The sequence below is a fragment of the Eschscholzia californica genome, unplaced genomic scaffold (assembly GCF_041429995.1).
Source record: "Eschscholzia californica isolate CP2 unplaced genomic scaffold, dmEscCali1.0.p SCAF_3, whole genome shotgun sequence".
Classification (NCBI taxonomy): Eukaryota; Viridiplantae; Streptophyta; class Magnoliopsida; order Ranunculales; family Papaveraceae; genus Eschscholzia; species Eschscholzia californica.
The window spans coordinates 41,458,794-41,530,882 of NW_028238420.1; the positions used below are offsets into that span (position 1 = coordinate 41,458,794).

Below are 72,089 nucleotides of genomic sequence, written 5' to 3' on the forward strand. Positions count from 1 at the left end.
TGCCCTAAGGGCACGGGCATATGCTTTTATCACAGGAGGCTCAAATGAAAATGTACTAACTAAAACCTCCATTCAATTCTTTTCCCAGATTGCGTAGAGCAGGACATTAACATGTGCTTTTATGACATCGTCGAAGGTTAAAATGAAAAACAATGTACCAACTAAAACCATCATTTAACTTCTTTTCTTATTGCATAGTGTCTCTTACGTTTAAATCATATAAATAAGAACTATTAATTTGAACCATTAGGTAGGTTAGACACTGTATATCATATGGTAATACAACTCCTCCATAACGTAGTCGGCGTGATAGTCCATTAGAAATTGAAGATAGTTAATTTTGAGTCATCTCTCAATCTCTTTCTCATTAAGGGTCTGTTTGATACGTGTAAAAATAGGTTGAGAAAATCAATTTTCGTACCGTTTGGTTGGTCAAGTTGAGTAAGAAAATAACATTCCCATTGTAAAATAAAGTGGGAAAATGTCTGACTTTCTTTTCCCACAAAATACATGTGAAAACTGTTTTCACACACCAAGGACACGCTCTCTCTCTCTTCCGTCTTTCTCTACCATCTCTCTTCCCGTCTTTCCCTTACAACTGCTTTCACAATTTCAAAGGTTATTCAAGGTTAGTGATGAATTGATGAGAAGAAATACCTACTTTAAGAGAAGATGAAGTCTAGAATCAGGTTCTTGATGATGGGTTTAATGGGTTTCAACTGAGTAATTTTCAGTGGTGGAAGAATTATAAGAAGAAGGAAAGTAACGAATCTGTGATTGATTAAGAAGACGATGGGTTAAGAAGAAGATGGGTCAAGAAGAAGATGGGTTAACGAATTTTTGATTGATCAAGAAGAAGATGGGTTAACGATGTGTGGAACGGATGACATATTTACTTCAAGAACAAAAAAAATTAGGTCCAAGCAGTCATACACAATGTCTAGAAGTAAAAACTCACCACTTTATCTAACATTCAGGAAGCATATCTCAATGTTATACAAGAAGCTTTCAATAGTTATACAAAAAGCTTTCTAACAATTAGATGTATGTTGGTAAACAACCATCAAACCGTAATCATCTTCTTGGTGTTGTTAATGGAGTTATTCACAATTGATGTATTTGTGTTGAAGAGAAGAAGAAACATGGGAACCCGTATACTAAACCTAAATCGAATTGAAATTGCAGTTAAACAGTATAGACAGGCTTATAAGCTTAATTCCTTTCACAAAAATCACAACTGAATGTTCACTTCTTCTCCCACAGATATGACCAACACTGAATTAATCATACCAGAAGTCCCTATTTCCTCTCGACTAAAAATACCAGTTTGTCATAACCATGGAAAAAATGAATATTGTATCTAAGACCTCTGTCACTCTTGATCAAAATTAACACATTTCTGCGTCATTTTGACTTGACACACATTTTACTCGATTTGTTAAATTTATAAACCTTACCTGATAGTACTCTGGTTGTAACTATGGCTCCATTGTTGTGCTCTTTCTTCTTCTCCATGCTTGCAGTCTGAAAAAACAGAAGTCAAACTCTTAACATTTTATAATTCATTTCTAAAAATTGGGAAAATAAGAAAATGATGTTCTTTCTTCTACTCTATGAATTGGGAAATTAGGGAAATGATGGGATGAATTTTGATAAAACTATACTCTTTCTTCTTCTCCATGAAAATCAGAAACAAACTCTGATCAATTTATAATTCATTTCCACGAATTTGAAAATTGTGAGAATGGTGGGATGAATTTGGATGCGTTTTATTTCTAGCAATCGATTCACGAGGCGTTTGCTTGAAAGGAAGGAAGAAAGGAAGTGAGAAATTAATGAAATGTGGTTACAGATTCCATCATTATTTCGGATTATAAATTAATTTGTAGAAACTTATTCATCATAAATGTGGAGAATTGATTGGTAGGAATGGATGTTAATGAGCAGTGTGAGTGTAAGAGAGAGGAGGGAAAGATGGAAAGAGAGATGTAAGAGAAGTGAGAAAAAATGTAAATCTTGACCGTTAGATTTGACGGTTGATATTAATATAAATTATATCATTCAGGAATGATCCGACGGTTGATTTGAAAGTTGATATTAATACTAATTATAACGTTTATTATAACGAAAATGATCCAACGATTGATATTAGTGATGATATGGAACGGACGACTGGATTTATCTCTAATGTTTGTCCTAGTCATCACTCTTCAACCTGTTTTATTATATAGATTTTATAACCAATTTCTTCATCAGTTTCATAATCAATTTCTGCCGTTGGAACGTCTCAAGAGTCTGTAACGCGGGAAGGAGAAATAAAGCGTGAATGAAGATAACAGACCACATCAAGGGGTTTACTCACTTTCTTCTTTGAGTGGGTCAATGAATCAGGGTGGCTAATAGATCAAAAGGTGAGTATATCACCAAAATTCTAACGAACGATCGAATTTGTCTTCTTCTGACTTGTCCCAGTCAGCAAACAACTTTGCGTTTTATATAATAGATTTGAAGTTGTGTAATTCTTTTTTTTTTCTTCAAAATTCTAAATCAAGTTAATCAAACAATGTAACTCAAAACACAATAAATTATCCATATGTTTTCAATATGATCATTCAAATAAAGTTAAATAAGAATATGTTAATCGGAAGGAATTTCGTCTAAGATTTTCGTTTTATAAATATTGGTGAGTTATTGTGTAGGGCCAATGTTTTTCTTCTATTAATCTAGTTTAGAACGCATTCAATACAGTAAAATCAAACATGATGAACAAATAGATATTGTTTGATTAATTTATGACATGTTGGTTTTTTATAATGAGAAAGTGCCCCGAGAACAAATAGATATTGTTTGATTAATTTATGACATGTTGGTTTTTTCATTCACTTCTTGGAGTTGGGTTTTAGCTTTAGTAATTTTGTTAAATATATCACTATTATCTTATCCCCCACTTGTATTGAACTAGGTATGACCCGTGCCTCTGGCACAGAGGATTTCATCGGATACATTATGAGTATTAATGAATACACGTCCATACAATTTTTTTCTATGCTTTCCACACAAAATAAATAGTAAAATCTTCATCATTCCATAACTTGTATGCTGATCGAAGGACTGAAAATCAATTTTATAGTTCCCTATCTAAATATCAAACATGTCAGTGGGCCTACGCGATCCGAATTCACGTGTTTGATGTGGATATGTTATAAGAACCATACAACCAAAAAGAATTATACAAATTGGGACTGCAAGGGTCTATAGTCGGGTGGGGGAGGGGGGTGTTCGGGTGTAAGTAGAAACATGGATATAATTTAAATTCACAAAAAAAAAAATTTAAGTTACATGTTGATAAAAGGAAAAAAAAGTACTAATTTGGTTTGAAGGATTTATAGTCGGGGGTGTATGTATTCTGGTGTGAGTAGAAAAATGTCATATACTTTTAACTCGCAACCAATAATTATATTAGATACACCGACAGATCCTTTCAACAAAAAAAAAGATACACTGACAGATGAAACAGTCTTAACATAGAGTTAGTTCACAACTTCACATTCCCATGTTCATAGAGGTAACCTATTTAGTACAATCTTCAACAAAAAACACCTATTAAGTACAACTACAAAAGCAATGAAAAGTTAACTTATAATATTGTGCAGAGAGCGATGAAGGTCAACCACGTTAGGAGAAAATATCCAGTGTAGAGAGTAGTTGCTCGGTTAGATGGTGCTTCCTACTGCCTACCCATGTACTGATGTACCACATTACTGCACTTCCACAATTTATAAAGATATATCTCTCAAATAACCGTAGCAATAAAACCATACATTAAAGAGAATAAGATTTCCATAGAATATTTACCTAGATGAAATTATTCTCCATACTCGACTGCTCTTTTCGGTCGGATCCTGCTAAAGAAACTCAACAATCATTGAATCTCTTTTACCAACTTTTTCTCTTTCATCAATTTCGCCACCTTCATAATGATTCAATGATCAGATTTAATAGGTACATGGTATCAACGTGAGAAACTCTAATTCTGTATGCATAGATTCAGTAAATTGGTAACACTAAAAGGCCATTTTAAGTTGGGTAAAATCTATTTATTTTGAACTGAATAATGAATTCTTCCATCAAATTATAAACATAAAAGCTTACCATGAAGTCTTCAATTTACCACCTTTTGTAAACCCAAAACAGACCCTCGTCAAAAACAATAAAGAACCCAAAAGGAGGTACAATATGTCAATTATTCGATGGCATGAGGTCATTTCTCCGTTCATGGTCCATACGAGTTCCGAATTGAATATTCTCTCAAAGATACCTAAAAGATAGAAAGTATTTTACCTCTGCACGCATAAAAGGGCATCCCTCTATCGAAGGTTTGGACGGTTGACTTCAACGGACTCTCAATGCGGACAAAAAATTGAATTGGTGTCAAACCAGATGCTCATACAATATCTAAAATGATAAATGAGTAGCCTGATAATACCTTGACCACCAAAACCTAAAAGGGATTCTATCATAGTCAATCTTAACCTACAAAACCTTAGTTTAATGAATTAATACTTCAAGTATATCATATGTACAATAAGAACCAATACAAAAACAACCACAAAGTTACACTACTAAAGTAATAACATATTCGATTATGACCCAAGAGTTATGGGTCTCTAATTCTTAGGTCATAACCTAAGATTTATGGGTTTTTGAATTCTTGGAAGTTAATATCTTTTCTAGAAAGACATTTTTTAGATGCGAATGACATATGACCATTGAAAGCATTTAGACTTTCTTGATTCAGGTAAGTAGTTTCAGAATCAAACTTTTGCAACCCTACAATAAATAAACCAATTGAATAGAAACTCATAAATTAATGCTTTAAGGGTTTTAATATCATACACAGGTAGGGGTGGGAAAAAGATCCGGAAGACCGCTATCCGACCCGTTCGACCGAGATAAAAAGTGTCCATGGACACCCGATGGTCATAACGGTCAGTGTCCGACCGGCCCGAAAGAATTGGCGGACGGTCACGGTCAAAATTCTATGTCGAAGGACCGACCGCTGACCGACCGGTACGAGTGACCGAATAGGTTGACCGACTAAACTGTCCTCATTTTTAGAAGTTGACCGTTGAATTTTATAGACATATGAATATATGATGATCGTTGGCTATAGTCATATAGTCCTCTGGAAGACCAAACATTGGTGCATGGCTTAATTATATCTTGTCAAATGATGATCCACTGTGTCTTTTCTTTTTTATATTTACTTTTGATTTCTTGGCTAAACATCTTCATTTGTAAGTAATTTTGTTTGTGGTAATAAAAATAAAGTTCTTAATTAAGTAAATTTATTGGAAAGTCCGGACCGAGACCGTCCGGTGTCCGACTGGACCGGTAAAATAAACGGTCTTGGACGGTCAATGGACAAAGAATTCTTGAGAGTGACCGTCCGAGTCCGCCCGAGTAAATAGGTGGTCACCAACAGTTTATGTCCGAGTCGACCGGTTCGATGAAGTTAGAATCCGATACCGACCGGTCCGGACCGATTCCCACCCCTAGACCCTGACAACATATCAGAATCCCAAGGTAAATTAGATTAGACATTAAAAAGACACAAATTCATCTCAATTGAATTTGACAACAAATAAGAATCACAAGGTAAATCAGATCAGACAGGAATAAAAAAGATAAATGAAGAATATTTACCTTAGAAACAACAAAATCGGTTCCACTAAGCACATCCCCTTGTGTTTTTCTCTTGTGCTGAGTGCCGAGGATTAAAAAGACACAAATTCATCTCAATTGAATTTGACAACAAATAAGAATCACAAGGTAAATCAGATCAAACAGGAATAAAAAAGATAAATGAAGAATATTTACCTTAGAAACAACATAATCGGTTCCACTAAGCTTATCCCCTTGTGTTTTTCTCTTGTGTTGAGTGCCAAGGATTCAACCAAATCCCTCGTACATCCTCCTTAAGGGAGAAACCTTCCTGATTTTTTTCTACTAAAAAGTATCTTTTTCACTTTTCATTTCAAGGGCTCGCATTGATCAAGCCACAAGTTTCTTCTCCAGATGTAATGACGAAAGATCATAATATAGTAATATCAATCAATTATAAACCCTAAAATTCACAGAAAAAAAGAAGAAAAGAGAAAACTTACATGATTGATTGAAGTCAAGTAGGATCCAAGGGCTATGATCGTGGGTATCATATGTTAGATAAGTCTGAACGACCCAGATTTAAAAAAAGGACCTAAGTGGTTGTCCAAGTCAGCATCCAACTCACCATCAAGGAGCATTTAGTTTGTCCCAGTCAGCACAACCCCATTTTGTTTTGTTATATAGATATAGATATAGATGTTTTCTCTAAATACTTTTCTTTTCTTTTTTTTGTTGAAAGTCTAAATACTTTTCTTAACATTTTTTCTCTTAGGAACAAATAAGTTGATAATTATTGTCATTGTTATACTTGTTATTGTATCACTAATTGTTTTGTTTATTATACTGGTATAGCCTTTAAATTAAATAGCGGAGTAACACTATTTGATAACAATGTATTTTAGATTTAATTTTTCTACTTCAGGTCAAAATTTTAGCATTTTTTAATTATACTAGGTATAACCCGTGCCTCCGGCACAGGGGCTTCCGTTAAGCATTGCATATGTTGTAAAGTTGTTGATCAACTGTTATCAAATTGGATGACCTTTTTTCTGCCAAGATAGACCTTTTATTATCACAATTATTTCATCTTCACTTAACATAAACAAATCAAAACAAATGTTTGTGAATGTAAATCTCCAAAAGCAAACTATAGAAAAAGCACACATTAAAATTCAATGAAAACTTATAATTGGTTTCGACCGTTATACAAAAGTCACTACCAGACCGACACTTTTTCATCGAACTTCTTTGAATTTCTTTCTTGAACTTTTTTTGACAGTGACACTCATCTTCAAATTTTCGATAGACAACATAATGACTTTTGTTGTCTAAAACAAATAAAAAAGATTAGCGTGTTACATGTAGGGAATCATATGGGAAATACAAATGAAAATGAATCTACAAAAATATCTCAGTAGAATCGTGTATGTCTTCTCCAATTTCAGTGGCAACAACAATGACAACAATGAATCTCCGAAAGTTCTCTCAATTATTTTAAGCTAGCACTACAAAATAAATATTTAGAATCAATAACCATACCAATTATCCACAACTAAATACCAAGATCTGGAACCTATATATACAAAAAGCCAAAAATCTAAAATTCAAAATAGGAGAGTGTGAGAATAACTAATACAAAATTAAAAGAACATGAAACATTTTTTTTACGACAAAGATTTACGACAATTAATAAAAAATTAAAAGAATATGTAACATTTTTTTTGTATAATAGAGATTTATGGCAATTAATACAAAATTATATGAATACAATATTTTTTAGAGAGTTAAAAGAACAGGAAGTTTTTTTGTATAATATAGATTTAAGATAATTAATACACAATGTTTTATATAATAGTACTATTACCTATTAGGAGAAAAATTATATAACCATTAACCACTAAACAAATATAAAATCTTGACTATCAAATATATAGAGGACCATTATACAAATGTGAAATTATGCAACACATCAGAAGGTTAGAGAGTCAAACACTTGACATAACCAAATCAAAACGAACGTTTAAGAATGTAAATCTCTAAAAACAAACTATAGAAAAAAAAATACATTAAAATTTATTAAAAACTTATAATTGGTTTCTACCGTTATACAATCTTCAAAAAAATTCATAACAAAGTCACTACCAGGCCGACACTTTTCCATCGACCTTCTTTGAATTTCTTTCTTCAACCTTCTCGATAGACATATATGATACGACTTCACTGTTGTTTATTTGATCTCCTGTTGTCTAAAACAAATAAAAAAGATTAACGTGTTACCTATATGGAATCATATAGAAAATAAAAATGAAAATGAAAATGAAAATGAATCTACAAAAATTCTCTTAGTAGACTCAGGCATGTCTTCTAATTTCGGAGGCAACAACATTGACAACAATGAATCCACAAAAATTCTCTCTATTATTTCAAGCTAGTACTGCAAAATAAATATTTACAATCTATATCCATTACAGTTATCCATGACCAATTACCAAGACCAAAATCTATAATACAAAAAAAAAGATCCAGAACCTATACACAAAAAAATCAAAAATCAAAAATTTAAAATACGAGAGTATGAAAAATAACTAATCAACAAATCTTATTTATAACCAAAAGAACATGAAACAAAATTAAAAGAATATGTAACATTTTTATGTATAATGGAGATTTATGACAATTAATACAAAACTAAATGAATACAATTCTTTTTTGGAGAGTTAAAAGAATAGGAAACGTTTTTTTTTGTATAATCAATACACAATTAATCAATATTATCTAAACTTTTAATTTGGAGATTTAAGGCTAGAATTCAAAGATTGAGAATTGAGTGGTAAAGATTTATCATGTACATTATTACCTTGCTATATAGATTTTATGAGGGTCAACAAATTTTGTATTTTTAAGGTAGGTAATAGATCTAACAATCAAGATTTAAGATCAAACAGAACCAACGACCAGATTTATCTCTGAATAAGATATAATAAATAGTTTATTACTAAAACCTATTATAACCCATTAAATAGCCAATTTTATTAGCAATAAATTAGAGTTATGCACGTACTATTTGTTTTGTAAATCTTAAATAAATAGAGGGTCAAGATTTATCATAGGATAACAGACGGCTAGATTTATCTTTTGTTTGTCTTTGGTTTGTCTTTAAGTTTGTCCCAGTCAGAACTCAACATTCTATTTTATATAATAGATTTTAGTAGTCGAAAAAAGCTTTTGGAGTGATCCTGGTATGCTAAAAAAAACAAACAAAAAAAGAAAATCTAAAGAAAGTTCCTTTAATAAAAACTCAACGGAAAATTAATTTTCTATTGGTGCGTATAGGGCCCCATTTTCACTTTCGCCTTAGGCCTCTCGTAGACTTGGGTCAGCCATGTCTTGAAGCATACAAACGATTTCTTCATTTCTAACTCAACTTGATTGTATCTTCTCTTCTTCACCATTCAAAATCTATCTAAACCCACCTCAAATCACTTTTGGTCTCTTCAAATCCAAAAGTACACACAAGCAAGAAAGTTATCTTTAACTTCTTCTCTCTCTCGTCTCGAAAAGGTCTGATTCGTCCAGACGAAACCAGGTCTCTGGAGAGAGACGAGATAGAGAAAAGAGAAGGAAGAAGGATATTTCTTTTGGTTAAGATTGCGGTCGAAAATTGTCATCGACCAAGGAAAATAGAGCTTCGAACTATACTTGGTCAACTTTTTAACCAAGTGTTCAGAACAAAACACATTGCCTTTAACAAAAAAAAAACACATTGCCTTTAAAAAAAGGTCGTTGATTAGGAGAAATAAGAATATTATCCCGGGTGAAATATTTTAAAGGGAAGATGTGAAATTTAGAAGATTTTTCAGAAAAAAAATTTTTTAAGGGGAAATAAAATATTTCTTCTTATTCTTCAACTCCGGCCACCACCTCCAGCCGCCACCACCAATACCATTTTTGTCCTATTTTTTCTTCTTACTCTATCTCTCACAGTCCCTCTCTCTCTCACGATATTTCTCACTAACAGGCCCCCTCTCTCTCACGACATCTCTCCCTCTCTATGAAGAAATTCGAGGTGTTTTGAAGATCTTTTTGGAGAATAGCATTCGTGATGTTGACACTTACGTTGAACATGCTCGCCATATGATTGTAACAACCATGAATGTCATGTAAGCCCTAAAATTTTAAGGAAGAACTCTTTACGGTTTCGATGGTTAATTTTTATTTATTCATGCGCGTCAAGATCATGTATATATCTAAGGTTAAGTTGAATCGTCTTTAATGAATTTTAGGATTTTGTTAGAAACTTCACTCAGATCTAAATTCTTTTAGAAGTATGTGTGATTTTTGTTGATGAAGTCTTGAATGTTTAAATTAAGTGCAAAGGAAGTTTTATTCCATTTATTTTAGGATTTTTGAGTTTAAGGTCCAAAAATAGGGGGTAATGAGTCATATATCCACTCCTAAATCTATATAACAAAACAGGGTTTCTTAGTGATGACTGGGACAAAATAAATGCTCCCTTTCCCTGACTAGGAATGCACATGTGGTCCACTTTTTTTTTGATGAGATCACAAGCCGTTCAAAAAAACTGAATCGCTAACAAATCAGACGGACCTGGACTACTTATCCAATTGAACCCTTGGGTACCCCTCTCTCTATCTATTCACTGAAAACTGGCGCATTCAATCGATTCGTTCTCCTCATCTTCCCTAAATCCTTTTTCTAATCTCAAGGTTGAGATGAACATAACTTACCACCTTCAGTTACAATCCTCCTCGATCTTCTTCTTCAACTGCTTTCTCCATTTTCTCCTTATATTTCTTCACTTTCTCTGTCTGGAGGAAGTGATGATTACTTTGGGGGAAACAAATTGAGTGATAAACAGAATACCAGTCGATTATTTGTTGTTTCAAAGATGGATTAGGTGATTCCATTACTATTCAAGGTGCTATTGACTTGATTCTTGATTATAATACTCAAATGATGAAAATTTGTGCTACTCAAGGTGATTCCCGATTCAATTACTTCTGGGGATTTACAGGTCTGTAATTCTAACAAAAAAAATCTATAGTGGTTTTCAATTTGTATTCATTCATTCTTTGAGTGTGTTTTTTGTTGAATATGCAGAGAAAGGGTAGTTGTTCCAAGAACAAAACTCTATATTTCGTTTATAGCAAATCAAAATTACGAAACTGTTATAAATTGGAATAGTATAGCTTCTGATAAAAATTCCGGGGGACATGAAACTGGAACTTTTAATACAGTTACCGTTGATTATTTCAAACAACCAGGTCTATATTCATAATTAGAATTGAAAAATCTAAACTTCAATCAATTTTGGACATGATTTTGTTGCAGAATACAATAATTGCAGAACCAGGAGAATCCAGAATGCAAGCAGTGGCACTTAAGAACAGGAAATGAATCGATGTTCTTTCAAATGCGGAGTTTAGGTTCAGAAGATACTATTTTTTGAATTGTTCATTGTGATTGATTTTTTTTGGCAATCTTTGTGCTTCTTGTTATTAGATAATGATCCGAGTACTTATAGTGTGTGATTCATGTTATGTTTTTTCACTCAATAACCTGTACTAGTATAAGCTTAATTTTTTAGGAAATGATAAAGTTACAAAAGATTTTGACAAAAAAAGGTTCCCAGCTGATGTGGCGGGTGTGGTTTCAAACTTTGACCAAATCTAGGCCGTTGAGAGATGAAAATCACAACCGCCACATCAGCTGGGAACTTTTTTTTTGTCAAAATCTTTTGTGATTCCAGCATCTCTTTAATTTTTTTCTCTTTCTTCAATTTTAGAGCATTAGGTGTTTGGTACAGATAGCATTTGCTCCCTGCCTGCAGGTAGTATTTTTTCTTTACTTTTTCATTTGAGTTTGAGTCTATGGTGCATGGACAAAAAATTCTACAAGATATGCACAGAACATATTCGAATAGGAATACAATGTTAATTTTTAAGTTCATCTACGTTGGGCTTTTTTTATGCTAGCTATGAGTTTAGTTATGTTGAACTGGCAAAACCAATTGTCATTAGTTTGAAAGCGGGTTAGTTGCTCCCTTGGTAAAGAAGTCGCATCAGGTTGCCCTCCCAACCTCTTGCACAATGCGCGATAATACTTATTTGAATGTATAATCCACTTATGTTGTATTGGTAGAGGTTGCCTGCTCCGAAGTATTCCTAAAAAGATAGCTTATTCATAAGGTTCAATCTAAGATGTACTATGATTTTTATAGTTATGGTATTAATATGGTATCATTGGTGCTTCATTGATGCTAAAATTGCTTTATTAGATGTCGATACTCGTAACAATTACTCAAATATTTGTCAAATACTCGCATATACTTCATTTGAGATATTGACATTACTTGTATACTTTTAATATGAGATCTTTGTGACGTAATATGTGTCTAACATGTTCAAATCATCTTAACAACCCGTATGCTACTAAGTTGGCTGTAGAACATATTCATGTTATCTCCACAAGCCATATGATACTAAATTGGCTATAGATGAACAATGTTGGTTTTACCCATGATATTTTGATGAACAAGGGCAATTGTATGTAGTTGACATACTAAAAGAACTCTTTAAGTGTAAAGGATTATGTACTTTTCTAATGGTATTTGTTTTTTGAATTTACTTTGTTCAAAAGCCAGCCGCGAGCTGACTCTATATTGTAACTGAGCTCCTAATTTGACCTTTGAGCTTACTGAACGACCCAGAGACATCTCTGTTGTTCTAGGGATGGTTCATGTAGATGTGCCAGAAAATCTTACGTGGTCGACTAGATCGGCGACTGATACTCAGGGGTTGGGCTAGCTTTCGGAATCAGATGCAACAACTTCATTTTCTTCAAGTATGACCATAATCTTTGAGTTGCAATAAGCTTAACATATTCTTTAGTGTATGTATTTTATCCAACAATTTTCATTACAATTTTTATTTGCTTTTTATTCCTTCCCCCTTCTACTAATAGCATGTACTTGTTAGTTTAAATTTATTTTAATAGGGGTTACTTCTATGAAGTTACAGTTTTTCTCATTTGCAGAGGCTTAGCATGAGTATGCAAAAGAATTGGTTTGACATTTTCGGTTAATTTCTATGAACTTTGAGAACATATGCAAGGTTAAAAGAATTTATTAAAAAGCAGTTATGTAACTTTTGTATTGTTGTTCATGTGGTGCTTGTAGTTCCCTTGCTGAATGATCTCGCATTTACCGGTCTATACTCCAGCTTTCAAGCTATTTATCAATAGTTTAGTCTTAGGCAAGAGGCTGTTTTCCAACACTTCTAGCACCCACTTTCGCTAACATCATGACAACTTCACGTTCTTCATGCAACACTTCGGGAGTAATCCAGCAGTAACGAGAAAGGATCTTTGACCACTAAAATTGAGCAACTACTTTAAGATGTGTTGGTACAAGTGAACAACGTTGTTATTTGTTTAGTGCTAATCCCATTTTGAAGCGCGCACTTCATCAGTTGGGAGCTCCAAGTAATCAGGTAAGATAAATGTTGCCATATTTTATATTGTTCCTTAGTAACTTAGACTCTTCATTTTTCTCATTTTCCACATGTTTCTGATTCATCCTAAGAAACTTTTTTGCTCAAACTGAACAACCATTGTAGCCGGGTCCAAGGCAAGTCCTATGGAGTTTGAGGAATTTGTTGTTAAATTTATATTTTGTAAACATTTGTCTTTGCTTCTTCGTTATATTATTAAGGAGTTTTAATTGAATTTTTTGTAAAGCTATTCAAGTTGTCTTTTTTTCTTTACATAATGTAATAATAGTTTCATTCACATGTGGTTTAAAAATGAACAAATGCAACATAGGAATACTGCAGGATGCACTAGACTTACACACTTAAACTAAATAATGCATCAAATAAGTTCAGTCGTGCCGGAGGCACGGGTTATACCTAGTCAATAAATAAAGTAAAACCAAAATAAACCGAAAATGTAAAATAAGTCCAAAAATTAACTATTTGGTGGGCCCCATGCATCAATCCTTTAATTATCTCTCATTTTTGTCCTTTCATAAAATATTTTTTAACCATTGATAAACCAAAGAGGTTTATACTGGTTAAGTTAATAACTTTTTCCATAAATTTTATGAAAAAATATTTATGTTGGATATTTAATACCAATCTTTATTTCCATAAATATTTAACCAAATCAGTGGATATTTAACAAAAACGAGTTGCGCTCTAAAAAAACGAGTTTCTATCTACAAATTCGTTTGTGAGGTATGCCCAACTTAAATTGATCGTTAGAATCTATAAATCTCAATTACAACTTATATAAGATTAACAATAATAAAGAACTATCCAAACAACATAAAATGATGTAAAACATTACTCAAAAACCCATGCGAAAAATAAGTTGATTGAATGATGATCATTTTATAAAGGGTAAAGTTTAGTACCAAAACCCAAAGGCCAATGGGAAATATGACTTCAAACACTCCTAACAACAATACATTAGTAATATTAGTCAGCTAATATTTTATATTTTACACAGGTCAGGTTTATTATTTTATAAAATATAATTTTTGGTTTAACTTAACGTTTTGTTTTTATTTAGGTTCATTACTTGGTTCAATAATTTTAAGTTAAATTTTTCGAGAAAGTTGTTAGCTTTTATTTTGTGTACTATATATATAACATTATATATTAAATACATATTATATATGAGAAAATTGGTTGTTTAGGCTAAACAAAGTTGGTACATGCCCAAAAGCCACTAGAATACCAGCATGGCCATTTAGGCCAAAATAATATGGGTTAGTGGCACCTTAAGCCAAAATAATATGTCTTAATGATGAAGAAATGATTTTATTTGGCTTAACATGGTTTCTTTAGTTAGATTAAGATTTGGTTTTTGTTTTCTTGTATGATATTCGATTTGCGATAAAAGCCGAATAGATTAAATTTGATTTACATGGTTTCTTTAGTTTGATTTGGTTGTAAATCTGTGCTAGTTAGACTAAGTTATAGATCTCTTTTTATTTTAACTCTCCAAATCAAAGCTGACCTAAACGAAAACTTCATTTTTTGTGTCTGATATTTGCAGTTTTCGCTTGATTTTTAAGATTAATTTATCAATTTTTGGTTAATTTTTTTACTTTTTTTTTGTATTTTAAACAAATTAAGTACTGTTTGTTTAGACAAGCTATTGTTTTTTTTTGGTACAAACTAATATTTCTTGGGACAAAACAATTGTGATAAGTTGCCAACAACCCTTGGTTGGAGTGGTATAAGGTATAGTCTTCCACCTTAGAGGTCAAGGGTTCGAGACACCCTAAACAATTAATTAATTTTTTATAATTTCTATAAATTGGATTATTGATAAAAGCTAGTCTTTTTAGTACAAAATAGTGCTTAATCGTAAAAAATGTGTTTTTTGATGGAACAAAATGGTGTTACATTGATACAATCTGTTATTGTATTTGTGTTTGTACCTTTTCTCACGAAATCCCCGGAATTCCTCCAAGCTTTTAGTCAGGCATACACCCATTAATCGTTCCAAAATACTTCTCAACAGATTTATAAAAAATGGCAAAAAACGTCTATTTGATTACTACCATAAGAGCAGGCCTTGATCTAGATACACAGACACACACGTATATATGTATATGAGTTTTCTTAAGGACAAAATTGTTTAAAATGTTTATTGGAATGCAAACCGTCTTATTTGGATGGATCGCTATATTTTCCAGTACTTTCTGCCCACCCGATTACCATCACAAAATCCCAAAATTAATTATATGACAGTCGTGAGCATCATTGTCGTAACAGTAAAAAATACTAATATTATTTTGTCAAAAGATTTTGAAATAAGTAATTATCAGTTTTATAACATCTATTTCTTTTTATAAAATGAAATCGATAATTGCAGCAGAAAAAATACTATCATGACATCGAGAAGTTGATGTGGACATAGGAAAATACTAATATTTTCTAATGACACTACCAATTCTACTGTGGACTAAAGTAAATATTAATTTTATGTGATGCGGGAAACGAAAAGGATAAGAGTAATACCAGCTGAGACCGAGACCGTAGAGGCGATGAGAAGAAGGGCAAACATAACCCAAACTTGTACGAACTTGGCCATTTGTTTGTACCTTATAAAAGTGGGTAACTGGTTAGTGTATTTATAGGAGAGGTAAGTACCTAGGTATACAACTTCTTACTAGAATCATGCAACTCCCAACTTCAACGCCTAAACATGGAAGATTGATGAATACACAAGATTTACAAGATTATGATGAAAATAATGTAGAAATCTTCAAGATTCACCCGTAGATTTGCTAGTGTGTGTGTATATATATATATACATTATGTATGTAATAAAATAGAAGGGAAAACGATGACTGGGACAAACGTCCTTTTTTTTAGAAAAAGATATTGTCTAGAAGCCCTTCTCAAAATTTAAAATATAGTCATTTGTAGAAATAAAGTTACCTATTCAAAAAACAATAACCGTTTCCTTCTTAGAAATGAAATACTAATTTAAGAAAAAAAAGAAACAAAATAAATTTCAAGAGTTAAAAAAAGAAATTAAAAATTCTCCCTCTCAATAAAATAATAAGTAATTTAAGACAAAAGAAACAAAAAAATAATAACTATTAGAAATCTTATCTCTCTCAATAAATTTCGTAACATTTGATTGATACTGGGGCACGGGATATACCCTAGTCTATATAACAAAACAAAACTTATTTTTCTGACTGGGACAAAATAAATGCTGCTGACTAGACAACTATATAGGTATAGATGCTGACTCAACAACCACTTAGATATATGACAAGGACAATTCTCATCGTTTTATATGATTCACGTTCGTTGTTTCCCCAACATAACTGTTTTCATTTATTCTCAAAACCCTTAACCTCCTACTTTCTGTTCAATACCTCTCATACTACTAAGCTTCATCCCCGTTTACCCCTTTCATTTACCCTCATAACGTCCTCTATTTTACCCTCATTTAAAACACCATTTATTCTATCGTATGTCATTGGCTTCTCTCTTTACAACGTTCTCTTGATATTCTCGATTTTCAGAAAAGAAACTGAAATAATGATGAAGAAATAGTGAATTTGACACCGTTAGGACTTAGGATGCTGACACAGTTTATCAGACCATGCTACTTTTTTGGTCTCTTTTTTTTTTCTCTCTCTCTCCCTCTCTTATAATTAGGGTTGGGATTTACAAGGGGTTTTGCTGAATCACAACATGAAGAATTAACATTCCTAGAGATAAGTATTCTTATGTTAGAGAAAGTCTATCAATGTTTTAATTGGTTTCTCCAATTAGCCAGGTTTTTTACCCTCTCTCCTCAATCGTATTTTTTCCTCATTTACTCTTCTTCCGTATTCTTACCATAATAAATTTTGGTTGACTCAAAATTTTTTTTTTATGTTATTAATGTTTCTTATGTTCATCTATTTCTTCTAATGCTTTCCAATGTGTTTCTTATGCTATATCTTTACTCAATTCTATACCATGATCTATTTGAGAGACTTCAACAATTAATTTAGGTATTGCTTACCTTTCCATCTTTTAATATGTATGAATCTGATATGTTTATGAAAATCTTAGTTTTTTGGGAGTTGGTTTTCTTTAACCTAAGAAATAAAAAATGTCAAAGAAACTGGCAAATGTTCTAAGAGTAATGAAATTGAACAACTCTATTACCAAAGTGCCATTGACATCTCTGTACAACCATGACTACATTTGAATTTATGAGCTAAAAGACCTAAAAATAGAAAATTTCTGGATTCCCTGTATTTTAGATATAACGATGTTTTAGGCTCGAAAGAAACTGAAGCATTATATTTAGAAGGACTAATTATTAATTCTTATGAGCGCGACTCAACATAATGTTGACTGTTAGCGGTTTGTACAACTCTAGCCTTACTACAGATAACCATCTCAACACTTGATTATCTCGCTCTTAACTTTGCATCTGACTACATCTTGCGGCGTAAATAAAGGTTGAGAAAATCAACGCCGAACGCTAGAGGTGTGAAGAAGTCTCACTGTTATCGTCATGCACGATCACTCTCCTGTATGAACAATTTAACCTTTTTCGAAACAGCTATTTACATAGTCATATAGACGCCCCATTTGTCTGTTGTATTTTTTGTTCAACCAGTGAAATGAGGGAATACTAGAATAGAATTATGGATTTCTCTCCACAGAGCTGAGGTACTAAACTTTGATCATCGGAACGCCCTTTCAGCATTAAGTCTGTGAAATTGCTGAAGATTTCAAGGTAAACTCAATGTTGAACTTACCCCTCTATTTCTGTCAGTTTCTCCATATAAGTTACAGTTTTCGATTACCATGATTACGTAAGTGTGAATTATTGATTTTCATGTTTCTGTACTGTTACTTCATGAAGCAAGTATACCATCATGATCTTAAGTTGGAAAACACACTGTTGGATGGAAAACTCAACTCCACTGTTGAAGATATGCGACTTTAGGTACTCGAACGTACGCATTGCCCTTTCGATAATTGTACTGATGGTGTATTAGGTTCACCAGCAACTTTAGTGTCACATAATTTTTATGTAAGCAAGACTGATTATATCAGCTCTGTCTTTATGAAAATATTTGTGCACCACATGACATGGAAGATGCTTAATATGATGTTTCTCTATGTAAGTTGATTAGGGGAAATAAGAATATTATCCCGGGTGAAATATTTTAAAGGGAAGATGTGAAATTTAGAAAGTTTTTTGGAAAAATAAATTTTAAGGGGAAATAAAATATTTCTTCTTATTCTTCAACTCCGGCCACCACCTCCAGCCGCCACCACCAATACCATTTTTGTCCTATTTTTTCTTCTTACTCTATCTCTCACAGTCCTCTCTCTCTCTCTCTCTCACACACGATATCTCTCACTAACATGCCCCCTCTCTCTCACGACATCTCTCCCACTCTATGAAGAAATTCGAGGTGTTTTGAAGATCTTTTTGGAGAATAGCATTCGTGATGTTGTCACTTACACTGAACATGCTCGCCATATGATTGTAACAACCATGAATGTCGTGTAAGCCCTAAAATGTTAAGGAAGAACTCTTTACGGTGTCGATGGTTAATTTTTATTTATTCTAGCGCGTCAAGATCATGTATATATCTAAGGTTAAGTTGAATCGTCTTTAATGAATTTTAGGATTTTGTTAGAAACTTCACTCAGATCTAAATTCTTTTAGAAGTATGTGTGATTTTTGTTGATGAAGTCTTGAATGTTGAAATTAAGTGCAAAGGAAGTTTTATTCCATTAATTTTAGGATTTTTGAGTTTAAGGTCCAAAAATAGGGGGGTAATGAGTCATATATCCACTCCTAAATCAATAAATAAAGTAAAACCAAAATAAACCGAAAATGTAAAATAAATCCAAAAATTAACTATTTGGTGGGCCCCATGCATCAATCCTTTAATTATCTCTCATTTTTGTCCTTTCATAAAATATTTTTTAACCATTGATAAACCAAAGGTTTATACTGGTTGAGTTAATAACTCTTTCCATAAATTTTATAAAAAAATATTTATGTTGGATATTTAATACCAATCTTTATTTCCATAAATATTTAACCAAATCAGTGGATATTTAACAAAAACGAGTTGCCCTCTAAAAAAACGAGTTTCTATCTACAAATTCGTTTGTGAGGTATGCCCAACTTAAATTGATCGTTAGAATCTATAAATCTCAATTACAACTTATATAAGATTAACAATAATAAAGAACTATCCAAACAACATAAAATGATGTAAAACATTACTCAAAACCCCATGCGAAAAATAAGTTGATTGAATGATGATCATTTTATAAAGGGTAAAGTTTAGTACCAAAACCCAAAGGCCAATGGGAAATATGACTTCAAACACTCCTAATAACAATACATTAGTAATATTAGTCAGCTAATATTTAATATTTTGCACTGGTCAGGTTTATTATTTTATAAAATATAATTTTTGGTTTAACTTAACGTTTTGTTTTTATTTAGGTTCATTACTTGGTTCAATAATTTTTAGTTAAATCTTTCGAGAAACTTGTTAGCTTTTATTTTGTGTACTATATATATAACATTATATATTAAATACATATTATATATGAGAAAATTGGTTGTTTAGGCTAAACAAAGTTGGTACATGCCCAAAAGCCACTAGAATACCAGCATGGCCATTTAGGCCAAAATAATATGGGTTAGTGGCACCTTAAGCCAAAATAATATGTCTTAATAATGAAGAAATGATTTTATTTGGCTTAACATGGTTTCTTTACTTAGATTAAGATTTGGTTTTTGTTTTCTTGTATGATATTCGATTTGAGATAAAAGCCGAATAGATTAAATTTGATTTACATGGTTTCTTTAGTTTGATTTGGTTGTAAATCTGTGCTAGTTAGACTAAGTTATAGATCTCTTTTTATTTCAACTCTCCAAATCAAAGCTGACCTAAACGAAAACTTCATTTTTTGTGTCTGATATTTGCAGTTTTCGCTTGATTTTTAAGATTAATTTATCAATTTTTGGTTAATTTTTTTTCTTTTTTTTTGTGTTTTAAACAAAGTACTGTTTGTTTAGACAAGCTATTGTTTTTTTTGGTACAAACTAATATTTCTTGGGACAAAACAATTGTGATAAGTTGCCAACAACCCTTGGTGGGAGTGGTATAAGGTATAGTCTTCCACCTTAGAGGTCAAAGGTTCGAGGCACCCTAAACAATTATTATTTTTTTTATAATTTCGATAAATTGGATTATTGGTAAAAGCTAGTCTTTTTAGTACAAAATAGTGCTTAATCGTAAAAAATATGTTTTTTGATGGAACAAAATGGTGTTACATTGATACAATCTGTTATTGTATTTGTGTTTGTACCTTTTCTCACGAAATCCCCGGAATTCCTCCAAGCTTTTAGTCAGGCATAGACCCATTAATCGTTCCAAAATACTTCTCAACAGATTTACAAAAAATGGCAAAAAAACGTCTATTTGATTACTACCATAAGAGCAGGCCTTGATCCAGATACACAGACACACACGTATATATGTATATGAGTTTTCTTAAGGACAAATTTGTTTAAAATGTTTATTTGATACATATTGATGATTGAATACGATATTTATTTATTTCAGTTAATCCATATATCAACGGTAAACTAAAAGATAAATATGGAATTAGAGCTTAAACTGTCTTCTTCTCACAAGCACAACAATCTCCAGGGACGTAGCAATATCCCCCTTCTTTGTACCCTTTGTCGAGGCATAATTTATTGCAAGATGGAACGCATATAGGAATGCAAACCGTCCCATTTGGATGGATCGCCATATTTTCCAGTACTTTCTGCCCACCAGATTACCATCACAAAATCCCAAAATTAATTATATGACAGTCGTGAGCATCATTGTCGTAACAGTAAAAAATACTAATATTATTTTGTCAAAAGATTTTGAAAAAAGTAATTATCAGTTTTATAACATCTATTTCTTTTTATAAAATGAAATCGATAATTACAGCAGAAAAATACTATCATGACATCGAGAAGTTGATGTGGACATAGGAAAATACTAATATTTTCTACTGACACTACCAATTCTACTGTGGACTAAAGTAAATAATAATTTTATGTGATGCGAGAAACGAAAAGGATAAGAGTTATACCAGCTGAGGCCGAGACCGTAGAGGCGATGAGAAGAAGGGCAAACATAACCCAAACTTGTACGAACTTGGCCATTTGTTTGTACCTTATAAAAGTGGGTAACTGGTTAGTGTATTTATAGGAGAGATAAGTACCTAGGTATACAACTTCTTACTAGAATCATGCAACTCCCAACTTCAACGACTAAACATGGAAGATTGATGAATACACAATATTTACAAGATTATGATGAAAATAATGTAGAAATCTTCAAGATTCAACCGTAGATTTGCTAGTGTGTGTGTATATATATATACATTATGTATGTAATAAAATAGAAGGGAAAACGATGACTGGGACAAACATCCTTTTTTTTAGAAAAAGATATTGTGTAGAAGCCCTTCTCAAAATTTAAAATATAGTCCTTTGTAGAAATAAAGTTACCTATTCAAAAAACAATAATCGTTTCCTTCTTAGAAATGAAATACTAATTTAAGAAAAAAAGAAACAAAATAAATTTCAAGAGTTAAAAAAAGAAGTTAAAAACTCTCCCTCTCAATAAAATAATAAGTAATTTAAGAGAAAAGAAACAAAAAAATAATAACTAATAGAAATCTTGTCTCTCTCAATAAATTTCGTAACATTTGATTGATACTAGGGCACGGGATATACCCTAGTCTATATAACAAAAAAAAACTTATTTTGCTGACTGGGACAAAATAAATGCTGCTGACTAGACAACCATATAGGTATAGATGCTGACTCAACAACCACTTAGATATATGACAAGGACAATTCTCATCGTTTTATCTGATTCACGTTCGTTGTTTCCCCATCATAACTGTTTTCATTTATTCTCAAAACCCTTAACCTCCTACTTTCTGTTCAATACCTCTCATACTACCAAGCTTCATCCCCGTTTACCCCTTTCATTTACCCTCATAACGTCCTCTATTTTACCCTCATTTAAAACACCATTTATTCTATCGTATGTCATTGGCTTCTCTCTTTACAACGTTCTCTTGATATTCTCGATTTTCAGAAAAGAAACTGAAATAATGATGAAGAAATAGTGAATTTGACACCGTTAGGACTTAGGATGCTGACACAGTTTATCAGACCATGCTACTTTTTGGGTCACTTTTTTTTCTCTCTCTCTCCCTCTCTTATAATTAAGGTTGGGATTTACAAGGGGTTTTGCTGAATCACAACATGAAGAATTAACATTCCTAGAGATAAGTATTCTTATGTTGGAGAAGGCCTATCAATGTTTTAATTGGTTTCTCCAATTAACCAGGTTTTTTACCCTCTCTCCTCAATCGTATTTTTTCCTCATTTACTCTTCTTTCGTATTCTTACCATAATAAATTTTGGTTGACTCAAAATTTTTTTTTATGTTATTTATGTTTCTTATGTTCATCTATTTCTTCTAATGCTTTCCAATGTGTTTCTTATGCTATATCTTTACTCAATTCTATACCATGATCTATTTGAGAGACTCCAACAATTAATTTAGGTATTGCTTACCTTTCCATCTTAAAATATGTATGAATTTGATATGTTTATGAAAATCTTAGTTTTTTGGGAGTTGGTTTTTTTAACCTAAGAAATAAAAAATGTCAAAGAAACTGGCAAATGTTCTAAGAGTAATGAAATTGAACAACTCTATTACCAAAGTGCCATTGACATCTCTGTACAACCATGACTACATTTGAATTTGGTCACCAATATATGGACAATTAGTTATCTTAGATGGACAACAAAATTGGGTGCAAATAAATTTAGTTCCAATGACCAAATCCAAGGACCTAAAGCTAAAAACCTATTGTTTCTTTCTGGTTTCTTCATTCGTTCCGTTCCATCTTCTCCGGTGAAAATCCACTCTCACCGGCAACCATCACTTACTCGGGCAAACACTATTTTATTTCTGATAACTTGTTCTGCATTCGTATTCTTCGATCTTTGTTGCCCCTCTCTTAATCTTCATCACCAGGAACACAGTATTTCCTCTTTCTCCTTCCATTTTGTTATTTTTCTTCGAAGTGAAATTATGGCTTTTTTTCGCAACAAGCCCGACAAGACGAGGGGTTCCATTCAATAAGAAAGGATGGTGATTTTCAGTCATAAAAATATAGTTTTATAGAACCATTTCAAATTATTTTTTCACTATTGTTCAATCCAATCAATTCATTTCTATGTTTTAGAGAGAGAAAGTGAAAGGTACTGATCTTTTTGTTTTGAGTTTTGTTGGTCGAATCATAAGGTTTCTTGGCAAAAAGGGGATGAATTTGTCTGGAAAAGTTTTTCCTTTTAAAAATTGGTTGTGGATCCATTTGATTTTAGAATACCCTACTGTATAATCACTTGGTAAAAGAGAATTTTAGAGTTTTCTTTCCTAGTTCAGAAAAAAAATGTTGATAATGTTGATTTTTTTATGGTTCCATTGTTGGATTGAATGCGATGCCTCTAAAGCTCTTGTTTGATAAGAAGGATTTAAAATTTAGTTCTTGAATTTGAATCACTAAAGAACTAAAGAAGAAGATATTTAATTGAAGAATCTGATCCTCTAGATCATTAGGTGATATTAGAAATCTAAGTTTGGGATTCATTTACCTAACTCCATTGCTAAAGCAACTTGTCGTCAAATGTAACGCCCCAAATCTAGATTTCCACGTCGGCCGCCATGAAAACCTAAACTCAAAGCATTTCTCCGCAGAACAGTAAACATAGTCGATATATCCATCAAAAGAGACAAATAATATCAAATGTGAAGCTCATAAGAATCAATAAATCATCTAAAAGAAATCCATTAAACTGTCTTAACTCAAATAATGGTTCTGAATCATCGACACGTAGGTCGGACAATAACGAATGAAACAAATAACTATCTAGAAAGTGAAACTCCAAATAACTACCTAATCTCGAAAGCGAAAACTAAGAAAGAAGCTCTGAGCTGACGAACTGGGATCAAGCTGGTGGCGCTCCCCGATCTCTATCACCTGAAAAATAGTAGGCTGGGTCAGAACCCAGCTAGTAGATTTCTAATATAATAAGGCTGGGTCAGAACCCAGCTAGTAGATTTCTAATTACCTAAGGTCTAAATAGACCAATTCAACACAAAACCAAGTATCGAACAACAGAACAATAATAACAGTCCATTATGTTACACCTTTCGTGCTAACACAATTGAAGTCAACCTGTTACACGGTTGAAGAGATTCATACAATACAACTTCCCTTTTGGAGGGGCATAACCAATTTTGAGGTCCACGAGATGGCGTCACTTACCATTCATGTTTGCATCGTCTTAAACCTCTCAATAGACAAAGGATACCACCCAAAAAGGGGATCCGTGCAACACGAGCACAGTGCAACACGAGCACTTCACATATGAGCAGGAGGCGAGCCAACCTCTAGTTGGTAATTACTTCTCAAACTAGAAGTATGTGGTCCACAAGAATGATCTTGTGTTTGCATCGACTTAGACCTCTTCATCAACTATGGATACCTACCCAAAAAGGGGATCCGTGCAACACGAGCACATATGAGCAGGAAGCGAGCCAACCACCGATTACTTATGGATTACAATCGTCAATCCATATTTGAACTCAAACCCCTGGTCCACTGGGTTGTCCAATATCACATTGACAAACCCGTGTTTGCAATCGATCCACATGTCGAGCCAACCAGTCTTAGTTCATTCCATTAACGGAACTCAAGATCATGGTCCACCAAGTTATCTAATATCACATAAATAACTAGTGTTTGCAATCGACTCACATGTCGAGCCAACCAGTCTTGGTTCCGACTAGCCTATGCTTTCTAGGTTAACAACCTAAAGCAATATATCACACACAACTATTGGTAGCACTCATGCTCCAATGCCACACAAATAATCTCATACAATCAATTATCAATAACAATAACATAAACACGAATAATTCTTAATATCTAGGCTGCTGTCCGGGTGTATATATACACCATATTTATATAACCTAAATAACCTAGGTTGCTGTCCGGGTATATGTATACTCCATTAATATAACTATAATGATCTAGGGTTACTATGTTGTTGTTGTAATTAGTTCCTAATCATAATATATATCTATGGTATCATTAATTAGTTCTAAGTTGATGATAACCTAGCAAACAACAATGGTTCAAAGCTATTATAGTACTACTATCCAAAACTAGGTTAAAAATTAAAGAGGGCTATATAAACCCTAGGGAAGAAGAAACCTACTTGATTTTTGTAGCACCAAGAAGAAGAAACCAAATCCTTTAGTAACCCTTTGAAGCTCCCTCACTTTCCCACACTTCTTCTCTCTAGAAATCACTTTCTCTCTCTAGGTTGTATTACTTCTTTCAATTCCCAGCTATTGAGAAGAAAAGAAATAAAAAAAAGGGGAAAGAAATTAAAGGGTCGGGAAGGGTTAAGGGCTTTCAAGCTTTATAGGGGTGTTGCTATTGGCACCCTCGTTTTTGCTAATAGCACCCCTATAAAGTGAGGGTGTTACATCAAACTAACCTCCATTGGTGGTGGTCGCCGGTGAAAATAGTTGTCACCAGTAAAGATGGAATGGAGACCATTACGAGGAGAAAAAGGAAACAGGGTATTTGGGTTTAGGTCCTTCACTTTGGATGTCTTGAACTTAATTTGTGTACACCTAATTTCATTTGTCCCCCTAAAAAAATCGTTTGTCCATATATTGGTGGCCTTGAATTTATGAGCTAAAAGACCTAAAAATAGAAAATTTCTGGATTCCCTGTATTTTAGATAGAACGATGTTTTAGGCTCGAAAGAAACTGAAGCATTATATTTAGAAGGACTAATTATTAATTCTTATGAGCGCGACTCAACATAATGTTGACTGTTAGCGGTTTGTACAACTCTAACCTTACTACAGATAACCATCTCAACACTTGATTATCTCGCTCTTAACTTTGCATCTGACTACATCTTGCGGCGTAAATGAAGGTTGAGGAAACCAACGCCAAACGCTAGAGGTGTGAAGAAGTCTCACTGTTATCGTCATGCACGATCACTCTCCTGTATGAACAATTTAACCTTTTCGAAACAGCTATTTACATAGTCATATAGACGCCCCATTTGTCTGTTGTATTTTTTGTTCAACCAGTGAAATGAGGGAATACTAGAAAAGAATTATGGATTTCTCTCCACAGAGCTGAGGTACTAAACTTTGATCATCGGAACGCCCTTTCAGCATTCAGTCTGTGAAATTGCTGAAGATTTCAAGGTAAACTCAATGTTGAACTTACCCCTCTATTTCTGTCAGTTTCTCCATATAAGTTACAGTTTTCGATTACCATGATTACGTAAGTGTGAATTATTGATTTTCATGTTTCTGTACTGTTACTTCATGAAGCAAGTATACCATCATGATCTTAAGTTGGAAAACACACTGTTGGATGGAAAACTCAACTCCACTGTTGAAGATATGCGACTTTAGGTACTCGAACGTACGCATTGCCCTTTCGATAATTGTACTGATGGTGTATTAGGTTCACCAGCAACTTTAGTGTCACATAATTTTTATGTAAGCAAGACTGATTATATCAGCTCTGTCTTTATGAAAATATTTGTGCACCACATGACATGGAAGATGCTTAATATGATGTTTCTCTATGTAAGTTGACTAGGTATAGCCCGTGCCTCCGGCACGGTGAAAATCGCACTTGAATAAAATTATGGACAAACATAATAAAAAAAAATGATACATAAATTATTTCATATTATTAGTTATCATCCACAACGAACTTCTCGTTGAATATTTCTTCTTCAGACTACAGTAAATAACTAATTGCTAAATTCCTTCAAAACCCAAGTCAACGTATCAATCAACCAATAAAAAGCCATATTAACATCAGACGACGAACCCAAATACTAACCCGTTCAAAATCAACCACTTCGTTATTGAATCTTCATGATAAGAATTCATACGAAACTACCACTTGACAAAATTAAAGCAAAAAACTAAAAGAGTAGAAGGCCCATTACTTTAACCACTAAACAATTAACACATTCAAGAGGAAGTACTTAGAGATGGACATACCAATTAGCAATGACGAATAAAAGATTTGATTAAGACGTTTTTGGTGTATTTCTTTACCTCAATTTTTTCCCCCAACAATAATAATGATTTGAAACTGCCATCTACGCCAGCCCCATCCGCAGGTGCCAAATCAACTTGTAACTATTGCAAGAATTATAACCTAGCCTGAAATCGGGATGGCGTAGTTCATGACACGATGATAATGACCTGTAATACAATAGGTAGTATTATTACCACAGTAGGCTGCACTTTATGCATCTAAAATTGCAGTAATTAGTACCAACAACGTACCTGAAATGTTCTTCAATGTGATTTAACAAATCCCACAACTCATTCCAGTAAAATTAGGAATTATTGACATTATAAGTGTTATATGTTGTTTGATGTCGAGTAATATACATTAGCGAATGAACCAAGTGAAGGTCTCACATTTAGCAAGGAGACAAAAGAAGATGCAACAAAGAGACATGGTTATGGTTAACAAAATCCGTAGAGTATAAAAAATACCTTTATCTTACTCTATATTCGTAAGATGACTTTTCAACATACAGATTAATTCTAATCAATCTAACAAACCTGCAGGTAAAATGCGTTGCTAAAATCTCCTAAAGCTAGATTTGTTAGGAGAAATACATCATTACCCAAACAAATGAATGAGTTCTCACCTGGCTAACACTCTAGAGTTCAAACTTCGAAACCAAATTCAAAAAATGCATAAAGAAATCTCTTGTGTCTTTCGTCCAACAAATTATGTGCAAGAATTACAAAAGCAAACAAAAGACTGGAATGGGATGAAAAGAGAACCAAGCGGTATCGGAAAGAGGGGATGTTACATGTACAATAATAAGAGTTTCACATCATTACATTTAGGGGGGGGTAGTGGTTGGGGACATTGGGGGACATTTTCATGTCCCCCAATGTCCGTGTTATTGGTTGGGGACATTTGAAATGTCCCCAAATGTCTGTGTTATTGGTTGGGGACATTTCAAATGTCTCCAAATGTCCGTGTTATTGGTTGGAGACATTTCAAATGTCTCCAAATGTCTGTGTTATTCGTTCGGGACACGAAATTAGGGACATTTCAAGACAAATTGTTTTTGGGGACATTTGGAGACATTTTAGTGTAAATTTGGAGAGCTTTTGGAGAGAAAATGTCTCTCAAAATATGGAAGACACTTGGGGACATTTGAGTAAGGAAGATAATAAAAATAATTATTACCAAATCATATTATAATAATATTATCTTATTATTATATTACTACATTATTGTATTATTATTATTATTATTATTATTATTATTATTATTATATTATTATTATTATATATTTGAGTAAGGAAGGTAATAAAAATAATTATTATTATCAAATCATATTATTATAATATTATCTTATTAATATATTAATATATTATTGTATTATTATTACATTATATTATATTATATTACATTATATTATATTATATTATATTATTATATTATATTATATTATTATTATATTAATATTTAACAATATTAAATAATAAATATTTACCAATTGTCCATCAATGTCTACAGATATCTACAGATGTCTACGAAAGTCGAAAAATATATATTTGGAAATATTAATTAATTTTTTTTTATTTCATTATTGTATTATTATTATTATTATTATTATTATTATTATTACTATTACTATTATTATTCTTATTATATTATTATTATTATTATTATTATATTATTATTATTATTATTATATATTTGAGTAAGGAAGGTAATAAAAAATTATTATTATCAAATCATATTATTATAATATTATCTTATTATTATATTATATTATATTATATTATATTATATTATATTATATTATATTATATTATATTATATTATATTATATTATATTATATTATATTATTATATTATTATTATATTATTATTATATTATTATTATATTATTATATAAATTTTTAACTATATTAAATAATAAATATTTACCAATTGTCCATCAATGTCCACAGATATCTACAAATGTCTACAAAAGTCGAAAAATATATATTTGGAAATATTAATTAATTTTTTTTATTTCATATGGTAAGACGGTAATAATATTAAAAATAATAAATATCAACTAAATATCTATCAATGTCCACAGATATTCACGGATGTCTACGAAAGTCGAAAAATATATTTTCAAAGTAGTAGGGCAAATTTATTTCGTATGATTAGACAATAATGATTACATTAAAATAATAAATGTCTACCAACCGCCATCAATGTCCTCAGATATCCACAGATGTCCACAAAAGTCGAAAAATATATTATTGAAACATGAGTACAAATATATTATTTCATATGGTTTGACAATAATGATAATATTAAAATAATAAATGTCTATCAATTATCCTTCAATAATAATAATAATAATAATAATAATAATAATAATAATAATAATAATAATAATAATAATAATATCCACTACACATTTTGTCCATGGATTCAATATGTTGAAATGTCCCCAGGACATTTTGTCCATGAACCAAATGTCTTCAAATGTCTCTGAGACATTTTGTCTATGAATCAAATGTCCTGAAATGTCCATAAAGACATTTTGTCTACGGACAAATGTCCCGAAATGTCTTGAAATGTCTCTGGAACATTTTGTCTTTGAGTGTCCTCCAATGTCCTGAACCACTACCCCCCTTATATTATGTAGTGGTAAAACAGAATGAAGGAATAGAATTTTTGATGAAGGAATGGATAGACATAAATAAGGAAGCCCTAGTTAATAATAAGACCATAAAAATCAAGATCACATAATGAGAAACGAATAAAAGCCTTATCCTTAGGTATTTCGAAAACTGAACCAATAGAAAATTTTAAAAGGAGATGTGGCTGTTTTTGGTGTTGAATTGTCAGATATTGGAGTCGTAAAACCTCGTTTTAGTTAATTATATTCAAATAAGAAGATCAAAGACCACAAATGAGAAATTATTTGAAAGCCCAAAGATACACTTGAACCTTTCGATTTAGATAGGAAACCTTCGCATCCTGGTGATGTTCCATCGAAATTAGCTTCTGCAGAACCAATATAAACTACGGGCTAGAAGTTTTATTAACAAAAGAAAACCAATTAGAGAATGGTTAAGAATATAATTGAAAGAGAAATAGAGAAGGAAAGAAATGGAATACCTCAATACTTCATTGGTCAATAAGAAGTTTTTGTAACTCCCCATTTCTAGTGGCAGTGACGATGACATTCTCTAATACTCATCTGAAATTTCTTCACCAATTTCGTACTCAAAATTCTAAAAACTGACACCCATTACTCATAATTGAAAAGAACAATTGTTCGATCTCAAAACTTAAGAGCAATTATTTGGGTTTCCACCTCTCCCACCATGTTGAACCCCTAGATTTTTCATGAATTAGATAACGAAACAAGTAAAAGACAAGAAGGAAATGTTGAATACAAAAGGTCGAAATAAAAACTCAAAGATTAAATGAACGTTGAAAAGAGTATCAAACTAACCAATTTCTCCTTATCGTAGTACTCGGCTTTGAATGAGCTATACGCAATGTCTCTCCATCACAAGAGGTTTTCAAGAATTTCGAAAACCCTTGATTGACTTGCTACCAATACCAAAGTTGTTGATAATTCTTCAGTTGCGTTCTCAAACTTAGTCAAGGCTTTCAACTTTACCACCTGATTTCGCATAGAAAACCTTAAAGTCGTATATAACAAAACATTCAAACTAACAAACTTATTCTCATTTTCTTTTTGTTCTAAATCACACCCAATACCTAAAAATAGGTTATGAATCACTACCATACTGATTAGTCATTCAAATGACACTGACATGCAAATAATGATACCTTTCTGATGTACAAAATTCCTTCTAGAAGCACTGCAACAACAAAATTTTGTAAAAGTCAGAAACCCCTAAGTACAAAAATGATTAATCAGAAAAGAACAAAAATCAATACTTACATCAACTTTAGAAAGCTTTCCTTTATCAAAAACTTTGAACAGGCGACCCTGCAGAAGTTTCAAACAAAACGAACTTCTTTAAATTTCAGAAGACCTAAGATGAAATAAAAATGCAAAATTTATCAATAAACCGAAGAGCTAGCAACAATTTGTTAGAATTTAGAACTTGAAAATGATTGTGATCAATATTTACAGAACCCAAATAATATATTTCATGGTAATAACAACCTCATATTATAGTTTTTTCAAAATGGAATCTTCAATTAAATTCTTTCCGGAAGAACGACAAAGAAAATTGTACAATAAGAGATCCAAATAGGGTGACTCGTTTTTTCAAAGACCTCAGCGTAAATGACAACACCAACAAGAAGATCTAACAACCTGAAAGATTTCATGGGCCCATAATTCATAATGGGATGGAATTCTTAGTATCATCTTAGACTCGAGAAAAAAGGAGAGATATAACAGTATTGACTAAGGAAAAAAAACAAATGACTACCTTGGCAAAAGAATAAAATGATGGAGAGAACACAATATTCTGTTTCTGTTTTTTAAAATTTATCTCTAGTGAATGCTATGTTTTGTAAATATATATGTAGCAATGCTTTATAATTAGTGCTTGAAGACCATCGGTAAACTCTGAAATTGGAATCGATGAAAATTTGATTTACATGTGAGATAAACATATATTCTGTAAATTTTAAGAATGCAACCAGAATTTGATCATTAGCCAACGAATAAACAAAACAAAAGATCTCTATAACCAAAAATAAAAATCAATGTTATTTACTTTGATCTCAAGGTACCCTTAAATTATGAAGAGGATTAGGAACTGTATTGGTTCCCCTAATATCGTCTTCAAGGACGCTTTAATCATCTTGAGTAATACTACTACAATTATTTCTCTTTCCTTCAAAACACCTTCTTCTTTCCCATGCTCTAGTTGAGGCATTTTATCAAACATCTTGAAACCAATTTCAGATTTACAAGTTGTAAGAACATCTAATGAAGTTCTGATTCTCATAGGATGGGTAAATAGTAATAAGCTTTGGTGCAGGAAGCAAAATGGAAAGGTTACATAAGTTTATAAGCCTGAAAGAATTCTTCAACTCTTAAATGACATACCGTATCCAGAGTGCCTTCCTTTCCTCTTGGCCTCCTTCATCCGGCGAGCACGATCCCTAGAGTGGATCTTGGTGTGTTTTCCGATGATGAAACCATCTTTCACAAGCTTTCTTATATTTTGCCCTGTACTCCACAATTAACAAGATAAACTAATTAGTATGTAAAAGTACTCGAATATGAAATCAGATGTTCATTAATCCATTATTTTCATAATGATTTGGCCAATTGGTTCATTACTAAGAAAATTAAAACCCCAAAAGAAATATTTAACTTTTGAAAAATCATCATCTTGACCTATAACCTTGATTTTGAAGTTAATCAATAATCAACCTCACTTTCACCTAGTTAACTGGTTTCTTATTTCATTTTACAACCCTAAAAATATAAGATTTTAGCTACTTCCTGTAACTTTAGACCTACCCAACTACCTTTAACTCATAAAGACTGTTCATTTGGATCTCTCTATTAAAGAAATAAAGTAATTCATCCTGAAGATTTCGATATAAGGATGAGAAGAGAAAAATAGATAAGAAGAGTAAATGGAAGACATAATGAAGAAGCAGTAGGTTCTTTGAGGAACACCATCGGACAGGGAGATGAGGGGTTTTGGCATTCGTTTCAGCTCATATGTAGAAGGCGCGACAGTTGGTGGGGCGTTGAATGACATCAACGATTAGGATCCACCTTAGATTAGAGGGTAGCATCATCCCCATTTACTTCATCCTAGTCACATGTCCATATGGCTGTCCAAATAAGCCCAATGGTGCATTTATTTTGTCCTAATCATCAAAAACCTGTTCTGTTTTGTTATATAGATTAGGGGAAATAAGAATATTATCCCGGGTGAAATATTTTAAAGGGAAGATGTGAAATTTAGAAGGTTTTTCGGAAAAATAAATTTTAAGGGGAAAAAAAATATTTCTTCTTATTCTTCAACTCCGGCCACCACCTCCAGCCGCCACCACAAATACCATTTTTGTCCTATTTTTTCTTCTTACTCTATCTCTCACCGTCCCTCTCTCTCTCTCACACGATATCTCTCACTAACAAGCCCCCTCTCTCGCGACATCTCTCCCACTCTATGAAGAAATTCGAGGTGTCTTGAAGATCTTTTTGGAGAATAGCATTCGTGATGTTGTCACTTACACTGAACATGCTCGCCATATGATTGTAACAACCATGAATGTCGTGTAAGCCCTAAAATGTTAAGGAAGAACTCTTTACGGTGTCGATGGTTAATTTTTATTTATTCTAGCGCGTCAAGATCATGTATATATCTAAGGTTAAGTTGAATCTTCTTTAATGAATTTTAGGATTTTGTTAGAAACTTCACTCAGATCTAAATTCTTTTAGAAGTATGTGTGATTTTTGTTGATGAAGTCTTGAATGTTGAAATTAAGTGCAAAGGAAGTTTTATTCCATTAATTTTAGGATTTTTGAGTTTAAGGTCCAAAAATAGGGGGGTAATGAGTCATATATCCACTCCTAAATCAATAAATAAAGTAAAACCAAAATAAACCGAAAATGTAAAATAAGTCCAAAAATTAACTATTTGGTGGGCCCCATGCATCAATCCTTTAATTATCTCTCATTTTTGTCCTTTCATAAAATATTTTTTAACCATTGATAAACCAAAGGTTTATACTGGTTAAGTTAATAACTCTTTCCATAAATTTTATGAAAAAATATTTATGTTGGATATTTAATACCAATCTTTATTTCCATAAATATTTAACCAAATCAGTGGATATTTAACAAAAACGAGTTGCCCTCTAAAAAAACGAGTTTCTATCTACAAATTCGTTTGTAAGGTATGCCCAACTTAAATTGATCGTTAGAATCTATAAATCTCAATTACAACTTATATAAGATTAACAGTAATAAAGAACTATCCAAACAACATAAAATGATGTAAAACATTACTCAAAAACCCATGCGAAAAATAAGTTGATTGAATGATGATCATTTTATAAAGGGTAAAGTTTAGTACCAAAACCCAAAGGCCAATGGGAAATATGACTTCAAACACTCCTAACAACAATACATTAGTAATATTAGTCAGCTAATATTTTATATTTTACACTGGTCAGGTTTATTATCTTATAAAATATAATTTTTGGTTTAACTTAACGTTTTGTTTTTATTTAGGTTCATTACTTGGTTCAATAATTTTTAGTTAAATTTTTCGAGAAACTTGTTAGCTTTTATTTTGTGTACTATATATATAAGATTATATATTAAATACATATTATATATGAGAAAATTGGTTGTTTAGGCTAAACAAAATTGGTACATGCCCAAAAGCCACTAGAATACCAGCATGGCCATTTAGGCCAAAATAATATGGGTTAGTGGCACCTTAAGCCAAAATAATATGTCTTAATAATGAAGAAATGATTTTATTTGGCTTAACATGGTTTCTTTACTTAGATTAAGATTTGGTTTTTGTTTTCTTGTATGATATTCGATTTGAGATAAAAGCCGAATAGATTAAATTTGATTTACATGGTTTCTTTAGTTTGATTTGGTTGTAAATCTGTGCTAGTTAGACTAAGTTATAGATCTCTTTTTATTTCAACTCTCCAAATCAAAGCTAACCTAAACGAAAACTTCATTTTTTGTGTCTGATATTTGCAGTTTTCGCTTGATTTTTAAGATTAATTATCAATTTTTGGTTAATTTTTTTTCTTTTTTTTTGTATTTTAAACAAAGTACTGTTTGTTTAGACAAGCTATTGTTTTTTTGGTACAAACTAATATTTCTTGGGACAAAACAATTGTGATAAGTTGCCAACAACCCTTGGTTGGAGTGGTATAAGGTATAGTCTTCCACCTTAGAGGTCAAGGGTTCGAGGTACCCTAAACAATTAATTAATTTTTTATAATTTCGATAAATTGGATTATTGGTAAAAGCTAGTCTTTTTAGTACCACATAGTGCTTAATCGTAAAAAATGTGTTTTTTGATGGAACAAAATGGTGTTACATTGATACAATCTGTTATTGTATTTGTGTTTGTACCTTTTCTCACGAAATCCCCGGAATTCCTCCAAGCTTTTAGTCAGGCATAGACCCATTAATCGTTCCAAAATACTTCTCAACAGATTTACAAAAAATGGCAAAAAAACGTCTATTTGATTACTACCATAAGAGCAGGCCTTGATCCAGATACACAGACACACACGTATATATGTATATGTGTTTTCTTAAGGACAAATTTGTTTAAAATGTTTATTTGATACATATTGATGATTGAATACGATATTTATTTATTTCAGTTAATCCATATATCAACGGTAAACTAAAAGATAAATATGGAATTAGAGCTTAAACTGTCTTCTTCTCACAAGCACAACAATCTTCAGGGACAAAGCAATATCCCCCTTCTTTGTACCCTTTGTCGAGGCATAATTTATTGCAAGATGGAACGCATATAGGAATGCAAACCGTCCCATTTGGAAAGATCGCCATATTTTCCAGTACTTTCTGCCCACCTGATTACCATCACAAAATCCCAAAATTAATTATATGACAGTCGTGAGCATCATTGTCGTAACAGTAAAAAATACTAATATTATTTTGTCAAAATATTTTGAAAAAAGTAATTATCAGTTTTATAACATCTATTTCTTTTTATAAAATGAAATCGATAATTACAGCAGAAAAATACTATCATGACATCGAGAAGTTGATGTGGACATAGGAAAATACTAATATTTTCTACTGACACTACCAATTCTACTGTGGACTAAAGTAAATAATAATTTTATGTGATGCGAGAAACGAAAAGGATAAGAGTTATACCAGCTGAGGCCGAGACCGTAGAGGCGATGAGAAGAAGGGCAAACATAACCCAAACTTGTACGAACTTGGCTATTTGTTTGTACCTTATAAAAGTGGGTAACTGGTTAGTGTATTTATAGGAGAGATAAGTACCTAGGTATACAACTTCTTACTAGAATCATGCAACTCCCAACTTCAACGGCTAAACATGGAAGATTGATGAATACACAAGATTTACAAGATTATGATGAAAATAATGTAGAAATCTTCAAGATTCACCCTTAGATTTGCTAGTGTGTGTGTATATATATATATACATTATGTATGTAATAAAATAGAAGGGAAAACGATGACTGGGACAAACATCCTTTTTTTTAGAAAAATGTATTGTCTAGAAGCCCTTCTCAAAATTTAAAATATAGTCATTTGTAGAAATAAAGTTACCTATTCAAAAAACAATAATCGTTTCCTTCTTAGAAATCAAATACTAATTTAAGAAAAAAAGAAACAAAATAAATTTCAAGAGTTAAAAAAAGAAGTTAAAAACTCTCCCTCTCAATAAAATAATAAGTAATTTAAGAGAAAAGAAACAAAAAAATAATAACTAATAGAAATCTTGTCTCTCTCAATAAATTTCGTAACATTTGATTGATACTAGGGCACGGGATATACCCTAGTCTATATAACAAAAAAAAACTTATTTTGCTGACTGGGACAAAATAAATGCTGCTGACTAGACAACCATATAGGTATAGGTGCTGACTCAACAACCACTTAGATATATGACAAGGACAATTCTCATCGTTTTATCTGATTCACGTTCGTTGTTTCCCCATCATAACTGTTTTCATTTATTCTCAAAACCCTTAACCTCCTACTTTCTGTTCAATACCTCTCATACTACCAAGCTTCATCCCCGTTTACCCCTTTCATTTACCCTCATAACGTCCTCTATTTTACCCTCATTTAAAACACCATTTATTCTATCGTATGTCACTGGCTTCTCTCTTTACAACGTTCTCTTGATATTCTCGATTTTCAGAAAAGAAACTGAAATAATGATGAAGAAATAGTGAATTTGACACCGTTAGGACTTAGGATGCTGACACAGTTTATCAGACCATGCTACTTTTTGGGTCACTTTTTTTTTTCTCTCTCTCTCCCTCTCTTATAATTAGGGTTGGGATTTACAAGGGGTTTTGCTGAATCACAACATGAAGAATTAACATTCCTAGAGATAAGTATTCTTATGTTGGAGAAGGCCTATCAATGTTTTAATTGGTTTCTCCAATTAGCCAGGTTTTTTACCCTCTCTCCTCAATCGTATTTTTTCCTCATTTACTCTTCTTTCGTATTCTTACCATAATAAATTTTGGTTGACTCAAATTTTTTTTTTATGTTATTTACTAGGTATAGCCCGTGCCCTAAGGGCACGGGAAAATGCTTTTATAACATCATAGGAGGCTCAAGTGAAGATGTACTAACTAAAGACATTCACATCATAGAAAGTTAAAATGAAAAACAACATACCAACTGAAACCATCATTTAACTTCTTTTGTGATTTCATAACCCGTCTCTTATTTAATGAACTATTAATTTAAATTAGGTAGGTTAGACACCGTATAATATAAGCAATACGATTCCTCCGTAACGTAGTCGGGGTGATAGTCCATTAAAAATTGAAGATAGTTAATTTTAGTTCATCTCTCAATACAAAATTCGTAAACCTATTGGACAAGATAAAATAGAACTGTATAAATGGTTGAATCCATTCATTATTTAAAGGAAATCTAACACCCGAGGTAAAGTCATCAGCATCTGAAGGTCAACAATTCAACAACAACGACATCATAATTTATCTATGTAATAGACACAAACCCTCCAAGTACTGCAAATCCATTCATAGAAAAATCATGCACACTTAGAAAAAGAAGAAAAGTAACAATGCACTAAAAAACCAACTCATTGAGTTTACTTACATATCTTGCTCACGTTCTTTTATTAGTGGAGTCTTTGCAACACAAGTAAATGCATCATCAACATTTAAATCTTCTTTTTCGGATGTTTCGAAATAGGTTATGTTCCCCCTGTTTGCACACTAATCCTTTGCTTTCTTCTCAGAGACCTGCAGGAAGATGGGTAGTTAGAAACTTGGTGATGTATAAGATGAAACAAAAGCAAATACAAATATTCTATTTATTTATTTTCTATATATTATGCTGCCATTCCTTACCACTCTTGATGTTTCCATCGTCTATATCAACCTTATTTCTGAGCAAGACAATTGGGGAAGTTTTGGGGTCCACTGGACTTGCCTGAAATACAAAACCGATGCAAACAAAATTAAGAAATAAGAACACAAACATGTAAAATGATTCAATAATGATAGGTCAACATAGTTTTTGGTGACACAAAAAGACATAGAACCTCATTGTGTAGATTTAACTGTGCATCCACAAAAAAATGAGGATGAACGATTAGAAGATATTGTGTCAAGTAGTGTCTCAGAAAAATGTGTGTCGACTTAGGATCGCCCAGAAGGTTTTACATAGTTCAAGTAACAGGTAGATGATTTTAAGGTCAAATAGCTAGAAAAAGAAGTAACCAATTACCACTTTGGGAGATGGGAACATCAGGATAGCTCAAGATGAGGCGATATGAATTGCGTTAATTTAGGCATAAAGGATAGTGTCAACTTGATACTTGAAGAAGTCACAGACACAAAGGCATACACATGCTATTTCAGACCTTTGAACATATTCAGTACAAAGAATTTTGGAATTCGAATATGTGAAATGAATCCAATGAAATTTTGTCGTGGGTACTGGCTATATAGTGGAACTCACTACGAGAGCCCTACTCGGACAGGTTGGGAGTAGGTAGAGTTACTTGAGAGTACTCGGCCTTGAACGTACATACAGTTTTAAGTTTATGTCTAGAAAAAAAAAGTGCTACGAAATTGTATAAAAAATTATTTCTCGGTCTCAACTCTATAAGATAAACTTGTATGCAAAATAGAAATCATAAAGCTAAACGATAATTTCAATGATAAATGCTTTTTATTTTACTGAATTACTCGGACATGGAAGTCCTCACCCTACTACAGTGAAGTACTTGAACTACACCAAGTATGGGGAAAATCTCTACTCGCATAGGCTCTACCATGATAGCGAGTAGGTCCATGTTGCTCGGGAATACTTGGCAAGGCATTTTACGAACACCTAAGGTAGAAGAGTTAGCCAACAAAAGGAATGATCGTTAACAATTAACCATTACATAGATTAACTAAATCAACCTAAAACAAGCTTTCAATGAATCCATTATCGTCACTATAAGAACCTGTTATAGATATATTAAAGCATAGATCTACCTGTCTGAGAAACTCCTCACGCCAATTGTCGAGACTATCAAACGATTTGAATACATTTACATCATAGACTAAAACGCAGCAATCTGCCTCTCTATAAAATGCAACACCTAGGCTTTGAAATCTTTCTTGCCTAGATGTCTCCCAAATCTAGCAGTCCAAACATGATCTCATCCATCAACAACAATCTTAAATAATCATAACAATGAAACGAAAAAAAAATATTACTCTTAAATCGAATAAAACTCAGAAACCCACTTGTAATCTTATAATCCTATCATCAATCTGTAAGTACTTCGCAATGAAATCAGCACCAATAGTAGCTTTATATTGCTGACTAAATTTCTAACGAACATATCTAGAATTACAGTTAAAAACCCAAATTGCTGAATCTAATTTCAGTAAAAACCCTAATATAAACCAATGGTTTCATTTCATACACCAATCTCAAGTATCACAAGTCTCAACAAAAAATTTAAAGTTATAAAATAAAAATTAGCAATGCTATATATAAACTTGAGCTTGATATTATGAAACAGACCTGTAGAACGGACGATTGACGGATGCGGATGAGGCACAAGATGATTCCGCTGACAAAGACATAACAAACCAATAGAACATATTAGGAATGGAAACTTGAACTTCATATTATGAAACATGATATGAAATTGAAACTGTGACATGAAATTGACAAAGAGAAAGACATATCCTACCTGACAATTAACCCCCAAACATTGAAGTTGTTTCAAGGTGGACAATCTTTTTTTTTCTGAACAATCTTTATAGAAAGGCAGGCCAAAAAATTTTCGTTAAGACTATCTTACCTTGAGAAGTTAATACATTTTACATTTATTCTTAAATATAATGTAAAATGAACAAATTTGAAACTTACTATATAGAATCTATTCAAACAAACATATTAGACTCAATTGAAGCCAAGTTAGAATTAAACAAGCTAACATTACCTGCAGTATTTGGCCAAAACTTGTATTATGAATGCATTTGAAAAAGAAAAATTGTTAATTGCAAGAAAGATAGAGTAACTTTCATAGAACTTGGTATTGACCAAGCTCTGCCCAAAAACGTATTAATCCCTTCAATCCCAAAAGAAGAAGATGAGTAATTACGCCCGAGAAAATTATCTACCGAGCATACAAACAAAACAACGATAGAGATAAGACTTATAAAGTTATAAGTGATTTACATTTCGCGAAAACTCTTTGCATTAGAAAGATAAGAAATGTTAAGAAAAAACATGATATTACTGTATCCATCTATATACTTTTTATACACAAATCAATGTTTAATTGGTAAGATAAGAAACAAAAGATGTTTCTAGAGAAGAAAAAACGGTTATAAATCGTTAATCAAATCAATGTTGCCTTAATGATATGATTTTGGTATGGCAAATGTGGTCAAGAGGGAGAATTACTGTCCCGATCAAGCACATGTAGTCTTCAGCTCATAAGAAACTACAACTAATGAGTATAACTTATTGTTTGGAAATTGTTTTTCCGCGAAAGAAGTTTTAACGTTGTGTTTTATAAAGGATCAGTATATTGACATTGAAAAGAGCTTACCAATTCAAACTTTTCCAAAAATGCAAAGATATCCAAAGGGAGTACTGAAGTTCACAACGCCTCCTACAAAAATGCAAGTCTAGCATAACGAAATAAAAGCGTTAGTGGAAAATTTTGAAGACAACTCATAGATAATACTACATCTCTGTATGATGTACAAACTTGTAAGGTTGCCTTGGTAGGAACTCGGAACTTGATTACAGCAGAGAAGGCTTGGTATCCACTTTAACTTAAGAATACTGAATGAAATAGTGTGAAACAATGGAACCACTAATACCATATTTTTGTTAGTTTCATTTCATAGTCAAAATAAAGCAAAAAATGGCTCCATCAATAAAGTATTGAAATGAAAAGAGAGATTGAACTCACATATCACACCTTTCCCATGATTTTGAGGTGTTATCCCTTACAAATTCGAAGACATCAAGAGCCCAACTATCATCAGTAAATGTGGTGTATGCTAAATCGTAGCAGAACCAAACCGAGCCCAAATGAACTCTTGAAAAGTACTCATGTGAATCTTTCCAGTTCCAGGAGGTTCAAATAACAATATTCCTCTACAAGGCTCTAAAAGTCCCTTAAAAAGGATCTGATCTATGAAGAGGAAACATTACTAACCGTTAAAGTTAATCTTTAGTCCTATCTAAAACACCAATGTCTGCAAATGTTACTCCTCTCTCATTTACAGGGATACTTCAAGTCGTATTCGGATCTCAAAGTCGTTTTCAGGAACAACTTGTCAATGAAGTAAACAAATAAAACATCATTCAGACTATAAAATAGTAAGATCAAATTCATTTAGATTGTGAAGTAGTTGAACTTACAGCACTTTCGATGAAGTTGATGCGGCGTTCTTTGGAAATAAAACACCACATTAGAACACCTTATTTAGAGTCAAAAGAAATATATAATATCAAGCAAATTGGAAGCCACACTACTTCGGGACTGATTGAGGACTTTCATCGAACAACTGGAGGTCATAGTAAACAATTTTATGAGATAGAAACTAAAAACAACAAACATATTTCTGAAATACAAAGTAAAAAAACACTCAAGTTTCTAATTTAGTTATGAAGGTTAACAGAGGAGGTTCAATGAAAACGAACATGTTTTACCTTGAAATTGTCTCACCATTCTTCTGAGATATGGACACTGTCAAGAAGGTATGTATAATACTTAACTACTACTTCATATGTTTCCTTATCATAATCTATTTTCAGTTCTAGATTCTGGGGAATTTAGGTCCAAAAATTGCGAGCCAAAACTGTACTGAAAGGAATAGTTATTCCAAGATCGCACAAACCTTGATGTTACTCCAAACTCCAAAATCGACTGAAAAATAGAAGCAGACCTAAATCCGTTAGAAACTCGGATTAGAAAATTTATTTAAACATCAAATAAACCTCAACTCCATAATACCTATCATCAACTTGATTCATTATACCCTGAAATCAGAAGCATGAAGAGAAATTTATCGTTAGTTGAATCAGAACCCCAAAATATAGAGAGTTGAATCAGAACCCAAAATTAAATGCAGTCACCTTGATTTAACTGTACCCTGAAATCAGAAGCATGGACATAGGAGAATTTGTTAGTTGAATCAGAACCCTAAAATTGAATCTGGAGAACAAAATAACATAGAGAGTTGAAATCTAAATAATTAGAGAATCTTCAATCGAAGGAAATGATTCAGATGCACCCACTCTTAATGGATTAGAACCCTACAACATAGATTTGAATCAAAACCCTAAAACTAAATTGTTTTACCTTGAAATCATCTAATGCTGGATTCAGATGCAACCACTCTTAATGCTTCTTGAGCTCTTTAAGGTGATTTAATGAGGGTAAAAAAGAGGGTGTAGTATGAGATTGAAAAGGAAGAAGATGGAGGATATTGTAACCGCATAACGAAAAGAGAGATAGAGATAGGGGAAGAAACCGATCAGGTGAAGCATTTGGGAGGTGCGTTTTGTTAGATTGGGGAGAAGGTTAGTAACGGAACGAAATTTATGAAGAAGATTGATATTCGGCAAAGAAAGAAAACTGTAACGCGCGAACCGAGTTCATCCGTGCAGATTATGATTTTTGACGGTCTCGATTAAGCAGTCCATTTACTTCCTTTTACTCGGTGGGTCAAAAATAATAATAATTTTAGGGCGGGTAATAGATCAAAAGGTGAGGATAGTATCAAAAACACAACGAACGACTGGATTTGTCTTTCGACTTGTCCCAGTCAGCACAAAACATTGTGTTTTGTTATATAGACTAGGTATAACCCGTGCCTCCGGCACGCTTAAAATTAGATTCATATGTAAATTCTTGATAAGTAGATGTTATATTAAGAATTTATCCCTTTGGTAAATTTCTAGTTAGGACTTAGAAGACAATAATAAAGGAATCAACATAATCAACTTACTCAAAAGTTTATTGTTCCGGGACAATAATGAAGGAACAACTCAAATTGATGTGTTTTTTTTTCAACAAAAAAAATTGATGTGTTTTTGCTCATTTTTCGTTTTAAATTAGAAACTCATCACTTATTGTAATACTTTTTCCACTCCCCCACTCATTTTATGAGTAAACAATTGGAAAACTACCAAATATTAATGAACCTGCAAAATACAAAAATTGCACTTGCAGGATGGAAGCAGAGAACATGTTGTATATGGTACCTGTTTTCGCACATAAACCTTTTTCGCAAGCTTCAATCAACAGCATCCATATGCATTAAATAGGTAAAAGAAATGTCCAACATTCCAAATTAATTAACCTTAGTAACAACGAACTTGTCTATTACATACACAGAAGTTATTGAAAGATAATCCTAACATGTTATTGATTTGGAACACCTTAAGTAATGAAAACTTTTATAAACTTTATTAATGCGATGAAATGAAGCATCTAAGTCTTTTTAAACCAAATTATATAGGATACCAGTGTAGAGTAAATGTAAAGAAGACAACAATAATACGGAAAACTTTAAGTCAATTACAATCTAATACCACAATTACAAGTGAATATTTGAGCATCATAGAGAATAATACAGTAAGAGATTTTACAATATTAAGAAAACTCTGAAAACCAGAAAACAAATATTCCATAAATAAAATGAGATAGTTTATCGACAGATAACTAAAATTAAGCTGGAATGCTTCAGTGTCGTGGTTGTTGGCTGCAAGTGTGATTTGAATCAAGACCAAAGTATTAAGCGTAACTTAAAATAAACACATAAAAAGTTGTATGAAATATATCAGAGGACAGAGATCGTAGGAGGTAAAAAATAGGAGAAAATTGAACCTCTGGAGATAGAGAGGGGGATAAGAAATTCCAAACTGACACGCTTTTTCCGATGTTCAACCAAGAAAACCTCAGTTGCATATATGATGCCTTACCTAATTGCGGTTTCCCATTTAGAGACCCACCAAGATCATACAAATTAGAAAATATATGATCAATCTTTAAGGAATTGATTTTAACAAAAAAAAAAAGTTAAGTCAGTAGAGCTTACAATAGCCTCCCCTATAACAACACCTAGTGCATGACAATGAAACTTTTCGTGAAAAAAAGTTCATTTCATTCATTAGAGAGAAAAAAAAAGTTCAGTCACTAATGCTCACAATATTTACTAAATACAGTAAGTCACATCCGACACTATTTTACATGCTACAATTACGTGAACGACAGAAATCATTTACATCACAAAAGCATCACTGTAATCTAAGGGAAAACTAAGTTATTAGTAACATCGATTCTAGCTCAAAATCACGTGAGAAAGCTTAAAAACATAATGAAATTGCTAACAATAGTAGAAAGAAGTCCAACTCAAGGTGTATAGTGTGTCATAAAAGCTTTATGTGGAACCAAGAAAGGGCAATATAGTTGGATCAATGAAAACAAAGAAAAGGCTCTAAAAGATCTACTATCAAATTAATGTTTTGGTTGAAAAATCCCTAATTTTTAACTTGAATCAAGTAACAATATAAGGATAAGAAATTGTTAGTGAACTCTCTATTCACATATATTGGTCGCTGAAACAGAAGGATCGGACTAAGGCTGGATGTTTGATCCTTATTCACAACTTCCTGCAGTCCTGAAAAAAAAAGTTGTCTATATTTCAAGTTAATGCAAACCCATAATTAGATTAGCTAAAAATTGAATACGGATGAAGTACATCCCCAAATTCTAAAACTCATTTCAAAATAAATATACAAACAATCGAAAACATCATTCAACTTTAAAGAGGAGGTAACAATTTCACCTCAAATTTGTAAAAAAATTCTTCTTTGTAGGTCCACAAGCATTATAATGTAATTGAATACGGATGAAGTACATCCCCAAATTCTAAAACTCATTTCAAAATAAATATACAAACAATCGAAAACATCATTCAACTTTAAAGAGGAGGTAACAATTTCACCTCAAATTCGTAAAAAATTTCCTCTTTGTAGGCCCACAAGCATTATAATGTTGAACTGATCAAAACCTGTAAAGCCACAAACAAAATCCGATTTAGATAGCAAAAGATACAAAAAAAAGATAATGATTCGAAAAAGAAATTAAAAACACATTTTTGTACTTTGATTCTATATGGTAAGAATTTTTGCCATATCTAAATCCTACCCAAGGATTGTTGAAGCATTAGTAAAGTTCCAAATGGGTATTTTTATGGGATTTGAACGGAGAGAGAAAATTTTGTTATGTTCCACTGAATAGTGATCAATGATCAACCTATAAAAATTATCAAAGACTTAGATCCCTAAAATCACTAATTCTCTTGAGTATCAAAGATGATAAGCTTTAGAATGTATGTAACATTACCAACAAAACCCTAATCTATCAGCACCTAGAAAATCAAAATACTAAATCCTACTTTCCAATTGAGTATTTGAAGATTAATATGTAACAAAATAACATAAGTTATGAATAAGATAATTGAAGATCAAAAAATCATACTCTAGAACCATGGTTGCAACAGCTCGTAGTCGCTTCTTTGAAGATTAGGGATTTTGGTTTGGTTTTATGGCTTCAATATAGGTTTCAATCGTTTGGATTTCTGGATTTAATGAGGTGATTTGTGCAGATTTGAGAAGGAACAAACGCTTACGGACATAATGACCGAATTAAAAAGATGATTCATAATTTCTATAGACATAAATTCTCTAACGTCCCCACAGCTATGATGAAGATAAGGTTCGATTGTTTCTTTTTCATTGATAACGTGTGAACGAAGGAAGATAAGGCGGGTAGGGAGTTGATGAATCCCAGATTAAGGGTCCTATTTACCCTCTATCATTAAGTGGGTGATTAAATTTGGGAGGGTAATGGATCAAATGGTATGGATTGCATAAAAAACGCAACCGACGATCGGATTTGTGTTTCGGCTTGTCCCAGTCAGCACAAAACATTGTGTTTTGTTATATAGATGTTTCTTATGTTCATCTATTTCTTCTAATGCTTTCCAATGTGTTTCTTATGCTATATCTTTACTCAATTCTATACCATGATCTATTTGAGAGACTCCAACAATTAATTTAGGTATTGCTTACCTTTCCATCTTAAAATATGTATGAATTTGATATGTTTATGAAAATCTTAGTTTTTTGGGAGTTGGTTTTCTTTAACCTAAGAAATAAAAAATGTCAAAGAAACTGGCAAATGTTCTAAGAGTAATGAAATTGAACAACTCTATTACCAAAGTGCCATTGACATCTCTGTACAACCATGACTACATTTGAATTTATGAGCTAAAAGACCTAAAAATAGAAAATTTCTGGATTCCCTGTATTTTAGATAGAACGATGTTTTAGGCTCGAAAGAAACTGAAGCATTATATTTAGAAGGACTAATTATTAATTCTTATGAGCGCGACTCAACATAATGTTGATTGTTAGCGGTTTGTACAACTCTAACCTTACTACAGATAACCATCTCAACACTTGATTATCTCGCTCTTAACTTTGCATCTGACTACATCTTGCGGCGTAAATGAAGGTTGAGGAAACCAACGCCAAACGCTAGAGGTGTGAAGAAGTCTCACTGTTATCGTCATGCACGATCACTCTCCTGTATGAACAATTTAACCTTTTCGAAACAGCTATTTACATAGTCATATAGACGCCCCATTTGTCTGTTGTATTTTTTGTTCAACCAGTGAAATGAGGGAATACTAGAAAAGAATTATGGATTTCTCTCCACAGAGCTGAGGTACTAAACTTTGATCATCGGAACGCCCTTTCAGCATTCAGTCTGTGAAATTGCTGAAGATTTCAAGGTAAACTCAATGTTGAACTTACCCCTCTATTTCTGTCAGTTTCTCCATATAAGTTACAGTTTTCGATTACCATGATTACGTAAGTGTGAATTATTGATTTTCATGTTTCTGTACTGTTACTTCATGAAGCAAGTATACCATCATGATCTTAAGTTGGAAAACACACTGTTGGATGGAAAACTCAACTCCATTGTTGAAGATATGCGACTTTAGGTACTCGAACGTACGCATTGCCCTTTCGATAATTGTACTGATGGTGTATTAGGTTCACCAGCAACTTTAGTGTCACATAATTTATATGTAAGCAAGACTGATTATATCAGCTCTGTCTTTATGAAAATATTTGTGCACCACATGACATGGAAGATGCTTAATATGATGTTTCTCTATGTAAGTTGATTAGGGGAAATAAGAATATTATCCCGGGTGAAATATTTTAAAGGGAAGATGTGAAATTTAGAAGGTTTTTCGGAAAAATAAATTTTAAGGGGAAATAAAATATTTCTTCTTATTCTTCAACTACGGCCACCACCTCCAGCCGCCACCACCAATACCATTTTTGTCCTATTTTTTCTTCTTACTCTATCTCTCACCGTCCCTCTCTCTCACACGATATCTCTCACTAACAGGCCCCCTCTCTCTCGCGACATCTCTCCCACTCTATGAAGAAATTCGAGGTGTTTTGAAGATCTTTTTGGAGAATAGCATTCGTGATGTTGTCACTTACACTGAACATGCTCGCCATATGATTGTAACAACCATGAATGTCGTGTAAGACCTAAAATGTTAAGGAAGAACTCTTTACGGTGTCGATGGTTAATTTTTATTTATTCTAGCGCGTCAAGATCATGTATATATCTAAGGTTAAGTTGAATCGTCTTTAATGAATTTTAGGATTTTGTTAGAAACTTCACTCAGATCTAAATTCTTTTAGAAGTATGTGTGATTTTTGTTGATGAAGTCTTGAATGTTGAAATTAAGTGCAAAGGAAGTTTTATTCCATTAATTTTAGGATTTTTGAGTTTAAGGTCCAAAAATAGGGGGGTAATGAGTCATATATCCACTCCTAAATCAATAAATAAAGTAAAACCAAAATAAACCGAAAATGTAAAATAAGTCCAAAAATTAACTATTTGGTGGGCCCCATGCATCAATCCTTTAATTATCTCTCATTTTTGTCCTTTCATAAAATATTTTTTAACCATTGATAAACCAAAGGTTTATACTGGTTAAGTTAATAACTCTTTCCATAAATTTTATGAAAAAATATTTATGTTGGATATTTAATACCAATCTTTATTTCCATAAATATTTAACCAAATCAGTGGATATTTAACAAAAACGAGTTGCCCTCTAAAAAAAACGAGTTTCTATCTACAAATTCGTTTGTGAGGTATACCCAACTTAAATTGATCGTTAGAATCTATAAATCTCAATTACAACTTATATAAGATTAACAGTAATAAAGAACTATCCAAACAACATAAAATGATGTAAAACATTACTCAAAAACCCATGCGAAAAATAAGTTGATTGAATGATGATCATTTCATAAAGGGTAAAGTTTAGTACCAAAACCCAAAGGCCAATGGGAAATATGACTTCAAACACTCCTAACAACAATACATTAGTAATATTAGTCAGCTAATATTTTATATTTTACACTGGTCAGGTTTATTATTTTATAAAATATAATTTTTGGTTTAACTTAACGTTTTGTTTTTATTTAGGTTCATTACTTGGTTCAATAATTTTTAGTTAAATTTTTCGAGAAACTTGTTAGCTTTTATTTTGTGTACTATATATATAACATTATATATTAAATACATATTATATATGAGAAAATTGGTTGTTTAGGCTAAACAAAATTGGTACATGCCCAAAAGCCACTAGAATACCAGCATGGCCATTTAGGCCAAAATAATATGGGTTAGTGGCACCTTAAGCCAAAATAATATGTCTTAATAATGAAGAAATGATTTTATTTGGCTTAACATGGTTTCTTTACTTAGATTAAGATTTGGTTTTTGTTTTCTTGTATGATATTCGATTTGAGATAAAAGCCGAATAGATTAAATTTGATTTACATGGTTTCTTTAGTTTGATTTGGTTGTAAATCTGTGCTAGTTAGACTAAGTTATAGATCTCTTTTTATTTCAACTCTCCAAATCAAAGCTGACCTAAACGAAAACTTCATTTTTTGTGTCTGATATTTGCAGTTTTCGCTTGATTTTTAAGATTAATTATCAATTTTTGGTTAATTTTTTTTCTTTTTTTTTGTATTTTAAACAAAGTACTGTTTGTTTAGACAAGCTATTGTTTTTTTTGGTACAAACTAATATTGCTTGGGACAAAACAATTGTGATAAGTTGCCAACAACCCTTGGTTGGAGTGGTATAAGGTATAGTCTTCCACCTTAGAGGTCAAGGGTTCGAGGTACCCTAAACAATTAATTAATTTTTTATAATTTCGATAAATTGGATTATTGGTAAAAGCTAGTCTTTTTAGTACAAAATAGTGCTTAATCGTAAAAAATGTGTTTTTTGATGGAACAAAATGGTGTTACATTGATACAATCTGTTATTGTATTTGTGTTTGTACCTTTTCTCACGAAATCCCCGGAATTCCTCCAAGCTTTTAGTCAGGCATAGACCCATTAATCGTTCCAAAATACTTCTCAACAGATTTACAAAAAATGGCAAAAAAACGTCTATTTGATTACTACCATAAGAGCAGGCCTTGATCCAGATACACAGACACACACGTATATATGTATATGTGTTTTCTTAAGGACAAATTTGTTTAAAATGTTTATTTGATACATATTGATGATTGAATACGATATTTATTTATTTCAGTTAATCCATATATCAACGGTAAACTAAAAGATAAATATGGAATTAGAGCTTAAACTGTCTTCTTCTCACAAGCACAACAATCTTCAGGGACAAAGCAATATCCCCCTTCTTTGTACCCTTTGTCGAGGCATAATTTATTGCAAGATGGAACGCATATAGGAATGCAAACCGTCCCATTTGGAAAGATCGCCATATTTTCCAGTACTTTCTGCCCACCTGATTACCATTACAAAATCCCAAAATTAATTATATGACAGTCGTGAGCATCATTGTCGTAACAGTAAAAAATACTAATATTATTTTGTCAAAATATTTTGAAAAAAGTAATTATCAGTTTTATAACATCTATTTCTTTTTATAAAATGAAATCGATAATTACAGCAGAAAAATACTATCATGACATCGAGAAGTTGATGTGGACATAGGAAAATACTAATATTTTCTACTGACACTACCAATTCTACTGTGGACTAAAGTAAATAATAATTTTATGTGATGCGAGAAACGAAAAGGATAAGAGTTATACCAGCTGAGGCCGAGACCGTAGAGGCGATGAGAAGAAGGGCATACATAACCCAAACTTGTACGAACTTGGCCATTTGTTTGTACCTTATAAAAGTGGGTAACTGGTTAGTGTATTTATAGGAGAGATAAGTACCTAGGTATACAACTTCTTACTAGAATCATGCAACTCCCAACTTCAACGGCTAAACATGGAAGATTGATGAATACACAAGATTTACAAGATTATGATGAAAATAATGTAGAAATCTTCAAGATTCACCCTTAGATTTGCTAGTGTGTGTGTATATATACATTATGTATGTAATAAAATAGAAGGGAAAACGATGACTGGGACAAACATCCTTTTTTTTAGAAAAAGGTATTGTCTAGAAGCCCTTCTCAAAATTTAAAATATAGTCATTTGTAGAAATAAAGTTACCTATTCAAAAAACAATAATCGTTTCCTTCTTAGAAATCAAATACTAATTTAAGAAAAAAAGAAACAAAATAAATTTCAAGAGTTAAAAAAAGAAGTTAAAAACTCTCCCTCTCAATAAAATAATAAGTAATTTAAGAGAAAAGAAACAAAAAAATAATAACTAATAGAAATCTTGTCTCTCTCAATAAATTTCGTAACATTTGATTGATACTAAGGCACGGGATATACCCTAGTCTATATAACAAAAAAAAACTTATTTTGCTGACTGGGACAAAATAAATGCTGCTGACTAGACAACCATATAGGTATAGATGCTGACTCAACAACCACTTAGATATATGACAAGGACAATTCTCATCGTTTTATCTGATTCACGTTCGTTGTTTCCCCATCATAACTGTTTTCATTTATTCTCAAAACCCTTAACCTCCTACTTTCTGTTCAATACCTCTCATACTACCAAGCTTCATCCCCGTTTACCCCTTTCATTTACCCTCATAACGTCCTCTATTTTACCCTCATTTAAAACACCATTTATTCTATCGTATGTCACTGGCTTCTCTCTTTACAACGTTCTCTTGATATTCTCGATTTTCAGAAAAGAAACTGAAATAATGATGAAGAAATAGTGAATTTGACACCGTTAGGACTTAGGATGCTGACACAGTTTATCAGACCATGCTACTTTTTGGGTCACTTTTTTTTTTTCTCTCTCTCTCCCTCTCTTATAATTAGGGTTGGGATTTACAAGGGGTTTTGCTGAATCACAACATGAAGAATTAACATTCCTAGAGATAAGTATTCTTATGTTGGAGAAGGCCTATCAATGTTTTAATTGGTTTCTCCAATTAGCCTGGTTTTTTACCCTCTCTCCTCAATCGTATTTTTTCCTCATTTACTCTTCTTTCGTATTCTTACCATAATAAATTTTGGTTGACTCAAAATTTTTTTTTATGTTATTTTTGTTTCTTATGTTCATCTATTTCTTCTAATGCTTTCCAATGTGTTTCTTATGCTATATCTTTACTCAATTCTATACCATGATCTATTTGAGAGACTCCAACAATTAATTTAGGTATTGCTTACCTTTCCATCTTAAAATATGTATGAATTTGATATGTTTATGAAAATCTTAGTTTTTTGGGAGTTGGTTTTCTTTAACCTAAGAAATAAAAAATGTCAAAGAAACTGGCAAATGTTCTAAGAGTAATGAAATTGAACAACTCTATTACCAAAGTGCCATTGACATCTCTGTACAACCATGACTACATTTGAATTTATGAGCTAAAAGACCTAAAAATAGAAAATTTCTGGATTCCCTGTATTTTAGATAGAACGATGTTTTAGGCTCGAAAGGAACTGAAGCATTATATTTAGAAGGACTAATTATTAATTCTTATGAGCGCGACTCAACATAATGTTGACTGTTAGCGGTTTGTACAACTCTAACCTTACTACAGATAACCATCTCAACACTTGATTATCTCGCTCTTAACTTTGCATCTGACTACATCTTGCGGCGTAAATGAAGGTTGAGGAAACCAACGCCAAACGCTAGAGGTGTGAAGAAGTCTCACTGTTATCGTCATGCACGATCACTCTCCTGTATGAACAATTTAACCTTTTCGAAACAGCTATTTACATAGTCATATAGACGCCCCATTTGTCTGTTGTATTTTTTGTTCAACCAGTGAAATGAGGGAATACTAGAAAAGAATTATGGATTTCTCTCCACAGAGCTGAGGTACTAAACTTTGATCATCGGAACGCCCTTTCAGCATTCAGTCTGTGAAATTGCTGAAGATTTCAAGGTAAACTCAATGTTGAACTTACCCCTCTATTTCTGTCAGTTTCTCCATATAAGTTACAGTTTTCGATTACCATGATTACGTAAGTGTGAATTATTGATTTTCATGTTTCTGTACTGTTACTTCATGAAGCAAGTATACCATCATGATCTTAAGTTGGAAAACACACTGTTGGATGGAAAACTCAACTCCATTGTTGAAGATATGCGACTTTAGGTACTCGAACGTACGCATTGCCCTTTCGATAATTGTACTGATGGTGTATTAGGTTCACCAGCAACTTTAGTGTCACATAATTTATATGTAAGCAAGACTGATTATATCAGCTCTGTCTTTATGAAAATATTTGTGCACCACATGACATGGAAGATGCTTAATATGATGTTTCTCTATGTAAGTTGATTAGGGGAAATAAGAATATTATCCCGGGTGAAATATTTTAAAGGGAAGATGTGAAATTTAGAAGGTTTTTCGGAAAAATAAATTTTAAGGGGAAATAAAATATTTCTTCTTATTCTTCAACTACGGCCACCACCTCCAGCCGCCACCACCAATACCATTTTTGTCCTATTTTTTCTTCTTACTCTATCTCTCACCGTCCCTCTCTCTCACACGATATCTCTCACTAACATGCCCCCTCTCTCTCGCGACATCTCTCCCACTCTATGAAGAAATTCGAGGTGTTTTGAAGATCTTTTTGGAGAATAGCATTCGTGATGTTGTCACTTACACTGAACATGCTCGCCATATGATTGTAACAACCATGAATGTCGTGTAAGCCCTAAAATGTTAAGGAAGAACTCTTTACGGTGTCGATGGTTAATTTTTATTTATTCTAGCGCGTCAAGATCATGTATATATCTAAGGTTAAGTTGAATCGTCTTTAATGAATTTTAGGATTTTGTTAGAAACTTCACTCAGATCTAAATTCTTTTAGAAGTATGTGTGATTTTTGTTGATGAAGTCTTGAATGTTGAAATTAAGTGCAAAGGAAGTTTTATTCCATTAATTTTAGGATTTTTGAGTTTAAGGTCCAAAAATAGGGGGGTAATGAGTCATATATCCACTCCTAAATCAATAAATAAAGTAAAACCAAAATAAACCGAAAATGTAAAATAAGTCCAAAAATTAACTATTTGGTGGGCCCCATGCATCAATCCTTTAATTATCTCTCATTTTTGTCCTTTCATAAAATATTTTTTAACCATTGATAAACCAAAGGTTTATACTGGTTAAGTTAATAACTCTTTCCATAAATTTTATGAAAAAATATTTATGTTGGATATTTAATACCAATCTTTATTTCCATAAATATTTAACCAAATCAGTGGATATTTAACAAAAACGAGTTGCCCTCTAAAAAAAACGAGTTTCTATCTACAAATTCGTTTGTGAGGTATACCCAACTTAAATTGATCGTTAGAATCTATAAATCTCAATTACAACTTATATAAGATTAACAGTAATAAAGAACTATCCAAACAACATAAAATGATGTAAAACATTACTCAAAAACCCATGCGAAAAATAAGTTGATTGAATGATGATCATTTCATAAAGGGTAAAGTTTAGTACCAAAACCCAAAGGCCAATGGGAAATATGACTTCAAACACTCCTAACAACAATACATTAGTAATATTAGTCAGCTAATATTTTATATTTTACACTGGTCAGGTTTATTATTTTATAAAATATAATTTTTGGTTTAACTTAACGTTTTGTGTTTATTTAGGTTCATTACTTGGTTCAATAATTTTTTAGTTAAATTTTTCGAGAAACTTGTTAGCTTTTATTTTGTGTACTATATATATAACATTATATATTAAATACATATTATATATGAGAAAATTGGTTGTTTAGGCTAAACAAAGTTGGTACATGCCCAAAAGCCACTAGAATACCAGCATGGCCATTTAGGCCAAAATAATATGGGTTAGTGGCACCTTAAGCCAAAATAATATGTCTTAATAATGAAGAAATGATTTTATTTGGCTTAACATGGTTTCTTTAGGCCTCATTTAAGATTTGGTTTTTGTTTTCTTGTATGATATTCGATTTGAGATAAAAGCCGAATAGATTAAATTTGATTTACATGTTTTCTTTAGTTTGATTTGGTTGTAAATCTGTGCTAGTTAGACTAAGTTATAGATCTCTTTTTATTTCAACTCTCCAAATCAAAGCTGACCTAAACGAAAACTTCATTTTTTGTGTCTGATATTTGCAGTTTTCGCTTGATTTTTAAGATTAATTTATCAATTTTTGGTTAATTTTTTTTCTTTTTTTTGTAATTTAAACAAAGTATTGTTTGTTTAGACAAGCTATTGTTTTTTTTGGTACAAACTAATATTTCTTGGGACAAAACAATTGTGATAAGTTGCCAACAACCCTTGGTTGGAGTGGTATAAGGTATAGTCTTCCACCTTAGAGGTCAAGGGTTCGAGGCACCCTAAACAATTAATTTTTTTTTTATAATTTCGATAAATTGGATTATTGGTAAAAGCTAGTCTTTTTAGTACAAAATAGTGCTTAATCGTAAAAATGTGTTTTTTGATGGAACAAAATGGTGTTACATTGATACAATCTGTTATTGTATTTGTGTTTGTACCTTTTCTCACGAAATCCCCGGAATTCCTCCAAGCTTTTAGTCAGGCATAGACCCATTAATCGTTCCAAAATACTTCTCAACAGATTTACAAAAAATGGCAAAAAAACGTCTATTTTATTACTACCATAAGAGCAGGCATTGATCCAGATACACAGACACACACGTATATATGTATATGAGTTTTCTTAAGGACAAATTTGTTTAAAATATTTATTTGATACATATTGATGATTGAATACGATATTTATTTATTTCAGTTAATCCATATATCAACGGTAAACTAAAAGATAAATATGGAATTAGAGCTTAAACTGTCTTCTCCTCACAAGCACAACAATCTCCAGGGACGTAGCAATATCCCCCTTCTTTGTACCCTTTGTCGAGGCATAATTTATTGCAAGATGGAACGCATGTAGTAATGCAAACCGTCCCATTTGGATGGATCGCCATATTTTCCAGTACTTTCTGCCCACCTGATTACCATCACAAAATCCCAAAATTAATTATATGACAGTCGTGAGCATCATTGTCGTAACAGTAAAAAATACTAATATTATTTTGTCAAAAGATTTTGAAAAAAGTAATTATCAGTTTTATAATATCTATTTCTTTTTATAAAATGAAATCGATAATTACAGCAGAAAAAATACTATCATGACATCGAGAAGTTGATGTTGACATAGGAAAATACTAATATTTTCTAATGACACTACCAATTCTACTGTGGACTAGAGTAAATAATAATTTTATGTGATGGGAGAAACGAAAAGGATAAGAGTAATACCAGCTGAGACTGAGACCGTAGAGGCGATGAGAAGAAGGGCAAACATAACCCAAACTTGTACGAACTTGGTCATTTGTTTGTACCTTATAAAAGTGGGTAACTGGTTAGTGTATTTATAGGAGAGATAAGTACCTAGGTATACAACTTCTTACTAGAATCATGCAACTCCCAACTTCAACGGCTAAACATGGAAGATTGATGAATACACAAGATTTACAAGATTATGATGAAAATAATGTAGAAATCTTCAAGATTCACCCGTAGATTTGCTAGTGTGTGTGTGTAGATATATATATACATTATGTATGTAATAAAATAGAAGGGAAAACGATGACTGGGACAAACATCCTTTTTTTTAGAAAAAGATATTGTCTAGAAGCCCTTCTCAAAATTTAAAATATAGCTCTTTGTAGAAATAAAGTTACCTATTCAAAAAACAATAATCGTTTCCTTCTTATAAATGAAATACTAATTTAAGAAAAAAAGAAACAAAATAAATTTCAAAAGTTAAAAAAAGAAATTAAAAACTCTCCCTCTCAATAAAATAATAAGTAATTTAAGAGAAAAGAAACAAAAAAATAATAACTAATAGAAATCTTGTCTCTCTCAATAAATTTCGTAACATTTGATTGATACTAGGGCACGGGATATACCCTAGTCTATATAACAAAACAAAACTTATTTTGCTGCCTGGGACAAAATAAATGCTGCTGACTAGACAACCATATAGGTATAGATGCTGACTCAACAACCACTTAGATATATGACAAGGACAATTCTCATCGTTTTATCTGATTCACGTTCGTTGTTTCCCCATCATAACTGTTTTCATTTATTCTCAAAACCCTTAACCTCCTACTTTCTGTTCAATACCTCTCATACTACTAAGCTTCATCCCCGTTTACCCTTTTCATTTACCCTCATAACGTCCTCTATTTTACCCTCATTTAAAACACCATTTATTCTATCGTATGTCACTGGCTTCTCTCTTTACAACGTTCTCTTGATATTCTTGATTTTTCAGAAAAGAAACTGAAATAATGATGAAGAAATAGTGAATTTGACACCGTTAGGACTTAGGATGCTGACACAGTTTATCAGACCATGCTACTTTTTGGGACTCTTTTTTTTTCTCTCTCTTTCCCTCTCTTATAATTAGGGTTGGGATTTACAAGGGGTTTTGCTGAATCACAACATGAAGAATTAACATTCCTAGAGATAAGTATTCTTATGTTGGAGAAGGCCTATCAATGTTTTAATTGGTTTCTCCAATTAGCCAGGTTTTTTACCCTCTCTCCTCAATCGTATTTTTTCGTCATTTACTCTTCTTTCGTATTCTTACCATAATAAATTTTGGTTGACTCAAAAAAAATTTTTATGTTATTTATGTTTCTTATGTTCATCTATTTCTTCTAATGCTTTCCAATGTGTTTCTTATGCTATATCTTTACTCAATTCTATACCATGATCAATTTGAGAGACTCCAACAATTAATTTAGGTATTGCTTACCTTTCCATCTTTTAATATGTATGAATTTGATATGTTTATGAAAATCTTAGTTTTTTGGGAGTTGGTTTTCTTTAACCTAAGAAATAAAAAATGTCAAAGAAACTGGCAAATGTTCTAAGAGTAATGAAATTGAACAACTCTATTACCAAAGTGCCATTGACATCTCTGTACAACCATGACTACATTTGAGTTCTATGGATGATTTTACACTCCATGGTTCTGATATTAATCTCAGACTTTTTTTACCATTTCACGTTACAAAGCATAACCATACCAGAGATTCGGAACCATGAGTGGTTTCTAAAGAACCTTCTAGAAGATCTGTTGGATGAGAATAATCAATTTGATGAACCAGACCAACAACTTATGTAGAGTGTTGATGAAATCATGCAGACCAACAACCTGAAGTTGTAAAGGTTGGGCTCAACAATTATCTGACGGAATTGGACTTTGATGATGATACGAAGGACCTAGAGACTGATCTTGACCTCGAAATCGGTAGTTGCGGGATATAGTTTATGCAATGTGATTTGATCAAGTGAGTTGGTTTTTGCTTTTCCAGAATGAACAAAAGAAATGGATTCATACTTAATTGACTCCTACTTTGGATAATCATCACCTACTGGATTGTTGTCATGTTCATATTACACAACTGAACTGAGTCTTTATGCTCAGGAGAAATCAAACAATTAAATGACAAAAGAGAATCCAGACACTTAATAACTCTTCAAAATGTGCCATAGATTATTATTTTTAAGTTATTTGTGTTCTATTATTTATTTTTATAAGATATACACTTTTATAAGAAGGTTTATTTTGCGATGATCATTAATCTTGATAGCAACAGGTCCACTACTTTATAACGCGTTAACTGCTCAACAGAAATGTTTGTGCCGGAGGCACGGGTTATGCCTAGTACTCATCTAAAAGCAAAAACATTATTACAACCAGTTTATACTCATATTTACCAGACTTAAGATGATATGAAACATCACCAAATTACACAAGATGATAAAGCGATAGTTGAAACAATCTAGCAAGAAATAACCAATAAAATAATGTTTGTTACAGCCACATCAACTTTGAATAATATATCAAACACAAGCAAAAAAATATTGATTCACTTCAAAAAAATTTGACACAGGAAACAATGAGTGCACACCAACAGTTTGGGTAAGAGATGTACTTACAAAGAAGAGTTTTTCGAGTGCATCCCCTATTGAAGACCGACAATGGTTGCATTCGCATTACTGAAGAGCTGGCATAGATTCGACCATGATTCTTTAATGATCCTGGGCAATTAAATACACAATGGTTATCTGAGGATAGTAACGAATAAAGAACTAAAACCATATATTGCATTCTCAATCCTTTTATGGTTGTTCGTTAATATATTGATTCGCTTAAACTCGAAGATGGTAGAAAAATGCACGAGTGCATGACATTGCCATAGAAAGTCTTGACCTGTACCAATTTGAAGTTAGAGATTTTATCAAACAGTTATGAGGCAATTAAAGAAATCGCAGGACCTTCTATCAAACAGTTGATGTACGAAAAATAACATAGAATAAGATTGATTGCTCTATTCTTTTGGATAACAACCCTAATAAAGATGAGAAAACAAAATTACAGATCTTTGAGTCAAAAATAAAACCACAAACATGTAAAGAATAAAAGATATAAAGAGAGAAATAGAAAGAGAAAAACTTATTGTAATACATATTACTGAAATGTGTTCATCCAAAGAGGAAGAAATTCTTCTGCTACGGTTCGTCATTTCGATTTGGAATGAATTTCTTCTGCCATGATTCACCATTTCGATTAGGGGAAGAAAGAAGATTTGGGGATGCACACCTAAGAAACTGAAATTCAACTATGATTTATAATCAATTTCTTCTGCCATCAATTTCGTAACATCAGGTTGAATTTCATAATCAATGCCATCAAGAGGTTGTAACGCGGGAAGGAGAAGTAAGGCGCAAAGACAAGAAGATAACGAAGATAAGAAGACAACGTACCAGATTAAGGGGTTGAATTTCATAATCAATTTTATAACCAACTAGGTATAACCCGTGCCCTAAGGGCACGGCAAATGCTTTTATCACAGGAGGCTCAAATGCAAATGTACTAACTAAAGCCTCAATTCAATTCTTTCCCCAGATTGCGTAGAACATGACATTAACATGTGCTTTTATGACATCATCGAAGGTTAAAATGAAAAACAATGTACCAACTAAAACCATCATTTAACTTCTTTTCTTATTCATAGTGTCTCTTACGTTTAAATCATATAAATAAGAACTATTAATTTGAATCATTAGGTAGGTTAGACACTGTATATCATATGGTAATACAACTCCTCCATAACGTAGTCGGCGTGATAGTCCATTAGAAATCGAAGATAGTTAATTTTGATTCATCTCTCAATATCTTTCTCATTAAGGGTCTGTTTGATACGTGTAAAAATAGGCTGAGAAAATCGATTTTCGTACCGTTTGGTTGGTCAAGTTGAGTAAGAAAACAACATTCCCATTGTAAAATAAAGTGGGAAAATGTCTGACTTTCTTTTCCCACAAAATACATGTGAAAACTGTTTTCACACACCAAGGACACGCTCTCTCTCTCTTCCGTCTTTCTCTACCATCTCTCTTCCCGTCTTTCCCTTACAACTGCTTTCAAAATTTCAAAGGTTATTCAAGGTTAGTGATGAACTGATGAGAAGAAATACCTACTTTAGGAGAAGATGAAGTCTAGAATCAGGTTCTTGATGATGGGTTTAATGGGTTTCAACTGAGTAATTTTCAGTGGTGGAAGAATTATAAGAAGAAGGAAACTAACGAATCTGTGATTGATTAAGAAGACGATGGGTTAAGAAGAAGATGGGTCAAGAAGAAGATGGGTTATTGAATTTTTGATTGACCAAGAAGAAGATGGGTTAACGATGTGTGGAACGGATGACATATTTACTTCAAAAACAAAAAAAAATTAGGTCCAAGCAGTCATACACAATGTCTAGAAGTAGAAACTCACCACTTTATCTAACATTCAGGAAGCATATCTCAATGTTATACAAGAAGCTTTCAATAGTTATACAAAAATCTTTCTAACAATTAGATGTGTTGGTAAACAACCATCAAACCGTAATCATCTTCTTGGTGTTGTTAATGGAGTTATTCACAATTGATCTATTTGTGTTGAAGAGAAGAAGAAACATGGGCACCCGTATACTAAACCCAAATCGAATTGAATTTGCAGTTAAACAGTATAGACAGTAGGGGTGGCAATGGATACCCGTTTACCCGAGAATTGAACCGACCCCGAGTCTTAATGGGTAGGTTCTAAGTATAGATTTTAGATTCATTAAAGAAGTCGGATCTTAAATGGGTATACCTGATAGGACCCGATTAGGAGGCGGACACTTATCGGGTATATCCGCCGGGTACCCGACGGGTAATGAGTACCCCAAACAATACGAAAAACTACCTTAAATTATATAGTATTCTTGTACGTCAGGGTTTTTCTCACCAAGTTGTGAAATTTCTCAAATCTTCTTTTATTTGGTTGAAAGCTAATTTATAAAACACAAAGGTGAGTGAGTTAATATAACATAAAGGTTCATTTCTTCTTTCTTGATTCCCCTCAGTCTCTAATCTCTTATACTCATCACCTATTGTACCCAGGGAATTTGCTTATTTAAGGATTTATGTCGTTTATGGTATTTCTTTTCACTAGATTGATGCAGATTCTTTTACTTTGAGAAATATTTGATATACTCTTGTGAAACCCAATGGATTCCCGATGGGTACCCGAGAATTTTAAAGCTTCCGGTTCTGGATCTTTTGATTGAGGTACCGGTACCGGAACCGTCAAGAATCGAAACAGTTATAATTTATAGGTTCCGGTTCTGGATAGTTAAATACCGAAACCGAAACGGATCCGTTGACACCCCTAATAGACAGGCTTATAAGCTTAATTCCTTTCGCAAAAATCACAACTGAATGTTCACTTCTTCTCCCACAGACATGACCAACACTGAAATTTATCATACCAGAAGTCCCTATTTCCTCTCGACTAAAAATACCAGTTTGTCATAACCATGGAAAAAAATGAATGTTGTATCTAAGACCTCTGTCACTCTTGATCAAAATTAACACATTTCTGCGTCATTTTGACTTAAAACACATTTTACCCGATTTGTTAAATTTATAAACCTTACCTGATAGTACTCTGGTTGTAACTAGGGCTCCATTGTTGTGCTCTTTCTTCTTCTCCATGCTTGCAGTCTGGAAAAACAGAAATTTAACTCTTAACAGTTTATAATTCATTTCTAAAAATTGGAAAAATAAGAAAATGATGTTCTTTCTTCTACGTACTCTATGAATTAGGAAATCTGGGAAATGATGGGATGAATTTTGATGAAACTATACTCTTTCTTTTCTCCAAGAAAATCAGAAACAAACTCTGATCAATTTATAATTCACTTCCACTAAATTTGGAAATTGTGAGAATGGTGGGATGAATTTGGATGCGTTTTATTTCTAGCAATCGATTCATGAGGCGTTTGCTAGAAAGGAAGGAAGAAAGGAACAAAGGAAGTGAGAAATTAATGAAATATGGTTACAGATTCCATCCTTATTTTGGATTATAAATTAATTTGCAGAAACTGATTCATCATAAATGTGGACAATTGATTGGTAGGAATGGATGTTAATGAGCAGTGTGAGTGTAAGAGAGAGGAGGGGAAGATGGAAAGAGAGATGTAAGAGAAGTGAGAAAAAATGTAAATCTTGACCGTTAGATTTGACGGTTGATATTAATATTAATTATAACGTTCAGGAATGATCCGACGGTTGATTTGAAAGTTGATATTAATACTAATTATAACGTTTATTATAACGAAAATGATCCAACGATTGATATTAGTGATGATATGGAACGGACGACTGGATTAATCTCGACCGTCTCCTTCCGCGTTTTCGAGATCTAACGGCTGCTGAGCGTTTGACCCATTTCCTCATATTTCTTTGTAACCCGAGACATCTTATTAAGATGCTCCCGGACACGTGGCCTTATACCAACCCTCCAGATCCGTGCCTTAAAGATCCGACGGCTTCTGATCTTGTCATTGCTTATTAAGTTGCTACCGGCTGTATCTTAGCATCCGAAACCCATCAAAAACCCTAGCCGCCGACCAGATTGTGCTTTTAACCCCTAGAATTCCAATTTTGACCCTCAACTTTCCACCTTTTACCAATTTTATCCCCAACTCAACCCTAATTCTATATAAACACTTTTAGAAGAACAACCAACCTCTCCCTTCTTAGCCCCCCTTTCCTCCTTCTTGTAGTTGTAAAACCCTAAGCCTTCCCCTCCCCTCTTAGCCTCTCTTAGCCTCTTTTTCTCTCTACCTCTTCTCAACTAAAAACCCTAGCCACCATTCTTTTCTTCTACTTTCTCTACCACCTTCATATCTTCTCTACATTTTCTTTCTCCTTCTAATTTCTTCTTCTAACCTTCTAATTTCTCCATACCTTCTTCTCTAAAATCTCTTCTTCTTCTATCTCTCTTCTAAATTTCTCTTCTTTTATCTTCTAATAAGCTATTATTTGGAGTTTTGGGCAATATTCTTGAGATACTTGGAGCTTAAATTGGACATCAAAATGGAGATACATGGGAATATGGATTGTGAACATTCTTGGTGATTTCTTTCCATTAATCTTTTGTAATTCCATTTACTTTATAAATTCAATGAATATTATTTTAGATTCCATGAGTAGTTAAATTTGTATCTAGGGTGTAGAGGAAACCCATATTTGGGCTTATTTTGAGATATGCTATAAATCAATGAATCCTTATATTGAGCTTCAATGCCTATTGATTGTCATTTCATGTTGATTGTATAACCTTATTATCATTCATGCATTATAATTAGATATTTCATGCTTTTATTGAATTATTAGATGAGATATGCCTTTTAGATAATGAATGATAGTGTAGGAATTTAGTTTTATATGATAGTCAATGAAATATTCTTGATTTTGAATTGTGTCATTAAAGAATATATTCCGAAATCTAAATAGTTTATTATGTTAGATTTTGAGTTATACATGAGAAAAGGGTTTTGTTAATTAATGCATGTTTTAAGTAGTCCATTTATGTGGTGAAATCGAAAACCCTATATTCTTCTTCTCACCTTGATTTCATTCTTATTAGTCTATTAGTATTGTTTTCTTTCTTTAAGTAGTTTCCAAATCAAATCAAATTTTTGAAAGGGGGTTTTTAAATCGAGATTTAGGTAAAATAGCTTGTCCTTTGGAACGATACTCGATCTTATTATAAATACTATAACTTGACCCCTACACTTGGGGAGAGACCTATTTTTAGGCCTATCAAGTTTTTGGCGCCGCTGCCGGGGATAGGTTTAATTTTATTTTCAATCTTGAATTGGTTTTTATTTTTATTTTTGTCTATTTTGATTACTTTGACTTGCTTTTCCTTTCTTTTTGTAGATTCACAAAGGAGGAAGAAGCATCAAGGAGAAGGACATCAAGAAGATTTTTTTTAAAATTTTAGTACTTTATTTTTATTTTGGTGAGAGAGTGTTATAACTTTTTTTTGTATTTCTTTATTTTTGTTCTTTTGTATTAAGGCCTTTATTGTTTTGACCCTAAATTGGAGGGCATTTAATTTGTAACCGAAACTAAGAAGTCTCGGGTTCGCACACTTGCGGGAAGAGTGGCCCGGGTCGTCTACAAAGGTCGTCGCCCGTCTTGAACGGGAGGTAACTTCTAGATCACCCACGAATCTCCTGTAAGTGGGTACTTGTGATGTTTTTGCTTGCTAATTGATTGTCGAACTGTTAGTTTAAATATCATATTAGTAAGGGCATCAACCCATTACAAGATAGGAGTCGGATTTCATCACCGGTCTCTTGCCCATCTAGGTAACAACATCGCCGATCCCAAGCCTCACTTAAATTAAAAATCGATTTAGACATTGGCCAAAGGGTAACGAGCTTATAGGACATTCTTGACAAATCTCGAACTTGATTAGTATTTGGAGTTTTTCCAGGAAGAGGGAACGATCCAAGAACACAATTCTTGATCGTTGTACTGTGACGGAGTAACTCCTCATAAGAATCATAGTTCAAGTTTGGTAAGAAGTAGAAGCTGTCTAGATCAATTTTTAGGTGAAAAAGACTACCCGGTCGTCTAGATTGTGTCTAGGTTGCTTGGTGGAGTCAGCTTGCTTGCTTCGTTGTTTTCCTTAGAATCTTCGTAGTTTCCTTACTCCTTTTCTTTTCAAAATTTTTTTTTTTTCAAAAGAGTCCCTTGCCTTGTCTTTTGGTTTATGCCCCCTAGGTTACGTGATAAGAGAGGTCGTTTTGTCAAAGAGTCTGATTTGAGTATTTTACTTGAAAACCTTTCTTTAAACGAGTCTATGGAGGATCACGTTGATCAAGCTAGCGTCGAGGATCAACCTATGACTCTCAAAAATTACATGCATCCGGCTAAAGTTAGCCAACCATCATGCATTAGGCTACCCCCGACTAACACTTATTTCGAGTTAAAGTCGGGAATCATCAATATGCTTCCGGTGTTTCGTGGTTCAGAGAACGAGAACGCGTATTATCATGTTAGGGAATTTGAGGACGTTTGTAAGACCATGAACGTCCCTAACTCGATTGATGCCGTTAGATTAAGGTTGTTCCCTTTTTCTCTAAAGGATAAAGCAAAGTCGTGGTTGTATGCCTTACAACCTGAGTCTATTTCTACTTAGGCAGAACTTAGTGGTGTCTTTCTAGAAAAATTCTTTCCCAAGCATAAAACTAGAGCTTTAAGGCAGAGTTTGCTTAATTTCGAGCAACTCCAAGGAGAATCTCTCTACTCCTATATTGAGAGATTCAAAGATATTCTTCTAAAGTGTCCACATCATGGGTTCAAAAAAATGAAACTAGTCCAACTGTTGTATGAAGGACTAGATTATCCTACCACCTCCATGATTGAGTCATTTTGTAATGGCGGGTTCTCCAACAAATCCGCCGATGAGGCCATGGATTTTCTTGAGGAACTAGCCGCAAAATCACAACAATGGGAAACTTCTAGGGAACCTATCACTCGGGCAAAGCCTAATCCAACTAAGGGCGGGATTTATTGGATCGATGATTCTGAGTCCAAACTTGACGCCATTACCAGAAGGTTGGAAGCCTTTGTGATGAATCAACCTAAAACCTTCAGAAGTATGATCCTTTCTCGTATAATCCAGGCTGGAGAAATCATCCCAATCTCTCTTGGTCTAAAGGTCAATACCAGAGTCAGCCTAGTAGTTCTATGAACCCTCATGGGTTTAATGCACCTAACAACCCTTATGCTCAGCCCAGTGTCCAACATCCACCTGAAAAGAACATCATTAGAGGACACCATGCAAATGCCAGCTCAGAACCAGGTCAGGTTAACTAAGAACCATGAGGAATTTCAGGAATCTACCCGTCAATCGTTGACTAAGCTAGAGTCAGCCTAGTAGTTCTATGAACCCTCATGGGTTTAATGCACCTAACAACCCTTATGCTCAGCCCAGTGTCCAACATCCACCTGAAAAGAACATCATTAGAGAACACCATGCAAATGCTAGCTCAGAACCAGGTCAGGTTAACTAAGAACCATGAGGAATTTCAGCAATCTACCCGTCAATCGTTGACTAAGCTAGAAACCCAAATAGGTCTACTTCACGAAGCCTTTAGTCAGAGAGAAAAAGGTAAGTTTCCGAGTCAGGTTGAGCAGAACCCAAAAGGTCTATTGGGTAGACCACCACCAGATGAAGCTAATGCGATAACAACCCTTAGAAGTGGTAGAATTGTGGACAACAAGGTAAGAGCTCCTGAAGAGGAAGAGTTTGAGAACGAGCCATCTTCGTTGCCAACCAGAGTTTCTAGGGATGAGCCTGAAAAGGCTCCTGAGTCAGAAAATCCACCCTTAGTATCCGAGCCTTATGTCCCTAGAGCTCTATACCCTCAACGTTTGGTCGAGTCAAAGAAGAAATCTCAGTTTCAGGAGATAATGGAGTTGTTCAAACAAGTTAGTATCAACATTCCACTTTTAGAAGCGATCAAACAGATCCCAGCTTACGCCAAGTTTCTTAAGGATTTATGTACTAGTAAGCGTAAGATGAATGTGCATAAGAAAGTTTGCTTACTCAGAATGTTAGTTCGATCATCCAACAAAATATTCCACCTAAGTACAAGGATCCAGAAAGTCCTACACTACCATGTACCATAAGAGATTATAAAATAGAGCGTGCTCTATTGGATCTTGGTGCTAGTGTTAACCTTCTTCCTTATTCTGTGTACTTACAGTTGGGATTTGGAGAGATCAAACTAACCTCTGTGGTCCTTCAGTTAGCGGATCGGTCTGTTAGGCACCCACGCATAGTAGAAGATGTTTTGATCAAAGTTGGTGAATTCTTATTTCCTGTTGATTTCATCATTTTAGATACTGAGCCAGTCCATAATTCCAAAAGTCAAATACCTGTCATATTAGGGCGACCATTCTTAGCTACATCCAATGCTATCATCTATTGTCGTAGCGGCCTTTTGAAATTGTCTTTTGGAAATATGACTGTAGAGATGAACATCTTCCATGCTGGACTTCACCCCGATGATGTTGATGATTTTAACGAGTTAAATTTGATAGATATGTTGGTTCAGGATTCCTTACCAACAACTTTATCAGATGACCCATTGGAAACATTGTTGGCCTACTTTGGTTTAGATTTTGAGGAGGAAAGTAGTATCAATGAGGTGAATGCTTTATTAGATTCCACCCCATTACTGGATACTGAGAAATGGAAAGCTAAAACTGAATCCCTCACAATTTCTGAACCAAGTATGGCATCAACTTTAGAGACAACTCAACCATCGTCAAGTGATGAGTCCAAATCACCCTCTGTCTCAGAGTCGTCTCAGCCTATTGAGAAACAACCATCCTTAGAGTTGAAACCTTTACCTGAGAACATGAAATATTCGTTTTAGGACCTTCAGAAACTCTACCTGTTATTATTGCATCCGAGCTAGAGAAAGAACAAGAGGGTCGATTGTTAGATGTCCTAAGAGAACACAAAGAGGCACTAGGATGGTCTATAGCCGATCTCAAGGGTATAAGTCCGTTAGTTTGCATGCACACATCTACTTAGAAGAAGATGCTAAACCTTCGAGAGAGATGCAACGTCGACTTAACCCTCATATGAAGGAAGTTGTGAGATCTGAAGTCCTGAAATTACTAGATGCAGGTATTATCTACTCTATTTCAGATAGCACTTGGGTCAGTACTGTTCAAACTGTTCCCAAGAAGTCAGGCATTATTGTAGTTAGAAATGAGTGCAATGAGTTAATACCCACCAGAATGACCACTGCGTGGCGTGTTTGTGTAGACTACAGGAAGTTGAACACGGTCACGAGGAAAGATCATTTTCCTCTTCCATTCATTGATCAGATGCTCGAGAGACTGGCAGGACATAGTTACTATTGTTTCTTAGATGGCTATTCCGGGTATAATCAAATTGTCATTGCTCCTGAAGATCAAGAGAAAACAACCTTCACTTGCCCATTTGGAACTTATGCTTATCGTCGTATGTCGTTTGGGTTGTGTAATGCACCCGCTACTTTTCAACGTTGTATGATGAGCATATTTTCTGATATGGTAGAAAGGTTTCTCGAAGTTTTCATGGATGATTTTTCAGTCTTCGGGTCATCATTTGATGAATGTCTACATTTCCTCACACTCGTGTTGGTTAGATGTAAAGAGAAGAATTTAGTGCTTAATTGGGAGAAGTGTCATTTCATGGTTCGTGCAGGAATTGTCCTAGGGCATGTCATTTCAGCTAAGGGTATAGAAGTAGATAAAGCCAAAGTAGAGTTGATAAAAAGTCTTCCTGTACCAAAAACAATTAAAGACATCCGATCATTCTTAGGGCATGCTAGCTTTTATCGTCGATTTATCAAAGACTTTAGTAAGATATCAAGACCTCTTTGTAATCTTTTGGCAAAAGAGAACAAGTTTGTCTTTGATAATGCTTGTCTAGAGGCCTTTGATAAACTCAAACTTTTGCTTACTACTGCTCCTATTGTTCAATCACCTAACTGGAAAGCTCCTTTTGAGATCATGTGCGATGCATCTGATTATGCCATAGGAGTCGTTTTAGGTCAACGTGAAAACAAATTACTTCATGTAATCTATTATGCTAGTAAGACGTTGAATGATGCACAACTCAACTACTCGACCACTGAAAAAGAGTTGTTAGCTGTTGTTTATGCCTTAGAGAAGTTTCGGTCATACCTAGTAGGTTCTAAGGTCATAGTATTTTCTGATCATGCCGCATTAAAGTACCTCCTCTCTAAAAAAGAGGCCAAACCTAGGTTGATTAGATGGATACTTTTGCTACAAGAATTTGACATAGAGATACGGGATAAGAAAGGTTCCGAAAATGTTGTAGCAGACCACTTGTCTAGGCTTGTTGTGGAGTCCGTAAATGATGAGTTACCTATTAGAGAGAGTTTTCCTGATGAACAACTTCTTGTAGTCTCCCAATTACCTTGGTTCGCAGACATAGTGAACTATCTTGTTATGGGACAAATGCCCAAGCATTGGACTAAGCAAGATCGTGATAAATTCTTGTCCGAGGTAAAGCGGTTCTTCTGGGACGATCCATACTTGTTTAAGTATTGTCCCGATCAGATTATTAGGATATATGTCCCTGATAGTGAAGAAACCAATGTCATCTCCTTTTGTCATGACCATGCATGTGGGGGTCACTTTAGTAGCAAAAAGACGGCCGCCAAAATTTTACAATGTGGTTCTATTGGCCGTCTTTATTCAAAGATACCCATGCATATTGTGTAGCTTGTGAGCGATGTCAGAAGTTGGGGAGTATTTCACGTAGAAATATGATGCCCCTAAATCTTATTCTTGTCATTGAGGTCTTCGATGTATGGGGCATCGATTTCATGGGTCCGTTTCCGAACTCCTTCGGCAATCTATATATTCTAGTCGTGGTCGATTATGTGTCTAAGTGGATAGAGGCGGTTGCTTGCAAAACGAATGATCACAAGGTTGTGATCAAGTTTCTAAAAGAAAACATCCTTTCTCGTTTTGGTACACCGCGAGCGATTATTAGTGATAGGGGAACACACTTTTGTAATAGGCAGTTTGAGGTTCTAATGAAAAAGTATGGTATTACTCATCGAGTGTCCACCCCGTATCATCCACAGACAAGCGGTCAAGTTGAAGTTTCCAATAGGGAAATTAAACGCATTCTTGAGAAAACAGTCAATCCAAATAGAAAGGATTGGTCATTACGACTAACTGATGCATTATGGGCTTATCGTACAGCGTTTAAGACTCCTATTAGAATGTCTCTATATAGATTGGTGTATGGCAAAGCTTGCCACCTCCCTGTAGAGTTAGAGCATAGAGCATATTGGGCTATCAAGCAAATGAACTTTTCGCTTGACAACGCAGGTAGAGAGAGAAAACTCCAACTTAGTGAGTTAGAAGAATTGAGGAATGATGCATATGAGAGTTCTAGAGTGTATAAGCATAAAATGAAGGTGTTTCATGATAAAAACATTTTAAGAAAATCATTTTCACCAGGTCAAAAAATTCTTTTGTACAACACTCGTTTGCATTTATTTCCTGGAAAACTTCGTTCTAGATGGTCGGGGCCTCTTGTTGTCAAATTTGTGTATCCTCATGGTGCGGTTGATATTGAGGATAAAAATGGTGTTTGTTTTAAAGTCAATGGTCAACGTTTAAAACCATTTTTAGAAATATCACCCAAACCGTGGATGTTTTTATCGAAAATCCTGTCTATCAGAAGTGATTCCCGATGTTCAGCTTAGTCTGGCTGAAGATTTTAAACTTAGCGCTTCTTGGGAGGCAACCCATGCTTCTGATATAGGACGGTAGCGTCTGGTAATATCTTTCCTCTCATCTTTTTATTTTGGCATGGTCTTCAGAACATTGGGGACAATGTTCGGTTTAAGTTTGGGGATAGGGAAGAACTTTTTGCTAAGTCCTTCATTTCGAAAATTCGAGAGGGTTCAAAATTTTTCAATTTTGACCGAAAATGTGAGTCTAATGGTTGTTTTTGGCTTGTTAATAGTTATAGAGTCGAGTTGATCGTACTATCCGGTTGTTAAAGGTTTTTTCATGAATGTCGAGTCTTGAGGTCATCTGTGTGCTAGCCATGTGAGTATTATGGAAGTGAAGGGTAGACGGTTCTGAGAGAACTAGATTAATCATTAGTGGAGACTCAACCCTTGTGAGATTTCTGAGCCTTTTTATTACCTTTGAGTGTACTCTTCTGCGCTGATTCCGAGTAGAGTGAAGAGCTACTCAACCTCGCAACTTTATAAAAAGAGCTCATTTGATCTCGTGTGCTCAACTTCCATAGCCTCTAGGAATGACATCAGGATAGCGAATAAACCTTAGTCTTGTAGTCCATGAAACCAGATAATAGTGTCAACTTTAGGAAAACGGATACTCCACCATCCATTCATCATATGACTCCCGAGAATGAAGGCATGAAAAGTAAAGAAAGAAGACTGTGAAAGCAAAGTGCGAAAAATGAAAAAAGTTGATTGTTGAGAATACTAGTGTTGCTATTGCATTATTTGTATTGTTTCTACTTATATTGAAAGGGGGTTTTTAATTCGAGATTTAGGTAAAATAGCTTGTCCTTTGGAACGATACTCGATCTTATTATAAATACTATAACTTGACCCCTACACTTGGGGAGAGACCTATTTTTAGGCCTATCAATACTCACTACAAAGACTCCTCGACATTTACATATAATGTATGCGATTCCCAGTGATTCACATAATCATTGTTCGACCAACATAATCATGCCAAACATAAAAAAAGAAAAAAAGTTACTGGATTTGTGACATTTGGAAAAGCACATATGATGTTTAATGTTAACGGTTATTAAGTTCAGATAATGCCATTTCATCAAAAAAAAAGTTCAGATAATGCCAGCTCAGATGAAAAATCATATGACATGCACCTTTATCCTTTGCCATGAGATACATCTCACGAT

The 72,089-nt window shown here is 33.1% G+C and overlaps 1 protein-coding gene, 7 long non-coding RNA genes and 1 pseudogene across 19 annotated transcripts; 1 reads left to right on the forward strand and 8 right to left on the reverse strand.

Moving 5' to 3' along the window:
* Positions 1-4,725: 4,725 nt before the first annotated feature.
* Positions 4,726-6,060, reverse strand: LOC147550412 (uncharacterized). The gene is made up of 3 exons (XR_015238592.1): positions 5,881-6,060; positions 5,707-5,763; positions 4,726-4,830 (listed from the first exon to the last, which is right to left on the reverse strand). It is a non-coding gene; the product is annotated as an uncharacterized LOC147550412 (long non-coding RNA).
* Positions 6,061-24,095: 18,035 nt separating this feature from the next.
* On the reverse strand, positions 24,096-25,831 carry LOC147550413 (uncharacterized). The gene is made up of 2 exons (XR_015237924.1): positions 25,570-25,831; positions 24,096-24,326 (listed from the first exon to the last, which is right to left on the reverse strand). It is a non-coding gene; the product is annotated as an uncharacterized LOC147550413 (long non-coding RNA).
* Positions 25,832-27,049: 1,218 nt separating this feature from the next.
* LOC147550414 (uncharacterized) lies at positions 27,050-28,263 on the reverse strand. The gene is made up of 2 exons (XR_015237876.1): positions 27,692-28,263; positions 27,050-27,607 (listed from the first exon to the last, which is right to left on the reverse strand). It is a non-coding gene; the product is annotated as an uncharacterized LOC147550414 (long non-coding RNA).
* A 1,817-nt stretch (positions 28,264-30,080) lies between these two features.
* On the reverse strand, positions 30,081-33,100 carry LOC147550415 (uncharacterized). Of its 6 annotated transcripts, XR_015238980.1 has the most exons (8): positions 32,916-33,100; positions 32,488-32,610; positions 31,862-32,001; positions 31,363-31,456; positions 31,248-31,279; positions 30,904-31,077; positions 30,564-30,783; positions 30,081-30,474 (listed from the first exon to the last, which is right to left on the reverse strand). It is a non-coding gene; the product is annotated as an uncharacterized LOC147550415 (long non-coding RNA). The 6 variants fall into 6 exon arrangements; XR_015238978.1 differs by lacking the exon at positions 31,862-32,001 and having other exon boundaries at positions 30,081-30,449; positions 31,363-31,410; XR_015238981.1 differs by lacking the exon at positions 31,862-32,001 and having other exon boundaries at positions 30,081-30,467; positions 31,363-31,410.
* Positions 33,101-35,701: 2,601 nt separating this feature from the next.
* On the reverse strand, positions 35,702-36,474 carry LOC147550416 (uncharacterized). Its single transcript, XR_015236719.1, has 2 exons — positions 36,289-36,474; positions 35,702-35,978 (listed from the first exon to the last, which is right to left on the reverse strand). It is a non-coding gene; the product is annotated as an uncharacterized LOC147550416 (long non-coding RNA).
* A 1,545-nt stretch (positions 36,475-38,019) lies between these two features.
* On the reverse strand, positions 38,020-43,217 carry LOC147550417 (ras-related protein Rab7-like). Of its 7 annotated transcripts, none has more exons than XR_015237978.1 (11): positions 42,941-43,153; positions 42,519-42,547; positions 42,040-42,185; positions 41,585-41,950; positions 41,390-41,485; positions 41,216-41,294; positions 40,349-40,413; positions 40,177-40,225; positions 39,639-39,785; positions 38,502-38,583; positions 38,020-38,393 (listed from the first exon to the last, which is right to left on the reverse strand). XR_015237978.1 is itself a non-coding variant. In XM_086670221.1 (10 exons), the coding sequence occupies exons 5-10, from the start codon at positions 41,493-41,495 to the stop codon at positions 38,386-38,388; spliced, it is 471 nt and encodes a 156-aa protein (XP_086526347.1). In that variant the 5' UTR covers positions 41,496-41,950; positions 42,040-42,185; positions 42,519-42,547; positions 42,635-42,773; positions 42,983-43,206; the 3' UTR covers positions 38,020-38,385. The 7 variants fall into 7 exon arrangements, 5 of the variants coding, with proteins under 5 accessions (XP_086526347.1, XP_086526348.1, XP_086526346.1 ...); XR_015237977.1 differs by lacking the exon at positions 42,941-43,153 and adding an exon at positions 42,635-42,757; XM_086670221.1 differs by lacking the exon at positions 40,349-40,413 and adding an exon at positions 42,635-42,773 and having other exon boundaries at positions 41,390-41,950; positions 42,983-43,206.
* A 1,008-nt stretch (positions 43,218-44,225) lies between these two features.
* LOC147550418 (uncharacterized) lies at positions 44,226-46,308 on the reverse strand. Its single transcript, XR_015238761.1, has 3 exons — positions 46,169-46,308; positions 45,633-45,698; positions 44,226-45,305 (listed from the first exon to the last, which is right to left on the reverse strand). It is a non-coding gene; the product is annotated as an uncharacterized LOC147550418 (long non-coding RNA).
* Positions 46,309-50,283: 3,975 nt separating this feature from the next.
* LOC147550419 (uncharacterized) lies at positions 50,284-51,056 on the reverse strand. The gene is made up of 2 exons (XR_015236732.1): positions 50,871-51,056; positions 50,284-50,560 (listed from the first exon to the last, which is right to left on the reverse strand). It is a non-coding gene; the product is annotated as an uncharacterized LOC147550419 (long non-coding RNA).
* Positions 51,057-65,435: 14,379 nt separating this feature from the next.
* LOC147550420 (uncharacterized) lies at positions 65,436-69,889 on the forward strand (annotated as a pseudogene).
* The last annotated feature ends 2,200 nt before the right edge of the window (positions 69,890-72,089 follow it).

What these genes read in the sequence shown, in the direction of transcription:
- LOC147550417 (XM_086670221.1), bottom strand. Translation starts at nt 41,495, where the DNA reads ATGGTATTAGTGGTTCCATTGTTTCACACTATTTCATTCAGTATTCTT. An exon ending in TTTTGGAAAAGTTTGAATTG is followed by an intron (nt 40,226 to 41,215) that starts GTAAGCTCTTTT and finishes TGTCTTTGTCAG; the next exon opens with CGGAATCATCTTGTGCCTCA. An exon ending in GTCAATCGTCCGTTCTACAG is followed by an intron (nt 39,786 to 40,176) that starts GTCTGTTTCATA and finishes TTGGACTGCTAG; the next exon opens with ATTTGGGAGACATCTAGGCA.